We start from the raw sequence: 72,089 nt of genomic DNA on the forward strand, positions 1-72,089 counted from the left end.
TCTATGATATGATTGCATTATTGTGTGAAAATTTCGTGAAGAAATTCTATGCATAAAGTGCTCAATTTGAAGTTAGGGACTAAATTGAATAAGTTACAAAACTTGCATTCTAGAAGTTTCTAGTATGAAATTGCTTTGAAATATTAATTAGGAGGTCTTAAATAGAAATTTGACCAATTTCTAAGTGATGGACAAAAATTGGACATGGATGGAATTTTTGAAAGTTTAGTAAGGAAGGGCATTTTGGCCATTTGGTAATTAAAAGAAATAAAAAGGGAAAATAAAGCCAAAATTTACTCATCTTTTTCATGGAGGCCTAAATTAGCATGGAGGAAACCATGGATAGGGTTTTCAAGTTTTCCAAGCTCAATAGTAAGTCCGTTCTAACCCCGTTTTTCAAGTTCTTTACGTTTTTGGAAACCCGGTAATTTGATTAAGCTTATTCTAGCAACAATTTAAGCTAGGGTTCATATTTGGAAAAATAACCATAGGTGAAATGTGTTTATTTTTCTGTTTTATGATAGAATTTGAGGTTTTAAATTATGTTAGACAACTTGTTCTACTCGGTTTTGAGTGAAAACGAGTAAAAGGGCTTAATCGGTAAAAATACCTAATAGTCATAAGTATATGTTAGAGTGAGAATTTGATGTTTCCATAGAAGGGAAAAGTGATCAGCATGTCATAAAAAATAAGAATAAGGGATGAAGTTTAATTCCCGAGCCTAGGGGCAAAAGTGTAAATATGCAAAAGTTTAGGGGCAAAATTGTAATTTTTCCAAAGTTTGAGTTAAGGACTTTTTTGAATAGTAAATTAATTAAATAAGTAAAATATGATGTTTTAGATCCGAAAAATGAGATTAGAACCTAGAATGAGAGAAAAATCGAAAATTGGGAAAGTTGGTAAAATGATCGTTTTAGTATCGAGGTAAGTTCATATGTATAATAAGCATTAATTTATGCATGTTTCAATGTAAATTTGATATATTTATTATAATTTTCGAGGTGTTGAAAGTATGTAAGTTGGTATGATAATAATCTGACAATAATGTTGTAATTTATATTTGAAAGTTAAATTTAGTGAATTAATTGAATTATGTTAAATTAAATGATTATGGTGCCAAGTTTATGAATTGATTTAAAAATATGTCTATGGTACATGAAGTGCATTGAATTATCATACACAAATGTGATTTCTATGATTATGGATATTATGGGAAATTGTAAGTTCATATGATTTTTAATAAGGCAATGTGTAATTTAATGTTATTGCCTTTATATTAAATGAGATGTAAGTTTATATGTAAGTAATACATCAATATTACTTGTATTATGATATTTTATAATAATATTGGAAATATGTTTGTGGATAATTACTTGATTGGTGAAATTGTTGGAAAAGAGAGAAATCCAGTTGAACCTTGGGAAGATTGGATGATCTGAGATAGTATGTAGCTAGGTCACATGTATGGTGTTGAGTGCACATCATGTGTACAAGAGAGCTACAAGACATTATGATGTAGCTAGGTCGCATGGGTGATACTATGTGTACACCATGTAGACAAGAGAACTACGGGATATATGTAGCTAGGTCGCATGCGTGGCTTCAGGTGAAGGACACCATGTAGACAAGAGAGCTACGAGATAAATTGGCTAAGTCACATGGGTGGTACTGAGTGTTCACCATGTGTACAAGAGAGCCGAACTCTATGATGGGTGGAGCTATGTGCTGAAACCACCAAGTATCGAGGATTGATCCGAATTGTTCAACGGGAGACTCTCTATGTATTGCTTTGTGAGTTTTGTGATGAATAAGTGCATGAACTTGGTTATGTGGATGATGTGTTCATTAAGTGACCAGGATGTGGTAAGGTTATAAAAAAGTAAGTTATACATGAGGATGATTTTATGGTGACCTAGTGATCATGGGTCTATACTTGTGATGTATGAAATGTGGTGAAAATGATTTGTGATATGTATGTTAAAATGAGGTTAATACAAAGAAAGTGTGAAAGAGTGAATTAGCAATAAAACTGTTTTGGGCAGTAGCAGTGACGTGATTTTGAAAAATCACCAAAAATAGTAGAAATTGAATCAGAGATTGAATAAGATATTAAATTAAATCTTAATGAGCCTATTTTCATATAAAAGAAATATAGCAAGAAAAGGAGTTCTATATTTTGATATATTTATGTTTTTGTGAGATTAGTTTAGAATGATTATATGATCCCCTGTTCTGACTTTGGAAAATCACAAAAATTTGGATAAAAATAATTAGAGGCTTAAAATTATATTTTTTAAATCCCTAATGATTCTATTTTCAATATAAATCAACAAGAACATTATCCGATTTCTGTATTGTGAGATAATTAATTTTTAGTGAAGAGAGGTCAGAACTGTCAAATGTGAAACAAGGGAAATTTTAATGAATAAACTGTACTAATTGGCTAACCCAAAAATTATGAAAATTTTATGGTGCAAAAATATGTGAGTCTTGTTTCAGGAGAAATTTACGGATCTTAATTTGGATCTCTGTAGCTTGAATTATAAATAAGTAAGTGACTATGACTTGTGTGGACAGTTTGATGTGACCATTTATTAGTAAATTGTGAAATCGTACTTACAAGAATGCTATATACATTAAGGATATGGAACGGAGAGGAGGAGGAGGAAAATAAATATATGTGGAATACATGGAAACTATGGTATATCAAATATTGAGATAATGAAATAAATGATATGTGTTTATAATAAAATAGAAAGAGAATGATATGTATCATGACATGTATAAATATATATAAATATATATATATATATGACTAGTCTCAATGTAATGCTTGTAGGGTATGGAGTTGAATTAAAATGTTTTAGGCAAACATGTTATTTAGCATCTGAATTGTGGTATTTTATAAAGATATGATCTAGTTTTAAATATGAATGCTTGATGATTAAGCTGAAGATATTTGGTAAGATGATAATCTTGGTATAAATGTATAAGTGGTACTATAACAAACAAGATAAAATGAGTATGAGAGACACATGTATGATGATATACAAATGCTATGTTTGTGGTTTAATTGAGAATATTTAATCATTAAATGAATACCATGTTATATGCTTTTGATTTTGTATAAGTGTGTAAGAGATTAAGGATGACCAAAGCTTGGAAAATAGCCTCGGTATATTCCACACAGGTAGGGACACAGGCGTGTGGAGCCTTAAAGCATGAAATTTTCAAGATTTTCGTAAGTTCTCGGTTTAGTCCCAAACCCTTTCTAAAGTATGTTTTGGGCTTCGTAGACTCAAATAAGGGACTATGTGTAAGTGAATGAACGTTTTGAAATATGAATGAAATTTTATGGCCCGTATTTTAGTTTAATGTTTATATGTTTGTCCGGTAACGCCTCGTACCTTATTCCGTCCTAGGGTAAGGGTAAGGGGTGTTACATTTAGTGGTATCAGAGCAGGTTTAGTCGATTCTCGGGCTAACGTAGTAAGTGTGAGAGTTTAGTTATACATGCCACAAATATGTGATAGTGTGATGTCTCCCGACACTAATGAGGACCATTTTGTTTAAAATGAAGTATTCTCCAACCGAGCTACATCCGACCTTTTAATAGTAATATTGAAGTATTTGAATAAAGTGTAGCTATGATGTGCTAAACTCGAGAAGGTGTGAATAAGAATTCGTGATATATGTATATGTGATAATATGTCAGCTGAAAGTTTATATAGTGATATATTTATTCATATTTGTTTGGCCTACATATGCTGTTTCATGCTTGACTAAATTAATTAGTAAATGTGATGACTAAAGTTATTCAAAATTCATAGAATGTATAAGTGAGTGCACTTGTTTGAAATGAGATAATTGGAAATTTTATGTAAGACAGATATGAATAATAAATTGTTTGAAGTGGATAGTATGATTATAATGATATATGTGGATAATGAAAAAAATGTGTCATATAGATATACGTCAGAATCGAGTTAGAGACTGTACGACTCACCCCCCTTACCGATGAGGTTATATAATAGAAATTCATGAGAATCATGTTGACTAAGTTCCTAAGTGTGGAATCAAAGTGTTCAGTGATAAAATAATTATAGATATTACTAGAGACTGAGAATGGTTGACAAGTGAATGACAGAGTTAGAGAAATATCAGAGTTGACTGAGTTATCTTGGGATTCAAATTGATGACAGAGTGTTTCTGAAAGTATCGTCTTGAAAACAACTAGTTATTAATGCTGGAAATTATGAGAAAGATACTAAACTTCACTTCGGTAAGATTTTCGAGGACGAAAATCTCTAAAGAGGGGGAGAGTTGTAATAGCCCAAAATTGGGTCTAGTTGGAACAGAGGTTTTGGGACCACAAAATCGGAGATAAAAATAATTATTTTATGATTATTTTGAGGTTTATGATATGATTGCATGATTGTGTGAAAATTTCGTGAAGAAATTCTATGCATAAAGTGCTCAATTTAAAGTTAGGGACTAAATTGAATAAGTTGCAAAACTTGCATTCTAGAAGTTTCTAGTATGAAATTCCTTTGAAATATTGATTAGGAGGTCTTAAATAGCAATTTGACCAATTTCTAAGTGATGGACAAAAATTGGACATGGATGGAATTTTTGAAAGTTTAGTAAGGAAGGGCATTTTGGTCATTTGGTAATTAAAAGAAATAAAAAGGGAAAATAAAGCCAAAATTTACTCATCTTTTTCATGGAGGCCGAAATTAGCATGGAGGAAACCATGGATAGGGTTTTCAAGCTTTCCAAGCTCAATAGTAAGTCCGTTCTAACCCCGTTTTTCAAGTTCTTTACGTTTTTGGAATCCCAGTAATTTGATTAAGCTTATGCTAGCAATAATTTAAGCTAGGGTTCATATTTGGAAAAATACGCATAGGTGAAATGTGTTTATTTTGCTATTTTATGATAGAATTTGAGGTTTTAAATTATGTTAGACAACTTGTTCTACTCGGTTTTGAGTGAAAACGAGTAAAAGGGCTTAATCGGTAAAAATACCTAATAGTCATAAGTATATGTTAGAGTGAGAATTTGATGTTTCCATAGAAGGGAAAAGTGATCAGCATGTCATAAAAAATAAGAATAAGGGATGAAGTTTAATTCCCGAGCCTAGGGGCAAAAGTGTAAATATGCAAAAGTTTAGGGGAAAAATTGTAATTTTTAAAAAGTTTGAGTTAAGGACTTTTTTGAATAGTAAATTAATTAAATAAGTAAAATATGATGTTTTAGATCCCGAAAAATGAGATTAGAACCTAGAATGAGAGAAAAATCGAAAATTGGGAAAGTTGGTAAAATGATCGTTTTAGTATCGAGGTAAGTTCATATGTATAATAAGCATTAATTTATGCATGTTTCAATGTAAATTTGATATATTTATTATAATTTTCGAGGTGTTGAAAGTATGTAAGTTGGTATGATAATAATGACAACAATGTTGTAATTTATATTTGAAAGTTAAATTTAGTGAATTAATTGAATTATGTTAAATTAAATGATTATGGTGCCAAGTTTATGAATTGATTTAAAAATATGTCTATGGTACATGAAGTGCATTGAATTATCATACACAAATGTGATTTCTATGATTATGGATATTATGGGAAATTGTAAGTTCATATGATTTTTAATAAGGCAATGTGTAATTTAATGTTATTGCCTTGATATTAAATGAGATGGAAGTTTATATGTAAGTAATACATCAATATTACTTGTATTATGATATTTTATAATAATATTGGAAATATGTTTGTGGATAATTACTTGATTGGTGAAATTGTTGGAAAAGAGAGAAATCCAGTTGAACCTTCTGGAAAGATTGGATGATCTGAGATAGTATGTAGCTAGGTCACATGTATGGTGTTGAGTGCACATCATGTGTACAAGAGAGCTACAAGACATTATGATGTAGCTAGGTCGCATGGGTGATACTATGTGTACACCATGTAGACAAGAGAACTATGGGATATATGTAGCTAGGTCGCATGCGTGGCTTCAGGTGAAGGACACCATGTAGACAAGAGAGCTACGAGATAAATTGGCTAGGTCATATGGGTGGTACTGAGTGTTCACCATGTGTACAAGAGAGCCGAACTCTATGATGGGTGGAGCTATGTGCTGAAACCACCAAGTATCGAGGATTTATCCGAAGTGTTCAACGGGAGACTCTCTATGTATTGCTTTGTGAGTTTTGTGATGAATAAGTGCATGAACTTGGTTATGTGAATGATGTGTTCATTAAGTGACCAGGATGTGTTAAGGTTATAAACAAGTAAGTTATACATGAGGATGATTTTATGGTGACCTTGTGATCATGGGTCTATACTTGTGATTTATGAAATGTGGTGAAAATGATTTGTGATATGTATGTTAAAATGAGGTTAATACAAAGAAAGTGTGAAAGAGTGAATTAGCAATAAAACTGTTTTGGGCAGTAGCAGTGACGTGATTTTGAAAAATCACCACAAATAGTAGAAATTGAATCAGAGATTGAATGAGATATTAAATTAAATCTTAATGAGCCTATTTTCATATAAAAGAAATAGAGCAAGAAAAGGAGTTCTATATTTTGATATATTTATGTTTTTGTGAGATTAGTTTAGAATGATTATATGATCCCCTGTTCTGAATTTGGAAAATCACAAAAATTTGGATAAAAATAATTAGAGGCTTAAAATTATATTTTTTAAATCCCTAATGATTCTATTTTCAATATAAATCAACAAGAATATTATCCGATTTCTGTATTGTGAGATAATTAATTTTTAGTGAAGAGAGGTCAGAACTGTCAAATGTGAAACAGGGGAAATTTTAATGAATAAACTGTACTAATTGGCTAACCCAAAAATTATGAAAATTTTATGGTGCAAAAATATGTGAGTCTTGTTTCAGAGGAAATTTATGGATCTTAAATTGGATCTCTGTAGCTTGAATTATAAATAAGTAAGTGACTATGACTTGTGTGGACAGTTTGATGTGACCATTTATTAGTAAATTGTGAAATCGTACTTACAAGAATGCTATATACATTAAGGATGTGGAACGGAGAGGAGGAGGAGGAAAATAAATATATGTGGAATACATGGAAACTATGGTATATCAAATATTGAGATAATGAAATAAATTATATGTGTTTATAATAAAATAGAAAGAGAATGATATGTATCATGACATGTATAAATATATATATATATATATGACTAGTCTCAATGTAATGCTTGTAGGGTATGGAGTTGAATTAAAATGTTTTAGGCAAACACGTTATTTGCGCATCTGAATTGTGGTATTTTATAAAGATATGATCTAGTTTTAAATATGAATGCTTGATGATTAAGTGAAGATATTTGGTAAGATGATAATCTTGGTATAAATGTATAAGTGGTACTATAATAAACAAGGTAAAATGAGTATGAGAGACACATGTATGATGATATACAAATGCTATGTTTGTGGTTTAATTGAGAATATTTAATCATTAAATGAATACCATGTTATATGCTTTTGATTTTGTATAAGTGTGTAAGAGATTAAGGTTTACCAAAGCTTGGAAAATAGCCTAGGTATATTCCACACAGGCAGAGACATGACCATGTGTCTCAGCCGTGTATGGAACATAACTTTGGGACACGGGCATGTGGAGCCTTAAAGCATGAAATTTTCAAGATTTTCGTAAGTTCTCAGTTTAGTCCCGAACCCTTTCTAAAGTATGTTTTGGGCTTCGTAGACTCAAATAAGGGACTATGTGTAAGTGAATGAACGTTTTGAAATATGAATGAAATTTTATGGCCTATATTTTAGTTTAATGTTTGTATGTTTGTCCGGTAATGCCTCGTACCTTATCCCGGCCTCGGGTACGGGTAAGGGGTGTTACACATGCATATTCATATTCACAATCAAAACAATTTATATAATATCAATTTAATTAGACATCATAACAATATAGTTGCATTATTAAAATACAACTTATCTCGAATTATAAAATGTAGGCAACTAGTCGATTTAATCTACTTGCCTAGCCTTCCCCCAGTCTAAGTTCAGATTTTGTATTTCTTCATCTAAATAATAAAAATTCATCCATTTAATAACTAGATAAATTTATACAATTAAAAATTCACATTTTTGGCAAAATGACCATTTTGCCCTTAGACTTTCATAAAATGAACATTTTACCCCTAGGCTTGAAAATTGATTTTTATCGAATTTCTTTATGCCGTAAGCCTAGGCGAACCCTTTTTACTCTTATATCAACCCAAAATTTCCCTTTTTTTTCACCACATTACTATCTATTTCACAATCTTTACAAAATGGTCCTATTAAAGTTTTCATGAGAAGTTCTTTCACAAAAGTTGTTTATTTCACAACTGTAACTCATATTCTTCCATAAAATTTCAGTTAACAACATATATACTTTCATGGAAAAACCCTAGACTCTCAACCATTTTGCAAAATAGTCTCCTCATTAGTTAGCTCATGCTACAAGGGTTCCAAAAGTACTAAAATCATCAAAAATAACTATCTAATTCACTTACTTGAGAGAGGAATAAGTTGATGAAAGTTTCAAGCTTCCAAAACCCTTAATTTGTTGGTATTTTTGGTGGAGAAGAAGGTGATAAAAAAATGATAGCTTTTCTCTTTATTTTATTTATTTATCAATTAAGTCACCAACACCCACCTAACCTTGACAATTTGGTCAATTCTTGTCCCTATGGCTAGCCAAGCTTCTTTTAAGGGTCTAATTGTAGTTTAAAGACCTCCAATTATGACTCTCTAGCTATTTAACACCTTTGGCTAGCAAATCACAACTTTTTTCCCTTTATGCGATTTAGTATTTTTTCGCAATTTGGCTCACAAACGCTAAAATTAATTCACCAAAATTTTCATACACTCATATAATCATACTATGACACCAAAATAGTAATAAAAATAATTTCTCTGACTTTGAATTTGTGGTCCCAAAACCACTGTTCCGACTAAGCCCAAAATCGGGCTGTTACAATTCTCCCCTCCTTAGGGATTTTCGTCCCCGAAAATCTTACAGTGAATAAACTCGGGTATTGGTCTTTCATGGTCTCCTCGGGTTCCCATGTGGCTTCTTTGACTCCATGTCTATGCCACAATACTTTCACAAGTGCTATACTCTTATTCCTCAATTGTTTAATCTCTCGAGCCAAAATCTTAACTGACTCTTCGTCATAAGTCATGTCCGGCTGAATCTCAACCTCAGTTAGCACGATCACATGCGAAGGATCCGATCAATATCGACGTAACATTGACACATGAAACACGTCGTCAATCTTTTCCAACTCTGAGGGCAAAGCCAATCGGTAGGCAATAGGCCCTACTCTCTCAGTAATCTGATAAGGTCTTATGACACGAGGACTCAGCTTGCCCTTTTTTCCGAATCTGAGGACCTTCTTTATGGGGATACTTTCAAACACACCTTATCACCCACTTGAAACTTGATCTCTTTTCGTTTCAAATCCACGTAGGATTTCTGTCTATCCAAAGTGACTCTCAAGCAATAACGAATCATCTTAACCTTATCTTCGGTCTCTTTGACCAAATCAACCCCGTGAATCTGATTCTCTTTAAGTTCCGTCCAATACAAGGGTGTTCAACACTTTCACCCATACAGAGCCTCATAAGGCACCATTTTCAAACTCGACTGGTAGCTATTGTTGTAGGCGAATTCAACTAGTGGTAAGTACTTTTCCCAACTGCCATGAAACTTGAGAACACAACACCGCAACATGTCTTCTAAGATCTGAATCACTCTTTCTGACTGATCGTCAGTTTATGGGTGAAATACCGTGCTAAAATTCAGTCTTGTTCCCAGTGCCTCTAGTAAATTCTTCTAAGACAATGAGGTAAATCTCAGATTTCTATCCAAAATAATTGACAAGGGTACTCCATGAAGTCTCATGATCTCGAAAACATACAATTCAACCAATTTCTCAGGGGAATAGTCAATACACACCGGTATAAAATGTGCCGACTTGGTAAGCCTGTCAACAACAACCCAAATGGAATTTTTTTTCCTTGATGTCAAAGGCAACCCCGACACGAAATCCATGGTTACATGGTCCCATTTCCACTCGGGAACTATCATAGGTTGAAGTAAACCCAAAGGTACTTGGTGCTCGGCCTTCACTTTTTGACAAATTAGACATTTAGAAACAAATTCCGAAATGTCACTTTTCATTCCCGACCACCAATACATTTTCTTCAAGTTGTTATACATATTCACACTACCCGGATGGATAGACAAGTTACCACTATGTGCTTCTTGTAGAATCCTCTGAATAAGTTCATCGTCCTTGGGTATACAAACACTATATTTGAATATTATACACCTATCGGCACCAATCTGAAAGTCTGATTCGCAATCTATCTTGATCTAAGTCATCCTGGCTTGCAATTCCTTATCACCCTTCTGAGCTTCACAGATCTCTTGAAGGAACATTGGACTAGCTCTCAGTTCTACTAGAACCGAACCATTATTGGCCACAGACAACTGAGTGTTCATGGCCCTCAAGGTGAATAATGACTTTCTACTTAGCGCGTCGGTGACTACATTCGCCTTTCGTGGGTGGTAGTCGATTATCAACTACTAGTCTTTATAAACTCCAACCATCTCCATTGTCATAAGTTCAAATCTTTCTGAGTCATCAAATACTTGAGGCTTTTATGGTCGGTGAACATTAGGCATTTCTCGCTATACAAATGGTGCCTCTAAATTTTTAATGCAAACACGATGGTTGCCAACTCTAAATCATACGTCGGGTAGTTTTTCTCATGTGGCTTCAGCTGTCTCGAAGCGTAAGCTATGACCTTACCTTCTTACATGAGTACGCACCCCAATCCATTCAAGAAGGCATCACTATACACTACAAACTCTTTTCCTGGTTTAGATTGCACTAAAACTGGGGCTTCAGTCAATAAAGCATTTAATGTCTCAAAACTCTATTGGCACTTATCATTCCACTCGAACTTAACCTCTTTTTGTAGTAGTCTAGTCATCAGAGTAGCTATCATCGAGAACCCTTTAACAAACCGTCTGTAGTACCCAGCTAAGCCCAGAAAGCTTCTAATATTTGACACATTCCTCGGTGGTTTCTGCTCTACAATAGCCGAGATCTTACTTGGGTCAACTCTAATTCCATCACCCGACATGATGTGTCCTAAGAACCCGACCTCCCGAAGCCAAAACTTATTTTTACAAAACTTGGCATACAGCTGTTTATCCCTCAATGTCTGCAAAATAGTTCTTAAATGTTCCGTGTGTTCACTCGTATCTTGAGAATAAATCAATATATAATCGATAAAGACCACCACGAACTTATCCAAATATGGCCAAAAAATGAGGTTCATCAAGTCCATAAACACCGCAGGGACATTTGTTAAGCCAAAGGGCATAACAACGAACTCATAGTGCCCATACCTCATCCTAAACGTGGTTTTCGATACATTTTGCTCCTTTATTCTCAGCTGGTAATAACTGGACCTTAAGTTTATCTTGGAAAACACGGTGGCTCCTTTCAATTGCTTAAACAGATCGTCTATCCTTGGCAAGGGATACTTGTTTTTTTACAGTCACCTTGTTAAGCTGTCTGTAGTCTATACATAACCTCATCGACCCGTCTTTCTTTTTCACAAAAAGTACTAGAGCACCCCACGGAGAATAGCATAGTCTTGCAAAACCTGTATCCGCTAACTCTTGTAGCTGAACTTTCAGCTCCTTTAACTCCATCGGAACCATCCTATACGGAGCAGTCAAGATGGGTGCCGTACCAAGGACAAACTCAATTCTGAATTCAACTTCCCTCACTAGAGACAATCTGGGTAACCTCCGGAAACACATCTGTGAACTCACATACCACTGGTATTGACTCAATCTTCAATTCAGATGCTTTAGTATTCAATACAAAAGCGAGGTAAGCTTTATACCCTTTTCTCAAATATCTTATTGCCGACATGGACGATATCACTACAGGCGAATTGTCCAATTCACCTGATTCAACCCTAAGAACATCCTCGCTTCCACATTTCAACTCAATCACTTTTCATCCACAATCCACTACAACACCATGAGAAGTTAACCAATCCATCCTAAGGATTACATCAAATTCATTAAATGGCAATAACATCAAGTTAGCCGGAAAACAATGACCTCTAATTGTCAAAGGACAATTTTTACACACTTGGTTAACTAATACATGTTTGCCTAAAGGGTTGGACACTTTTACCACAAATTTAGTAGACCCGACTAGCATGTTCATATAGGGTATCAATTTTATACAAATATAACAATGGGTAAGCCCCCAATCAAATAAACCAACTACAGATATATCATGGATAGAAAATGTACTCATAATCACATCGGGAGACTCTGCCTCTTCACGGGCACGTATAACATAAGTCCTTGTAGGAGCTCTGCCCTCAGACCTTACAACAGCATCTCTAGGTACAGCTCTACTGCTAGCCCCACCTCCCGGGTTCTTATGTGGTCTACCCTTTGAAGAAGCGTTACTTGATCTCACACTTTGATGCTTATCTTCCTCGACCATCTCAGGATAGCTACAAATAAAATCGTCCAATGACCCACATTTAAAGCAGCCTCTTTTATTACCTCAGCACTTACCGAAATGACGTATACCGTACTGTTAACATTCTGGTCTATTTGGTTGGGCACTAGCAACACTTGCGATAGAAGTGGTTGACCTTTAGACACTGCATGTTGTTTGCTCTTTTTCCTGCTCGAAAATCCTACTAACGTATTTGATAGAGCAGGAAACTCTCTCAATCTCTTCGATGAGGTCTATGTGATTTCCCTATCTTTCTTTTCATTGAGTCACGAGATTCGATGTCAACTATTCTTTTCTCTTTGGCCAATTCTTTGGCCTTGCAAGCTCTCTTAACAAGTACTACAAACTCCCTCAACTTTAAAATGCCAACTAATAGACAGATGTCTTCGTTCAATCCATCTTCAAACCTTTTACACATCGTGGCTTTTGTGGATACGCACTCTTGCGCTACTTGCTAAGTCTCACAAACTCGCGTTCATACTCTGCCATTGTCATACGGCCTTGCTTTAGTTCGAGGAATTTTTTCCTCTTTTGGTCAAAAAACCTTTGACTAATGTACTTTTTATGGAACTCCTCTAAGAAAAATTCACAAGTTACTCTCTCTCGGTACCACTAACACTAGAGTATTCCACCATCGATAGGCCGAGTCTCGTAGGAGTGACACTACACACTTCATGCATTCCTCTGGCGTGCATGATAGCTCATCGAATACCCTAATGCTATTTTCCAACCAAAACTTTGTTCTCTCCGAGTCATCATCAATGTTCAGTCGGGATTATTTGGCCCTATGCTTACGGATTCTGTCTACTAGAGGTTTCTCTCTTCTAGCCATTTCTGCTCTTAGAGGAGCTATAGGGATGGGTCGAGGAATTGGGGGAGGTGGAGTATTCAGATTTGCACGAATAAACCAAGCATCCATCATGTGGAGGTAGGCTTCTCTAGCCCCTCCACCCTTACTCAATGTCACGGGCCCACTATCTACTAGCACGGTCCCTTAAGTGGGTGTCGGTGCATTACTTTTTACATCATCCACCGTAGCCACGTCAAGGTCCATTTACTATATATAAAAACACAATTTATTTCATCAAGAGTCGTCACACTATCAATATAAAACTATGGCATGTATAGCTAGACTCGCACTCACACTAGGTTAGTCCTAGAATCGATTAAACCATAGCTCTGAAACAACTAAATGTAACACCCCTTACCCGAGTCTGAGGTCGGGACTGGGCACGAGGCATTACCTGACTTAAACACATGCATACAAATATTTCGGGTCATAAAAACTCGATCAAATTTAAAACTTTTCAATCTTAATCTAGAAATTCTTAATATGGGTCTACGAAGCCCAAAACACACTTTGAAAATGATTCGGGATTAATCAGAACACAGTTGAAAATTTTGAAATATGTCACTTGAAATAGGGGCACACGCCCGTGTGGCCATTTGACAAAGCTGCGTTGAAGGCCCGTGTGGTTCACACGGCCTAAGCAAAATAGGGACACACCCGTGTCCCTCACCCGTGTGGATTTATTATCTAATTTGAGCCTACAGAGGTGTTCACATGGTCGGGCACACGCTCGTGTCTATAGCTCGTGTCCATCAAACACCATGACACGCCCGTGTCTCAGCCCTTGTGTAAAAACCTTGACATTTTGTTTCTGACGTCAGCAACCAATTAGGGGCACACGGCCAAGGCACACGCCCGTGGCCAAAGGCCGTGTTCTCCACACGGCTGAGACACACAGCCGTGTCTCTACCCGTGTGTTTACTACCATGCATACTGACTTGCAAATCCAAGGTGCAAGGGGACACACGGTCGAACAACACGCCCATGGGGCTGACCGTGTGTCGCACACAGCCTAGGCACACGCCATTATGTCTAGCCTTGTGGACAAAATAAGGCTATTTACCAAGCCTAATTTCCACCCTTACTTGCACCAAGCTGTTGTACATCAAGACAAACAAATTTCATACACAACCACAGAGCTAAATCAGCCCCCAACTGAACATTCCACACATTAAGACCACTCTACTTAGTCACAAACAAACTCAACAACATGCAAAACTGTTCAACTTACTCATTCTCAAAAGAAAATCATCATTTGCATTCATCAATAGCTAATATTAGCCACCACCCATGGCATTATACAAAATGACTCAAAAGCTAAAACGAGCCATTCATTTGGCCAAAAACAATGTGACCATTATAAAAAGACTTGTTCCTACACATGCCATAATAGAAATGATAAAACTAGGTATACCAAATGCTTCAAGGATAGTGTGACTGGCTTCTCCAACGTAAAGTGATGACCCGCGAGCTACTTTGGCGGCACTACAAGAAAATGGAAAGGAAAAGGAGTAAGCACAAAGCTTAGTAAGTCGTATGTAAATAATGAAATAACTACAAATTACCATAAGGGATCATGCTCCCAAAAGAACTCAATTTGCACACGAAGGTGAGGATTCATAAATATTATTAGTTTGTATTCATCTCTCACCAAGCATACAACGATGATTGCATCCACATTTCATACTTCAGGTAAATACACAAGTGGTCATAACCATAACTTACTCACTTTTCTTCCGTACTAAACATACAACGTAAATGAAGCTCGTATTTTGTAATTCTCATTTAGGTACATGTACCACTTACACATGGTTATGAGTTCTCTCATTTTGATATAAAACATAATTCTCCTGTTGAACCATTTGGAATACTGTAGGATATTCAATAGCCCCGAACACAAGATAAGATGCCGACACCATGTCCCAAACATGGTCTTACACTACCTAGCACATTAAAGTCGATGTCATGTCCTACACAGGTCTTACATTGAATTTCATATATCAAGGCCGATGCCGTGTCCCAGATAGGTCTTACACTGACACATAACAAGCTGACGCCATGTCCTAGATAGGTCTTACACTAGCTTGTATATCTCGAGGCCGATGCATGTCCTAGACATATCTTACACTAGCTCTCATAATGTGGTCGACGCATGTCCCAGACATGTCTTACACTAGTACACATATCACCCAATGTCATGGCATGAATATCCAAATCTATTCCTAATGTTCAACCGGGAGTCTCTAGTACATTAATTTCTCAACATGCATACTCATATTCACAATCAAAACAAGTTATACAATATCAATTTAATCACACATCATAACAATATAGTTGTATTATTAACATACAACTTACCTCGCTTTACAAAATGTAGGCAACTAGTCGATTTAATCTACTTGCTTAGCCTTCCCTCGATCTAGGTTCGAATTTAGTATTTCTTCATCTAAAAAAATAAAAATTCACCCATTTAATCACTAGATAAATTTATACAATAAAAAATTTACATTTTTGGAAAAATGACCATTTTGCCCCTACACTTTCACAAAATGACTATTTTACCCCTAGGCTTGAAAATCAATTTTTATCGAATTTCTTTATTCCTTAAGCCTAGCCGAACCCTTTTTACTCGTATAGCAACCCAAAATTTTTTCACCACATTACTATCTATTTCACAATCTTTACAAAATGGTCTTATTAAAGTTTTCATGAAAAGTTCTTACACAAAAGTTGTTTATTTCACAACCATAACTCATATTCTTCCATAAACTTTCTGTTAACAACATATATTCTTTCATGGAAAAACCCTAGACTTTCAACAATTTTGCAAAATAGTCCCCCCATTAGTTAGCTCATGCTACAAGGGTTTCAAAAGTACCAAAATCATCAAAAATAACTATCTAAATAACTTACTTGAGAGATGAATAAGTGGATGAAAGTTTCAAGCTTCTGAAACCCTTAATTTGTTGGTATTTTCAGTGTAGAAGAAGGTGATAAAAAAATATGATAGCTTTTCTCTTTATTTTACGTATTTATCAATTAAAGTCACCAACACCCACCTAACCTTGACAATTTGGTCAAATCTTGTCCCTATGGCCGAACAAGCTTCTTTTAAGGGTCTAATTGCACTTTAAAGACCTCCCATTATGGCTCTCTAGCTATTTAACACCTTTCGCTAGCAAATCACAACTTTTTCCCTTTATGCGATTTAGTCTTTTTTCGCAATTTGGCTCACAAACGTTAAAATTAATTCACCAAAATTTTCAGACACTCATATAATCATACTATGACACCAAAATAACAATAAAAATAATTTCTCCAACTTCAGATTTGTGGTCTTGAACCCACTGTTCCAACTAAGCCCAAAATTGGGTTGTTATGTACTCTAACTCTGTCTCAGAACAACAAGTAATCATCAGTTCTCATCTAAAACTTTAAATCAGAAGACGTCTCCCATTGTACTCTTTTAGCTTGCAATTCACTACCTTATTTCCAAGTCCCACAAACTTGTTGAATAAACATCGATTTGGCTTTTTAACTTAGCTAATATTGAATCACCTCCCGATAAAGTAACTACGCTCAATACCCTAAAGCAAACAAAGATTTTTTGTTCCCTAGATGATAATCAATCGCTAATCCAAAATCCTTCCACAATTAATAACTTTATTAACAAGTATCAAGCCATTCAAAATTCACAAATGTAATAACTTTCTCCATCAGAATAACTTTAATTTACAATATCATTTCTGAATTAGATCTGATCCGATTGTTATAATTCCACACCATGTCTTCTAGAATATAAACTTTTCATTCAGATTACTGTCTGTTCACCTATGAGCATACAAGATTTATTTTTTCGAACCCGAGAATAAACTCAAACACATCTAACTCAATTAAGCCTTCAAGCAAATAACCCAATCAACTAAACTACTAGATCAATTTGAGTTGTCACATAATAACTTTTCAAAGAAAACCTTTCTTCCTATTATCAATATAACTCGGACATATAATTTATTGCAATTTCTTCAGGATACTAATCAAAGATCTTTAAAACTGCATAATTCAAATGTAATAACATCCCAATTTTCATAATGCATTAGAAGAAAAAGAGGAAATCAAATATGGTTTCAATAGAAACCAGTACAGAAACACAACTTCTATTAACCTGATAACTTTACTATTGTACTCCCATGATCAATCCATAAATTATAATCATAATAAGTATAATTATCTCCTTCAAAAGATCATCTCTTGTAGATATCTCATGTCTGATAAATTGAACAATAACTTATTAAGGAAGCTAAGATAGGAAAATCTCAAAATGTGGAGCCATACAAAATTTCTGAAAATCACAACCCATATATAATGATAAAGATCTTGATGATGTCTCTGAAAATTTTCCAAAAGAGAAAACATCACTTATAAGCATTGAAATCAATGGTAACAGAAGCAATATAATCTTCATGTATATTCAACAAAATAATAACTAATAGAAACAAAATACCAGCATCATATGGATTTTACCATCAACTTTTCTTTCAACTATTTAGAATAGAAAACCAAAGAAAGATAGAGCAATGCCGCTCATAACTCAAACAAACCAATAATTCTTTCATCTATCAATATGTTTAGCTGGCATTCTCATGCGATAAGTATTTCATCTGAAAAATGCAGCTACATATACTTCTGAGAATATATGAACACACAGAATACCCAGAAAAGATCGTCATAAATTACTCGACTATACTGCTGTACTCAGATATCTTTACAATTTAAACATCATTCCACTATTTAATTCTGTCATTACTAATTTCTCATTATCCCATCACTATCAGAAATCAATTCAGTAGAACTTTTAGTTAATACATTCTTTATCTATCATACCTGAATATTTTGTTTCATCGAATTCAACGTCTTTTTTAACAGTGACTTTGCATAATCCTAATGGCCTTCAAATCAATTCGATATCTTTTCTAGTACTATCTTTACTGCTAACTCAATCTCTTATTTGATCACAGTATTAATCTTTCAATCACGGAACTCTGTAATTCCACACTTGTGAGCTTATTGAATATAAATCTTACGTATTTCATTATAACATTATACTGATAAGGGGATGAGAGTAGTAAAGCCTCATTTAACTCTTACATAAATATGCATATCACACATACTATTATGAATGACCAATTCATTACTAATTCCACATTCTTAAAACACCTAGCAATCATTTACATATGATCACTTTTGCACGTAACTCATAGCTCATATGCAAAATCAAATTATTAATTCCAAATCAAAATATTCAAATAACAATCATAGACCAAACATCACAACTCATATACTCATATAATTATAACATTTATCAATAGCAGAATATCATGCACTCTAATTCATACCTTTATGAGTTTCAACTCATCACTAACACATTTTCACTCAAACATTTGAGTATAACATTCTGCACTATCAGAGTTAGCTCAGTTGGAAAGCACATTTGTCTAATTAAAACAATTCTTGTCAAAATCGAGAAATATCACACAATCACAGGCTAAATATCGCATGTATAGCTAGACTCACATACACTACGTTTGTCCTAGAATCGACTAAATCGTAGCTCTGATACCAATAAATGTAACACCGCTACCCTGTAACCGTCTCGCCGGAATAGGTTAAGAGGCATAATTCAATTCAAAACATTCAATTATAAATCATCTTCTCATTTCAATCAAATTCATTCATGTAAACTTGTAACATGCTTAAATCGAGCATAATAAACTTTAAACATGTATACAGGACTAAATTGATAACATACGAGGATTTAAGGAAATTTTGGAAAATTTTTCGAACAAGGGTCACACGCCCATGTGCCTAGGCAATGTGCCTCACACGGCCACCAGACACACCCGTGTTCAGGCCGTATGGCAACAGGGCATACATACTGACTTGCGTCACACGGCCGACCATACGCCCGTGTACCAACCCGTGTGCCACCCACGGCCAGAAGACACGCCCGTGTGTCTAGGGCGTGTAACTCACTGACTTAGTTAATTAAGTTACAGTAGAAACACGATCGAATCACACGCCTGTGTGCTCAACTGTGTGGGGCGAAATTAGGCTTGTTTTAAGCCACTATTCCTCACCCACATTCAATCACCTTAAAGCATACATATAACACCTTACTTACATCCAATTTGGCAGCCAAAACAACTGTTTCAAAACACATTATGTTGCATCTATCATAGCCAAGGCATGTGGACACCAAATTAGCATTCAAATATCAAAACTAACCAAACATATACATATCACTTACCAATTGTCTATTGTGCTATTTGAATAATAATCAATCATACCAAGATATGACATTTTACAAAGCAATATACACACCAAACTAACATGAACATAGCTTAAACAAATCACACCTTACATCATTATTAAGCCAACTCTCATGGCTAATTACATCAAACACTTAGGCATCAATTATCAACTTTACTTATACACTTCATAAACCAACTAGCCTATAGATGCCATATAAATAATTTCACAAAGCTTTTAATTACCAAAATGATAGCTGGATAGTGTGATACGATCACCGATGACTTCTAACCTGAGCGAGCCACTGAAACACTATAAACATAAAAAAAAGAAAAGCAAAGTAAGCTATAAAGCTTAGTAAGCTCGTATGGCTAATAAACTCATAATATCAATTAACCACAATTTAAACAGTTACTCAAAGTATAATTTAGCTCATATAATTTTATCATTCTATCACATACTCATTCGCATCATCAACCATGAATTTCACTAATCTATTAAATTCCATGCTCATATGATTTGTGTACATGTTCTCATTTCATTTACCATTTCATATGCATTAGACATATATTACATTCAATTCAATAGCTATCACCTTTATATAGCCAAATAAACTATAGGAAACGTCATAAATTTCCACCTATTCATCAAATGTATTTCACACATGATATTTACTTGTTGATTTCTGTATGAATACCAGAACTGATTCACATCATCGCTTATATTTCTTTGTACATCATCTTTACTCATTGACTCTTCTATGCATCGATGAAAACACATCATCTAAATTCAATATTAATAAATATAATGAGTTCATAAACCTTTCACATTTCATTCATAAACTTAAATATGAATTTCACAAGTTTCTTTGATTCAATGCTTATATAACCCATGTACATACCTGTATCTTCCTGTATATAACTCTTACTTTATCATAACTTTGGCATATCTGTTATCCATTTGTAATATTTTTGGATACTCGAAAACTCGCACACTTAATGCCAAAAAAATAGCCGAAGCTATATCAATCTTGTACACTAAGTGCCAATATGTATATATAGCCAGAGCTATCTCAATCACGCACACTAAGTGCCAATATATGTATATAACTGAAGTTATCTGGTCTCGCACACTTAATGCCAATATATTTAGCCTAAGCTATCTCAGTCTCACACACTAGTTGCAATATATAACCAAATCGTCGTCAAACATGTCTATAATCTCGTATTCACATTTTAGACAATATTAAAGCATTTAAAACATCATTATATCAATACTTATTACATACGAACTTACCTCGATCGTCAGAATGACGAAATGGATTGACTAGTTTGAATCTTTGCTTTTCCTTCGATCTAGACCCGCACGGGGCTTAGCTTGCTCTAAATAATAAAATTCAATCCATTTATTATACATTCTAGACAATTAGGCCCAAAATACACAATTTTACAAAATTACACTTTTGCCCCTATTATTTAACATTTTTGCAATTTAGTCCTTATCACATAAAATCACAAATTTATGCAATTTCATCCTACCCATGCTTAGCCAAATTTTTCTTACTGTCTTAGCAGCCCATATTTTCTATATAATCACACTCTTAACCACATAATTTCAATATTTCACAATTTAATCCCTATTTTGCATTTTTACTCAAAATCACTTAATAAAACTTGTTAATCTAACTTCAAACTTTAATAGTCTATCATATAACATCTAAAAAACCAGGCATTAAACAATGGCATCATTCAAAATCTATAACATTTTCAAAAACAGAGATACGGGCTAGCTAGATTAAGCTGCAACGAGTTCAAAAACGTAGAAATCATTAAAACCGAATCAAAATCGCTTACTATTTTCTAGATGAGATTGACAAAACTTTCAAGCTTTAAAAATGGCTTCCTAAGCCCTAACATTTGGTGGAGATGATAATGGATGATGACAGAAATTTTGTTTTATTTATTTTAACCTTTAATAACCAATTTACCAAATTAACCTTAAAGCCAAATCATAATTTCAATATTGCCACACCATGACATTCCACTATCAACATTTATGGCTATTTATGATGCAAGTGCTCACAATTTCTTTCTATAGCCATTTGGTGCATTTAACTATAGAACTCAAGTTTTGCGGTTTAGTCCTTTTAACCGAATTAACGGCTCAAACGGTAAAATTTCTTTACGAAATTTTCACACGAACATTCAATAATACTGTAAACCTTAATAAAATAATCAAATAAACATTTTGACTTCAGATTGTGGTCTTGAAACCATTGTTCTGGTTAACCCTAAAAACGAGTTGTTACAATAACTGTGAGTTTTAATGCAATTTATATTATCTTGTATTTATATCGTTGGATTTGGTAAATTATTGGTAAGAGTTACTTATTATGCTCATATAGACTTACTAAGCTATATAGCTTACCCCCTTCCTTTCCCATGTTTTATAGTGCCGTCATACTAGCTCGAGTTGGAGATCGCCGGAGATCCTATCACACTATCCAGCTATCATTTTGGGTATTGATGAATTCAAGTATTTTGAGTTATGGCATGTATATAGACTCGGTCATTTTGTTATATGCGGCATATGATTTTAGCCAATGTAATGGCTTGTAATCGTCAAAGGCTTGTTTTGTTATTTGGCCATGTAAGTTGGCTTATATTAGTAACATGGTTGTAAGCCTAAGTATATTCATATATGTGTCAATGTCTATGGTGATATGGTCATGGTATGCTTGGTGAATGTGAAATATTTGGAAATGTGATTTATGGCATGGTTGTGTAATGTCTGGAATTGTGACATATTGATGAGATGAAGAATTTGAGTATAATTGGGTAACTAGATAGTAATTGAATGAAGCCTAATGAATGTGAGATTTGTATGTTTGATTTAAGCTTAATAAATGTAGTGAATATGTTAGATAAAGATATGAAGTTGATATGTTTTAACTATGAATGTGGATGTTTTGGTTGCCTAAGTATGTATTGTTTTGTGCCTTTGAATTGGGGTAAGTGTATGTCTGAATAAGGGTGGCAGATGGCTTGGTAAATAGCCTTAGTATTGTCCACACGGGTAGACACACGGGCGTGTGTCTAGGCCGTGTGTGACACACAGTCAGCCCCATAGGCGTGTAATCCGACTGTGTGTCCCCTGCACCTAAATTGTTACAAAACAGAATGCTCAATATCGAGCACATGGGCATGAGACACGGCTGCGTGTCTCAGCCATGTAAAGGACACGGCCTTAGGACACGAGCATGTGTCTTGGCTGTGTGATTTCAATTTGCTATTGGGTGACAAACAAATAGTTACACAGGGTTGGGACACGGGCGTGTGTGACCATACAGGCATGTCCCAAGCCACACGGGTTTGTGACCCTTATTTTAGCAAAATAATTTTCTAAGTGTCATAAAATTTTCTAAAGTTCTCATTAGTCTCGAACCGCTTACAAAGCATGTTTTGGGCCTCGTTGGCTCATTTTAGGGACGATGTGATTGATTGTTAAAAAGTTTAATTTAGTGCCAGATTTACAACTCGAAATGTATGTTTTCTTATGTTTACGTCCAGTAATACCTCGTACCCTGTTTCGGTGTCAAATACGGGTAAAGGGTGTTACAACCGATACCAATAGCTCCATACAGAATGGATCTGATAGAGTTGAAAGAGTTGAAGTCTCAGTTGCAAGATTTAACAAATAGAGATTTTGCATGACCTAGTTTTTCGCCCTGACGTGCACCAGTTCTGTTCGTAAAGAAGAAAGATGGATTGATGAGATTATGTATTGACAATCATCAGCTCAACAAGGTTACGGTTAAGAATAAGTATCCGTTGTTGAGAATTGATGATTTGTTTGATCAGTTGAAAGAAGCAATAGTATTTTTAAAGATTAATCTGCGGTCTGGTTATTATCAATTACGAGTTAAAGATTTGGATGTGCCGAAGACTGCGTTCAGAACAAGGTACTGGCATTATAAATTTCTTGTTATGCCTTTCGGATTAACTAATGCTCCTGCAATTTTTATGGATTTAATGAATTGGATCTTTAGACTGTATTTGGATAGATTTGTTGTTATATTTATCAATGACATTCTGATCTATTCCCGAGATGAGTCTGAGCATGCTGAACATTTGAGAATTGTGTTACAGACATTGAGAGATAAGAAATTGTTTGATAAATTTAGCAAATGCGAGTTTTGGCTCCAAGAAGTTGGATTTTTGGGACATATTATTTTAGCGAAAGGTATCTGAGTTGATTCGAGTAAGATTTCAACAATTGTTGACTGGAAACCACCAAGAAACGTATCCGAAGTTAGAAGTTTTCTAGGATTGGCTGGCTACTATCGGCATTTTGTAAAAGAATGGATGATTGTAACACCGATAACTCATTTACTACAGAAATATGTGAAATTCGAATGGTCTAAGAAATGTCAATAGAGTTTTGAACAGTTGAAAGTATTGTTAACTGAATCACCAGTTCTAGTTCAACTTGAGTCGGGTAAAGAGTTTGTGATTTTTAGTGACACGTCATTAAACGGTTTGGGATGTGTTTTAATGCAAGAGGGTAAAGTGATAGCTTATGCTTCCAGACAGTTAAAGTCGCATAAAAAGAATTATCCGACGCACAACTTAGAATTGGCCACTATTGTTTTCGTATTGAAAATTTGACGACATCATGTATACGGTGAGAAGAGCTATATCTTTACCGACCACAAGAGTTTGAAGTATATAATGACTCAGAAAGATTTAAATTTACAACAACGAAGATAGCTCGAGTTGTTGAAAGATTATGAGTTAGTGATTGATTAACATCCGGGGAAAGCGAATGTAGTCGCGGATGTTCTGAGTAGAAAATCTTTATTTGCTTTGCGAGCGATGAACACACAGTTAACTTGGTCTGATGATGGTTCAATTTTAGCTAAGTTAAAAACTAAACCGTTATTTCTTCAGCAAAATTGTGAAGTTCAGAAGTGTGATAACGAATTGTAAGCTAAAAGAGTACAATGCGAGTCGACTATTAATTCAGAATATCAGATCAAATCCAATGATTCGAAATAAAATTTGTGTACCAAAGAATTCTGAGCTTATTCAAAAAATTCTACATGAAACACACAGTGGTTGTTTATCTGTTCATCTAGGGAGTACTGAAATGTACAATGATTTGAAACAGTTGTATTGGTGGTCGAGCATGAAATGAGACATTTTAGAGTTTGTGTCGAGATGCTTGGTTTGTCAACAAGTCAAAGCTGAACATCAAGTGTCTTCGGGATTATTACAGCCTGTGATGATACCAAAGTGGAAATGGGATAGAGTTACGATGGGCGTATGTCCCTTGTATTTTGAAAAATTTTCTAAGTTTTCTGAAAATTTCCTGAGATGTCGGTTTAGTCCCAAACCACTTCTAAAGCATGTTTTCGGCCTCGTAGGCTCATATTAGGGACTTGATGAATGTTTGTGAATGACTTGTAATTGAAATTGATAATTGTATGATAAATGTATGTTCGATGGTGATATAAGTCCGGTAATGCTCCGCAACTTTATTCCGGCGACAGATACGGGTTAGGGGTGTTACACTATCTATATAATAACAACCCTTACTCCTTTGTTGTGGGCCTACTCCAGGGCATGTCTACTTGCCATAACTTAGTCCTCAATGATTTTTGCAAGTAAAATAAAATGTAGAAGAAAATATTGGCTTCTTAATTACCTAAAATTTAACTAATCTTAAGTTACATTATATGGATAGATTATAATGCGAGAAGACAACTTACATTAGTAAGTAATCTAAATTTCCCATAGTCTGCAGATTTAGGTTGAGCAAATGACTCAATAGTGGACTATTATGTCGTTTATAAGTCCAATTTGGGAGATAGTTTGTTTTGGCTATTGAAGTTGGATTAACTCCCAGAAATAGAGACATATATGTAATTATTTGAGCTGACAATACATTATACAGGACCCAAGTTGAATTTGTTGTAGATCTGTTTATAGATTAATTCACTTGTGACATTCATGGTGTGACTTACCTAAATATTGAGTAAGTGAATGACCATGTGCATGTAACTCATGTGCTTTGAGATATTGAAAACTTGTGCTCCCATGATAGTGGACCAAAAGTTGGTATGTTAGTTTTTAACATGAACACTTGTCTGGAATAATAAACGATTGAACAATGATAAATAGTGTATGAGTTATTGTTTGTAAAAAAATGCATTTTCTTGAGAGGACAAGAGATGATTGGGAAATTAATTTAATTTTTTAATTATTATTTATTTGTATGAAATTTAATAATTGAGTCAAAGTGAAAATTAATAATTAGTCATTGTATTTATAATTAGGCAATTAAATTAAATTTAGGCATAGATTCTATTATGATAAAGTCGTCAAAATTTTAATAGAATTATATTTGGGTTTTGTAAATAATTCAATTGGATTGATTAATTAAATAAATAAAATAAAATAATTATTAATGGATAGAAAAATTAAGTATTGGGTTGGATACTTATTTGAGTTTATTTTTATGAGTATCAAAATTTGACAATACTGAATGACATATTTTTGTGTATTAATTACATATTTATTTTGAGTATGATCCTACTAATTTGAACTATTTATGGTTTTTTATCTTGTAGGGACTAAATTGAAGGCAAAAGGAAATTTAGGGGCAACAAATGTGATTTAAAGATAAAATGGGCAGAATGCAAAATAGGAAAGAAGTGGAGCCGAAAATATAAGGTGTGGAAGACTTGGGGGCAAAAGTGCAAAGAAGAGATTTTATAAATACAAGACTCTATTTAAATTTTAATTATATTAGGATAATTGTTAAGATTATTATTTAGATTTAATTTTACCTTTTATCTTTATTTATCTTTAGAATTTAATTAGAAATAGGTAGGTTTTTTAAGTACTATAAATAGGAGATGGAGTGACACAAATTTCACTCTTCTTTTCTGAAAACACTTCCTCTCCCAAAAAGCTTAACCTTTGTTCCTTCCATATTATTTAATAAAATTCCATTTTTATTAAGTTCATTTCTTTTTCCCTAAAAAGCATGAGCCACTAAATTTATCTAGCCAAAGGTTGTCGAGATCCCCCAAAAAGGCTTCATGAGCCTTAGAATCCGCGCGTAACCTTCTCAACGAGTATTCATCGTTTCTCCGCATTACGGGACTGACGCTTCTGTCCATATCCCTCCAAAGGTGATCTTTTCAACTTGTGCAAAGAACGGCCGCTTTATATGTTTTGGGAAGGTTGCACAATCGGTTCATTAGCCTACTGCGTCAGTGGTTGTCGAGCCTAAGAGACAAAATGGCATGGCATTCGCTATTGATAAGTGATGATCTAGTGTAAAATGGTCCCATAAAAGCGACGGTTAGCTAGAGTCAGATTCCTTTAAATTGTAAGTCTAAAATCTAAGTGGAGCTGGTGGTTGTAGGCATCCTCTTCCACTATAACTGGCTTATTTTGTTTGAGAAGGATCACTTAAAAGCTTAAGATTGAACCTAAGGCGGATCAAGACAACCGAAGGCTGGAATCTCTCCATAAAAAAACTCTCTTTCCTCAACTCTGTTTATCTTTACAATTTTAATTTTAATTTTCGCAATTTCAATTCAATCAAACTTTTAATCCTGTTTTTTTTCCCTGGTACCCAGGTTTTCTTAGGCACGACTCTGTCTGGGATCTCGAGGAACAAGAACTTGTGCAAATCCAGTCCCTGAGAATTTGACCCTACTTCCCTTATATTATTCTTTTCATTATTTTATAGGGATATGATATTTTTGGTGCTCTTAACGACGTATCAAAATTAAAAAGTAAATTAATTAGACTCAATATAAAACTGCCCAGCTAGCCCACAAGAGGACTAATTGTTGCGGTACAAGTATTCCCCAATACTTGTTGTTGGCTTTAAGGTGCCATAGTTCGAGTAGGACTCACTTTTTATTGAGTAATTATTATGTTGGGTAAACTACACAGATAACCACTCAACTATCAAAAACTTTCATTTTAAGTACTCAAAAAAAAAAGTTACAATTTAAGCACCCGCGTTACATAGTTCTGTCATTTTGGTTACTCCTATTAAAATCACAAACGACAAGTTGACGTGACAGTTAAAAATCGGTATAATAATAAATTTAGCCCTCAACTTTTATATATTATACCGATTAAGTCATAATTTAAAAAAATTATCCCTCAAAATTTACAAATGGTCTCAATTTTTTGTAGGGGTTAAGAACTTCCAATCCATTGTCCCATTACTAAGTAACAAATTTAGCCCACCACGAGGTATTTAATTAGAACTAAAATGATAAATTTTATAAATACTGAGGGCTAAATTTGTTAATTTTTTATATTTAGAATCTGTGACAGCCTTAAAACGACCCTAGTCGGAATGTGGTTTCGGGACCACAAAACCGAGGCATAAAAATAATTTAATATTTATTTTATTTCCTATAATGTGTGTTAACTCATGTGTGACATTTTTGATGTTTTGATTTAGAGCTATAAATGTGAATTTCACTAGAAAGGACCTAGTAGTAAACTTTGAAAGTATGATGGGGAAATGTGTGATGACTAATTAAAGCATGCATGCAAAACAATGGACTTGCATGTCAAATTTTCCCCCCCCAATAGCTAGTGGCCGGCCATGACAAGGAATTATGGGCAAAATCATGTCATGAAACATGTTTGGTAAGTGGGTTATGTTGGAATGAATAACATAAGGAGTATGGAATAAAAAAAAAATGTGTGTGTGAAGGCTTCTCTCCCTCCCCATTGCCGTGTAGGTAGGAAAGAAAACAAAAAAATTTTGTTCATCCATTTCACTCTCTTTTTGGCCGAAAATACTAAGGATAAGGAAGGAGTTTTGCTTCATGCTTGGTTTGGAAGAGGATTAGAAGGGGTTTGGCTATACTTGGATCAAGATTAAGGTATGTTTGATGTTGTGCCATGAGATCCATGCATGTTTTTGGTTGCTAACTTGATGTTCTTATTAGCCCATGGTTCAAAGCTTTGTTATATCATGGGGATGGTATTTGGCCAAGGTGGATTTTGAGTTAGTGCCATTTTATGTTAAATATGAAGTTTGATGATGATACATGTGATGGTGGATTGAGGACTCTTAGATTTTCTTTAAGCATTTTTGAATGAGATACTAAGTTCTTTGTGTAATCATGACCAAAATTATGGTGTCGTGATGTATTCGGCCATGGTACATCCATAAGTGTGATTTATGCTCACTGCATGGAAAGTAAGATTTGTGTTTCGAAATCATGTTCATGTTTAGTTACAATCAACTTGAGATTCGGCTCTAGCATATATATATGTATATATGTTTGAGCATGATGTATTGGTATGACATATATATACTATCTCAAGGTATATACTTACTTATGATGATGTTTGGTTATGAAGGAAATGATAGATGTGTATTGAGTTACAATATGGAATGCATTAGTTAGTAAAATGTATGCTGTTTTGTGTGGTAATAAGTGTATAATTGGCCTCAACATGGACATGCATATTCGCCACATGAGGGGAAATTGGTGTGCATGCATTCGGTTAGAGGCAAGCATATTGATGCCTATTCTTGGCTTAGAAAATTGCTAAGAGGAATATTAACTAATGTGTTGAGTTCGATTCATGATTCGTACATATGCGACTTTGATGCCTAATGAGTATATATATTGGCTAAGTACCTTGAATTCCTCTTCGATGCTCAAATGATTAAATCAATTTATTTGTCAAATTAAGCTCAAGAGCAAAGGGAGCTAAATCCGATAAAGGGAAGGAAAAAGTAGTCGAGTAGCATTTCGAAATCGCTCGACAACATCCAAGGTAAGTACTTGAGTAATAGAGCTTAAATTCGAATTGATTAGATCAAGTTTAAAGCAAATTAAAATCATGCTCTTTGTGTGTGGCTATTGAGCGAAATTTCAAGTGTGAATAGTGCCTTGTGTTTGAGTTTTGCTAATGAAAATGAAATACTGAATGTGTCATAATTTATTGATAATTGTGCTCGGTTATTGAATGATGTCCGGCTAAGTCCGAAGGCTTTGTGCTAAGTGACTATATCTGGACTAGGATCCGAAGGCATTCGTGCGAGTTAATAAATCCGAGCTAAGCCGAAGGCATTTGTGCAAGTTACTAAACCGGGTTAAGTCCGAAGGCATTTCGGCGAGTCACTATAACCGGGTTCGTCCCAAGGCATTTGAGCGAGTCGTTATATCCGGTTAAATTCTGAAGGTATGTGATTCGAGAATGAGCGATCTTGCTATAAAATTTTCAGTTAATACGCTTGAAAAATTCCAGCAATGAGGTATGTTCAGTATGTGCTTGAATTAGTTGATTCCTTGAATAATATTCGCTCGATCGAGTAATGGGTTTCCGGTATTTGGCTAAGATGATCCCTTATGTATGAACATAGGGGTTGGAATGTGAAATGAGTATGATATTGAGAATTTGTGCATATGAAATTATCCGTTAGCTTTATGAATGCTATGCTTTTGTTGTGCTGGAATCTCTTGCTCAAACTAAGCATAAATTGCTTACTCCGTCTTCTCTGTTTCTCTGTTTTATAGATTTTGCTCGTTAGCTATCGGATTCGGGATCATCGAAGTCGAAGTCATCCACACTATCAAAGCCCCCATTTTGGTACAATTTTGGTTGAACTTTGAAATGGCATGTATAGGACCACCCTTTTGTTGAAGGTCATGTACCTTTCGGTTTTGTGTAAACTTGGATGGCCATGCGAAAATGGCTTATATACGTTTTTAGCCTAGTACCATAATCGTTTGTTTGTTGATCATTATGAGGTATGGAATTGTTTTGAAACAATTAGCCATTGGGATGGTTAATCATGATCACACTTTGTGCTATGTATGCAAAAGGGGCCAATTGAATCATGGAAATCATGAAATAGGTAAAGCCTACCTTAAAGGTAGATGCTGACAGCAGTAGTGATGTGTATGTGAAAAATCACTAAAAATAATAGGAATATTATTAAATAGTGAATAAATTATGTAAACGAACTTTGATGAATCTACTTTCATGTGGAAGAAACGAAACAGTCATATGAGTTATATGTTAAGAGATATTAAAGTTCTCGTGAAACAGGGCCAGAACGGTTTCTGGATCCCCTGTTCCGACTTTGGAAATTCATTGTAAATTAACCAGAGATAATTAGGAGTCATTCCATATATTTATAGATTCCTCTCTGAGTCTAGTTTCTATAGAAACAAACGGCATCAGTATTAAAGCCCTGTACAAGGAGATATTCAATTTGTAACGCACGAAGGTCAGTGTAGTCAAACCCTGGGATAGGGGAGACTTTAACTAATAAACTGTACTAATTGGCTCGACCAAAAATTCTATAAAAAAATCTGTAGATGGAAATATGAGTCTAGTTTCAGGGAAAAATTACGAAACAAATTTTCGAGCTTTGAAACTCAAGATATGATTTTTAAGGCGACAGTGACGCGGTGACCAGCTAGTCTGGAAATTTCTAAATGGACTGTGAAAATAGTTAAGTCTGTGTGCACCTTGTGTCCAATTTCGGTAACGGACTCGGGTACGGGGTGTTACAATTTTATTGGTATCAGAGCTACAGTTTAGTCAATTCTAGGACTATCGTAATGCGTTTGGGTCTAGCTATACATGCCATTTTATGTGATTATTTGATAATATGGTGATTTCTGACGTTTGAATTTGTGTTTATTTATAGTAATGGATCCCGATCCCAACCGAAGCGATAGTGATGATGTGGAGAGTGTGGCGCTGCTCAAGACAAGGGACAGCGCCGCGGACTCTCAACCTATTACTAGCAATCCGAATGATGAGGCTAGGCAAGCCTTTTATAGCGTGATGAATGATTGGTTCAACCAATACATTCGAACTAATACTATTGTTCCACAACCTCCATTCCCAACAAACACACCCCGCACCTACAATGCCTCGTAACCGACCAAATAAGGTCGAATAAGCCCCAGTTGATGAATCCGAAAACACGGGCTCTGAATTCAAAGCTACGGATAACGACGATGCTGAGCAAGCTGAATTTTGGTTGGACAACACTATCTGGGTACTCGATGAGCTATCTTGTACACCCGATGAATGCCTAAAGTGTGCTATCTCCTTGCTACGTGATTCTGCCTACTATTGGTGGAGCACTCTGACTTCTGTTGTGCCCCGAGAGCAAGTAACTTGGGAATTTTTCCAAACTGAGTTTCGAAAAAAGTATATCAGTTAGAGATTTGTTGATCAAAAACGAAAGGAATTTCTTGAGCTTAAGCAAGGTTCTATGTCAGTTACTGATTACGAGCGAAAATTTGTTAGACTTAGTAGATACGCTCGGGAATGTGTTTCGTCCGAGGCTGTCATGTGTAAATGCTTCGAGGATGGGCTGAATGAAGACATAAAAATGTTCGTTGGCATTCTTGAAATACGAGAGTTCGTAGTACTTGTCGAGCGAGCTTGTAAAGCCGAAGAGCTTAGAAAAGAAAAACAAAAAGTTGATGTGGGAATTGGAGAGTTTCGTAAAAGATCCTCGGGAAAGTCTCTTCAACATGCATCGAAGAAATTTAGAGATGATGTGGGCAAGTCTAGAGGCACTCCGGGCCTTTTTAGACGAGATCGTGATCGACCCCCTGTGGGTACACGAGGCACTTCGGTCGCCAGTGTTGGGAATGAACGTCGAGACAGAACGGAGTGTCAGCATTGTGGCAAATGGCATTCTGGAAGCTGTAGGTTCCGTGACCGCTCCTGTTACAAGTGCGGATCGGTCGACCACTTTATTAAAGATTGCCCGAGGTTGCCTGAACAAAATACAAATCAGAGTGGGAAACCGGGTGCTACCACTGCTCGAGGTAGACCATCTGGAAATACGGGCAATGCTAGTGGTGGTCAGAGAGGATCTAGAGATGCTACGACCAGATCCGAGGCTCGCGCTCCTGCTAGGGCTTATGCCATACGCGCACGTGAGGATGCTTCCTCGCCAGATGTTATTACCGGTACTTTCACTCTCTTTGATACTAATGTGATTGCTTTAATTGACCCTGGTTCTACTCACTCTTATATATGCGAAACCTTAGCATCCAAGAAGACTTTACCTATTGAGTCTCATCGAGTTCGTAATTCGGTGTCAAATCCCTTGGGTCGTTACGTCTTTGGTCGACAAAGTGTGTAAGAAATGTCCCTAGTAATTCGAGATTCTGCTTTTCGCGGACTTGATGCTTTTGCCGTTCGATGAATTTGATGTTATTCTTGGGTTGGATTGGTTGACCGTGCATGATGCGGTTGTGAATTGCAAAAGCAAGACTATTGATTTAAGGTGCGCAAATAACGAGATGATCCGAGTTGAATCTACGGACTTAAAGGGTTGCCGTTGTAATATCATCAATGTTGGCCCGAAATATGTAAGAAAGGTGCGAAGCATACCTTGCGTATGTACTTGATGATAAGGAGTTAAGTAAAACCGAATCTGCGGTGGTTTGTGATTACCGGATGTTTTTCCGAAGAATTACCGGGTTTGCCACTGTTCGGAGATAGAGTTTGGTATTGAGCTTGTACAGGACCACACCGATTTCGATAGCTCCGTATCGTATGGCACCAACGAAATTAAAGGAGTTGAAAGCTCGGTTGCAAGAGTTGGTGGATAGAGGTTTTGCTCGCCGAGTTTTTCACCTTAGGGTGCACCGGTGTTGTTTGTGAAAAGAAGGATGGAACTATGAGGTTGTGCATCGACTATCGCCACTTAATAAAGTGACAATAAAGAACAAATATCCGCTATCACGATCGATGATTTGTTCGATCAACTGAAGGAGCCTCGGTGTTCTTAAAATAGATTTGAGATCGGGCTATTATCGCCATGAATCCAAGATTCGGATATATCCAAAACTGCCTTCAGAACGAGATGTGGTCACTACGAGTTCTTAGTGATGCCGTTTGGGCTCACTAATGCCCCTGCGGTATTTATGGATTTGATGAATCGGATCTTCACACCGTATTCGGATCGGTTCGTAGTTGTGTTCATTGACGACATCTTGGTCTATTCAAGAGATGAGACCGAACATGCGGAGCACCTGAGAGTAGTGTTGCAAGTTTTACGGGACAAGCAGTTATACGCTAAGTTCAAAAAGTGCGAGTTACGGTTAGAGAGGTTAGCTTCTTGGGTCATGTGGTATCTGCATTGGGTATTCGAGTCGACCCGAGTAAAATTTCAGCTATACTTAACCGGAAGCCTCGAGGAATATTACCGAGGTTCGAGCTTTTTGGGGCTTGCCGGTTACTACCGACGGTTTGTAAAAGGATTCTCAATGATAGCCACACCCATGACGTAAACCGCTTGTAAAGATGTCAAGTTTGAATGGACGGAAAAGTGTCGAAAAGTTTCGATCAATTGAAAACTCATTTGACGGAAGCTCCAGGTTTAGTGCGGCCGAATCGGCAAAGAGTTTGTCATCTATAGTGACGCCTCCCTACTTGGGTTAGGTTGCGTATTGATGCAAGAAGGTCGAGTTGTGGCCTACGCGTCGAGACAATTAAAGCCACATGAGAAAAATTATCCGACCCATGATCTCGAATCGGTCGCCAACGATTCGCTTTAAAGATATGGCGACATTACTTATTTGGTGAGAAGTGCCATGTGTACTCGGATCCCAAAAGTCTCAAATATTTGATGACTCAAAGAGACTTAAATCTACGACAAAGACGTTGGCTCGAGTTGTTAAAAGATTATGAGCTCGTCATTGATTATCACCCGGGAAAGGCTAATGTGGTTGCGGACGCCTTAAGCCGAAAATCGCTGTTTGCTTTACGAGCAATGAATGTACACCTGTCTATTCTACCCGACAATGTGTTAGTAGCCGAATTAAAGGCCAAACCATTGTTAACTCATCAAATTCGTGAGGCTGAGAAAGTTGACGATGAGTTGCTTGCAAAACGGGCTGAGTGTGGTCCGAACAAGGAATCGGAGTTTCAAATTGATGATGACGATTGTTTGAGGTTCAGAAGTCGTCTGTGTGTTCCAAAGAATTCGGAACTCATTTTGATAATTCTGAACGAAGCCCATTGTAGCCGAATGGCAATTCACCCGGGGAGTACGAAGATGTACAACGATTTGAAATGTCGGTTTTGGTGGCATGGTATGAAACGAGACATCTCCGACTTTGTTTCGAGATGTTTAATATGTCAACAAGTGAAAGCAGAACATCAAGTGCCTTCAGATTACTTCACCGATCACGATACCCGAATGGAAATGGGATCGAGTCACAATGGACTTTGTGTCCGATCGCCATTGTCGCAAGTAAGAAGGATGCGATTTGGGTTGTTGTTGATAGACCGACTAAGTCGGCTCACTTTATCCTGTCGCACGGATTTCATTGGATAAACTAGCTGAATTGTACGTTTCTCGGTTGTGAGATTACACGGGTACCGATTTACTTGTGTCGGATAGAGATCCGAGGTTCACCTCGCGATTTTGGAAGAAATTGCAAGAAGCTTTGGGTACCAAGTTGCATTTCAAGACCGCCTTTCACCCTCAAACCGATGGTCAATCCGGCGGATAATTCAGATACTTGAGGATATGTTGAGATGTTGCATTCTCGAGTTCGGTGGTTCATGGGAGCGGTATTTACCTTTGATTGAATTCGCACAACAATAGTTTTCAATCAAGTATTAAGATGGCGCCTTACGAGGCTTTGTATGGGCGTAAATGCCGTACACCATTGTTTTGGACCGAGCTCGGTGAAAACAAAATTTTTGAGTGGATTTGATTAAAGATGTTGAGCGAAGGTAAAGGTAATTCGTGAAAGTCCGAAGGCGCCACAGATCGTCGTAAATCGACGCGGATTTGAAACGAAAGGACATTGAGTATCGTGGGAGATAAAGTGTTTCTTAAAGTTTCGCCTTGGAAAAGATACTCAGATTCTACCGTAAGGGCAAGTTGAGCCCGAGATTCATTGAGCCGTCGAAATCTCGAACGAGTTGGCCCGATTCATGTATCATTTGATTTTGCCCCCTGAACTCGAAAAGATTCACAACGTCTTCCACGTTGCTATAGATCTGATCCGTCGCACGTAATTAGTCCATCAGAGGTTGAAATTCAAGCCGATATGAGTTATGAAGAAGAACCAATTCGTATCCTAGCTCGTGAAGTAAAAGAGTTGCGAAACAAAAGGGTTCCGCTAGTGAAAGTGTTATGGCTCAAACACGGAATAGAAGAAGCTACTTGGGAACCCGAGAACTCTATGAAAGAGCGATACCCAAATCTATTTACCGGTAAGATTTTCGGGGACGAAAATTTCTTAAGTGGGGGAGAGTTGTGACAGCCTTAAAACGACCCTAGTCGGAATGTGGTTTCGGGACCACAAAACCGAGGCAAAAAATAATTTAATATTTATTTTATTTCCTATAATGTGTGTTAACTCATGTGTGACATTTTTGATGTTTTTATTTAGAGCTATAAATGTGAATTTCACTAGAAAGGACCTAGTAGTAAACTTTGAAAGTATGATGGGGAAATGTGTGATGACTAATTAAAGCATGCATGCAAAACAATGGACTTGCATGTCAAATTTCCCCCAATAGCTAGTGGCCGCCATGACAAGGAATTATGGGCAAAATCATGTCATGAAACATGTTTGGTAAGTGGGTTATGTTGGAATGAATAAAATAAGGAGTATGGAATAAAATAAAAAAAATGTGTGTGTGAAGGCTTCTCTCCCTCCCCATTGCCGTGTAGGTAGGAAAGAAAACAAAAAAATTTTGTTCATCCATTTCACTCTCTTTTTGGCCGAAAATACTAAGGATAAGGAAGGAGTTTTGCTTCATGCTTGGTTTGAAAGAGGATTAGGAAGGGGTTTGGCTATACTTGGATCAAGATTAAGGTATGTTTGATGTTGTGCCATGAGATTCATGCATGTTTTTGGTTGCTAACTTGATGTTCTTATTAGCCCATGGTTCAAATCTTTGTTATATCATGGGGATGGTATTTGGCCAAGGTGGATTTTGAGTTAGTGCCATTGCATGTTAAATATGAAGCTTGATGATGATACATGTGATGGTGGATTGAGGACTCTTAGATTTTCTTTAAGCATTTTTGAATGAGATACTAAGTTCTTTGTGTAATCATGACCAAAATTATGGTGTCGTGATGTATTCGCCATGGTACATCCATAAGTGTGATTTATGCTCATTGCATGGAAAGTAAGATTTGTGTTTCAAATCATGTTCATGTTTAGTTACAATCAACTTGAGATTCGGCTCTAGCATATATATATGTATATATGTTTGAGCATGATGTATTGGTATGACATATATATACTATCTCAAGGTGTATACTTACTTATGATGATGTTTGGTTATGAAGGAAATGATAGATGTGTATTGAGTTACAATATGGAATGCATTAGTTAGTAAAATGTATGCTGTTTTGTGTGGTAATAAGTGTATAATTGGCCTCAACATGGACATGCATATTCGCCACATGAGGGAAATTGGTGTGCATGCATTCGGTTAGAGGCAAGCATATTGATGCCTATTCTTGGCTTAGAAAATTCGGCTAAGAGGAATATTAACTAATGTGTTGAGTTCGATTCATGATTCGTACATATGCGACTTTGATGCCTAATGAGTATATATATTGGCTAAGTACCTTGAATTCCTCTTTCGATGCTCAAATGATTAAATCAATTTATTTGTCAAATTAAGCTCAAGAGCAAAGGGGAGCTAAATCCGATAAAGGGAAGGAAAAAGTAGTCGAGTAGTCGTTTAAATCGCTCGACAACATCCAAGGTAAGTACTTGAGTAATAGAGCTTAAATTCTGAATTGATTAGATCATGTTTAAAGCAAATTAAAATCATGCTCTTTGTGTGTGGCTATTGAGCCGAAATTTCAAGTGTGAATAGTGCCTTGTGTTTGAGTTTTGCTAATGAAAATGAAATACGAATGTGTCATAATTTATTGATAATTGTGCTCGGTTATTGAATGATGTCCGGCTAAGTCCCAAGGCTTTGTGCTAAGTGACTATATCCGGACTAGGATCCAAGGCATTCGTGCAAGTTAATAAATCCGGGCTAAGCCCAAAGGCATTTGTGCAAGTTACTAAACCGGGTTAAGTCCCAAGGCATTCGGGCGAGTCACTATAACCGGGTTCGTCCCAAGGCATTTGAGCGAGTCGTTATATCCGGTTAAATTCCGAAGGTACGTGATTCGAGAATGAGCGATCTTGCTATAAAATTTTCAGTTAATACGCTTGAAAAATTCCAGCAATGAGGTATGTTCGTATGTGCTTGAATTAGTTGATTCCCTTCGAATAATATTCGCTCAGTCGAGTAATGGGTTTCCGGTATTTGGCTAAGATGATCCCTTATGTATGAACATAGGGGTTGGAATGTGAAATGAGTATGATATTGAGAATTTGTGCATATGAAATTATCCGTTAGCTTTATGAATGCTATGCTTTTGTTGTGCTGGAATCTCTTGCTCAAACTAAGCATAAATTGCTTACTCCGTCTTCTCTGTTTCTCTGTTTTATAGATTTTGCTCGTTAGCTATCGGATTCGGGATCATCAAGTCGAAGTCATCCACACTATCAAAGCCCCATTTTGGTACAATTTTGGTTGAACTTTGAAATGGCATGTATAGGACCACCCTTTTGTTGAAGGTCATGTACCTTTCGGTTTTGTGTAAACTTGGATGGCCATGCGAAAATGGCTTATATACATTTTTAGCCTAGTACCATAATCGTTTGTTTGTTGATCATTATGAGGTATGGAATTGTTTTGAAACGATTAGCAATTGGGATGGTTAATCATGATCACACTTTGTGCTATGTATGCAAAAGGGGCCAATTGAATCATGGAAATCATGAAATAGGTAAAGCCTACCTTAAAGGCAGATGCTGACAGCAGCAGTGATGTGGATGTGAAAAATCACTAAAAATAGTAGGAATGGTATTAAATAGTGAATAAATTATGTAAACGAACTTTGATGAATCTACTTTCATGTGGAAGAAACGAAACGGTCATATGAGTTGTATGTTAAGAGATATTAAAGTTCTCGTGAAACAGGTCCAGAACGGTTTCTGGATCCCCTTTTCCGACTTTGGAAATTCATTGTAAATTAACCAGAGATAATTAGGAGTCATTCCATATATTTATAGATTCCTCTCTGAGTCTAGTTTCTATAGAAACAAACGGCATCAGTATTAAAGCCCTGTACAAGGAGATATTCAATTCGTAACGCACGAAGGTCAGTGTAGTCAAACCCTGGGATAGGGGAGACTTTAACTAATAAACTGTACTAATTGGCTCGACCAAAAATTCTATAAAAAAATCTGTAGATGGAAATATGAGTCTAGTTTCAGGGAAAAATTACGAAACAAATTTTCGAGCTTTGAAACTCAAGATATGATTTTTAAGGCGACAGTGACGCAGTGACCAGCTAGTCTGGAAATTTCTAAATGGACTGTGAAAATAGTTAAGTCTGTGTGCACCTTGTGTCCGATTCCGGTAACGGACTCGGGTACGGGGTGTTACAGAATCAAATTGATAAAATGTGTAAACATTAGAGGGCTAATTTTGTTACTAGACCAATAAAAAAATGCCACATCAATCAGAGTGACTAAAAAATTTAATTTCAAAAAGTTTAGTGACTAAATTAAAAAAATTAATAGTTAGGTGACCAAAATAGAATGGAAAGCATAGTTGAGTGATCGTTTTATAATTTACCCATAAAAATAACGTTTAGCATTTTTCATGTCATAATTTACTAGAAAAATTAACAAAGGGACTAATTTACATATTTTAAAATGTATAAAGATTAATTTACCTAAGTTTAATTATAAAAGAAAGAGATAGAAATTGAAGTAGTTACATTTACAATTCAATCTCTACAACTCTAAAACTTCATTTCCTCCGGTCCAAGTTAAGCATCTAAATTTCTTATAAACAGAAGATTAACATCTTCTTCGATATTTCAAAATCTAATAACACCCCCCCCCCGCCAAAAAAAAAAAATACTTCAGATATATTAATAAAAAACCAATCTAATTAATAACTTAGTCAAGATTCTTACAAGCACATATCAATAATGAGAATTCACCTCTTTCTTGATGTTCTCCAAATTTGGCCTTTTTTTCTTCTAACCAAAGCCTGCTATCTAATCCGCTCCTTGTCCTAAACATGAAAACAGCACACTTTGATGTTCGGTTAAAGAGCCAATCATGCAAATCCCACATCATATCTATCAATAATCCATCCAAAAAGATCACTTGATTCCCTCTGAAATTCCACCTCAATCTCTTTACTTGAAACACCTTCTTTTTATCAATGGTGACACAAAATTCAGGGTTTCTCCAAACCTTTCGTTTTTCTTCATATTCTTCATTGCATTTGATTAAAATTTCATGAACCAATCCTTCCTCACAAAATTGAGCCTTGGTTGAATAAACGCTAGTGGTGCCTATGAAAACTTCAGTCCTTGAAACCAATGAAAAATTGGATGTTGCCTTTTCTTCATTGTTGGTATGAATTATATCCCCAAGAGATAAACAAAGTTGGGAGTCAACTAAAACAAAAAGTGAAAACCTGGTGCTTGGTTCGGGTCCATTCATATACTGAGCATTGGAAACATCCCAAAAGACTTCAATCTGTGAATTGCAAGCTTTGAAGGTTTTGCTGCCTTTGTTCTTTGAAAGATGGTAGGAATTGTGATCGAATTTCGATGGGGTTTCGCCAACCGCGATCGTTAGGCCTCGGCCTAGGAGATTGTTGCACCAGGTGAGGGCGATGAGGAGGTTTCTTTGAGAGGAGATTTTAGCTTTGTATATACATTTTACAGTGTTTGGAGTTGAAGGGGTATGGTTGGGGGTGAGACAAGGTTGATTTGATGGCCTTGAACAATAAGAATCCGACACTTTGATAGCATGTTCATTGTAACAAGATGCTATGCTCCTCATTGTAAAAGAAAATCCCAGAAAGAAATTGGAAATTTTAGGCCTTTCCCCCCCTCTTCTATTGGAATAAATGCTGGTGAGACAGAGGCTTAAAGAAAGGCGCCTTTTAACTCTTCCTTCCCTCAGCCACAAGAAAATTGACTCATTGTTTAGTTACTCTTCCTTGTCAATGGCTTTTAAAAGAAACACTTTGCAATAAGCAAGTAAACGGGACTTTAAAATTATTCTAATTAAACCTTTGAGCCTTTGGGTGTTTACTGCCAGTTTAGATCTGTCATGAAATATATATTACATGGCATTGACAATTTAGATTTAAAATGTTATAAAATATATAGCACTAAAACTTTAGTTTTCTTAAATTTTAATCATACAATTTATTTAAATAAATTAATTTTAAGTTTTTCATACAATATATACTCACATGTTTTTAAATATATTCAAATTTGAAATAACATTTAACAATCAAGCTGATGAGTAAGTTGACAAAATAACCTTATTAATATGATAATAATATTTTGAGAGCTATTTTAAATTTATATCCATTTGTAAATATTTAATACAATTAATCTTAGAAATATTAATTACTCTTAAAAGGATTGTTTATTTGAAAACTTTTTAACGGAATTTTCTTCTTAAAAGAATTGGAAGATGGAAGGTGGAAGAAATTGCTATTCTCTGTGTTATCCCATGTGGACAGTTTTCTTTTTTCAATTAATTGCTAGTGGAAAATGGAATTAAAATGTAAAAAAAAAAAAGAAAACAAAAAAACTGAAATCCATGTCCCTAGGTGAAGCCAGGAGTGTACATTAAATACGATTCTTCTTTAACCTTATAAATTTTGCATTCAATGAAAATTAAAGGCCAAACGTCATTTACTTTTTGTTCTTTAGCTTCATGTGCCTCTTGATTAGAATAATTAAGAATCTAATTAAATTAACATCAATTAAACTTTTGACCTTGATCATCCCACCATAAAAATATATAACTTTAAATTCTTAATAAAAAAACTGAATATAATATAGGATAAAAATGATGAGAATAATAATAACCAAGTTGAAGTTGAAGCCGTAAGGTAAAACAAAAGGAATTTGATGAACACATGGGATTGGGGGTTTACTGGGAATGCAATTGGGCCTCAATTGATGATAGTGATATTCTTTTGGTCCTACAAAATTAAAATCCGTCTTCAGATTCACCTACTAACAGCTATATAGTAAAGGCAACGATGGGTGAAGTTATCCCATTTACACCCCCACCCATCAGTTACAGAATATATCTCTACAACTCTTATTAATTTGTTGTTAAATTGCAATATAGCTCCCCATTTAATGATTACATATGCTAACCGTTTTTATCACGGTACTGAATTCTGTTTCGGTACTGTTTGTACCGGTCAGAACAATTCGTTTTGGTAGTAAACTGAAATAAACTTCAACTTTCGTTCCGGTGCAAATTCCGGTCTATACCGATGTTTATTGGTTGACTTTGTCTATACCGGCAGGTACCAAAAAAATTATTTTAAAATATATCTTAAATCTTAAATTTTTATAATTTATTTTAGATTTTTGAATTATGGATTATTGCATGCATAGTATGAGATGATCTTATTGTTTAATTTATTGTATAATTTTTTCATGTTTATGTTGATTTTGTTTGATGATGAATTGTATTTGTGGAGCTTATTAAAGAATATTTTATGTAATTTATGTGTATTTTATATTTGAAATTTATTTAATATCATTTTTGATATTTAAAAATATTTTTGTATACATATATCAAATATTTTTAAAAATAATGATAAATTCAAAACAATATACAAAAATAAACCGATATCAATATTTATCAATTCTAATAATGTAATATTCATAGATACAATACTTACTACTAAACAAAAAATCAATCGTCAATCGGGAATCCTTTTCACCACTAAGAATAGATTGTATTAAGATGATCTTCGAGTTTGATTGATATCTTTAGTTTATTAAATATTTTACTAATGATGGTAATTGTTGAAATTAACCTCCTCAAAAAAATATAATTTTATTAATCTTAACCTATCCTAATGATATTTATTATGAAAATTTTAGTTTATTATCAAATAATTCGTAATTTAATCTCTTTAAATTTCTAAATAATATTAATTTATTTTAAATAAAATGAATACATTTATTTTAAAATTAATATATGATTAAATATAAAATAAGTTTTAAACATTTAATGTATTTATTTAAAAAATTTAATGCATTTAAATTAGAGTATAAATAAAAAAACTTAATTCAATAATACTTACAATAAATTTAAATTTTGTTTCACTCATATGCTTTAACTTTTTAACTATACGATAAAATTATTTTTCCACCTTTATTCAAAATCGCATTATCAGAGAGTAATTTTTTAAAAAATTACATTCCTAAAATATGAAAATCTCTCTCTCATCGAATAAAAAGGTGGTTTGGTTTTTACATGTTCAGGTTTGTGTTGCTCCTATCATCGATTAGGGTCTGTCCCTTTCCCAAATTGAAAAATTGTAATTCTAGTTTCTCTATAAATGATAATTTATAAATTAATATAAAGAAAATTATATTTTATCCTTCTCAAAAAATGAAAAATATTTTATTTAGCCCTCCAAAAATAATAAAATAATAAATTAGCACATAATAAATTTATATTTGATATCGCAAAAATTTATAATTTAATTTTGGATTCCTAAAATTTTTTTTAGATTCGTCCCTACAAATAATGTTGTCTCTAAAGTTCAAATTTTATTCTCTCCTTGGGAATGCAATGTACCTTATCCTACATCCAATACTTTTTCGTAAAAATCCCCTTATTATTATTGTTATATAACCTAATTAAAGTATTTGTATATGTTGACGATATTTTCCGGAGTTGTCTCAATGCTGAAGAAGGAGAATACTTTTAATATAAGCGAACGAGAATGATTATCAAAATCCCGATGGTTGCAATAAGGAGGGAAAAGCATCCGAATCCGGATCATTTCAGATAGTAAGTAGCCTGGGAATACAGAATATAAGATGGAGTAAAAGGAATGACTTGGATAGGGACTTTTCTTAGACTCTTCAGACTTCAGTAGAGGGAAAAGAATGTGCACAGTTGTCATGAAGATAAACATTGGATTAGAACATTCTAATTAGAGAAAGGTTCAGACAGATATGGTGTAATGAAATTTTCCAATATCTAAGAGATTGTATTTTGCATACCAATTCTTATCGTGTTATGTTATTATAACTTACTTCATTTAGAGCTCAAATTGCAAAGCAAAACATTTTCCACCCCACATTGTCTTCCCCCGTAATTACCCATGAATTGTGCTCAACATGTTGGAGACAATATTTAGTTTCAAGCTTCTTCAACCTAGGAAGCTGTCGTCCCAACTTTTTTTCATTATATATATATATATATATATATATATAAATGAGATATATCAATATAAACACATATTTAATTATATAAATCCATGGAGGCCTGTATTGCAATAAGTTTAATTTTACTTCCCGGCAGTAAGTTCCAGGCTTTACTTATAAAGTAGTTAAATTATAGTTTTAGTCCCTAAACAATCCTTGAATTTTGTTTATATATTTTAATTTGACATCTTGCTATAACTAATATTATAGCTTAGCCCAAATTAGTATACCATAAAAAAAATCCGTTAGTTGGATATGAGATTTTTTTTTAATTATTCAAATAATTTGGTTGAGCTAGATTTTCTTTCCTTTTCTTTTCTTTTAAAATACCAACAGTGAAAAAATATTTTGATAATTATAATTTTACCTTTTAAAGAGAATTTTGATTTCAAATTTTAAAATTTCCACATCAGCCAACTAATGAAAATTTTAACGACATTAATGATTTGAGCTAAAGCATAAAATTAATAATATGTCATATATATTAGTTTTTTTCTAATCATGTGTAATAGTTAAAATGTATTATATTTCATATGTAAAATATGTATTGATTATTTCAATAATTAAGAAATAATTTAATAGTTCGAAATATAAATTTTACATTAAAATTTTGTCTATTTAAAATCAAATTTTAAATATTTTAATGTAATAAAGCAATAATGATCATGACATTTACCTAAAACGAAGAATATATTTTTAAGCAGAGTATTAATACCCTAAACTTTTAATCCAATTATTTGAAATTAACGTAAACATTATAAAAATATTTCATAAGTAAATTAAACTGGAACACATAATTTATTTAAAAATAAAAATATAAAAGATTCAAATTTTATAAAAGTATATTAAATCATTTTGTTATTTAGTAATTATATTCTAAATACAAATTATAATTTTATTTTCTTTATCTTTTTACTTTTAGGTTCAGTAGCTATTGCAATTTTTTATTTTTATTTTTGCAATCATATTTTAACGTCGAAATAATTATGCAACCATAATTAGTGAAATAAAATATAGTTAAAGTTAGGAACAACATTTTGACATTATAAATTTATAGATAAATATTTTGTAGTTCTTTCCAAAGTTAAAAAACACAACCATAATTACTAAAATGCATGAAAAGAGGTTCGCTTCATAACAATAAACTAAAATAGTGATGTGTAGCACAAATAACATCACTATAACAAAAAGAACTCATCACTAACTATTGTTTCCTAAAATGAATTAAAGCATTAATTTAAATAATAAGTTAATTATTTGAAATACTAACAGGAGGTTTTCAAGTCAACAAGAAAAGTTAGGAAGCTGGCACATTCTTTATTGATATTTAAAATAAATAGAAAAATGAAGGTTTTTAATCCACTAGTAAATTAAAAACTCCACGTCAGAGAGTATTAAATAATAACCTATAGATATGAATTAATACTTCATACTATAAGCAAAGTTACAAAAATTTCATATATTTTATTTATTTACTTTTAATTTTTTTAATATCTTAAGAATTAAAACTAAATTATAAATACATAAAATTAATGTTTAACCTCAAATATATATATATATATATATGTGATAGGTATTTATTCAGTTTTATTTATTTAAATCCGAGAGGTCTGTTTTGCAGCAAGTTTTAGTTTACTTCCTGGCTTTAAGTTGCAGATTATACTGGAAAAAACAAAGAATGTTATAGATAAATTGGGGGCTCATTTATCTTTAAAGTTTAAGTTGACAGACACTAACCCAAAACTTAATATTTAAGATTTTACAAAACAGGTTAAACAGACAGATAGGGGTGTCTGTTTTGATCAATGGTCCAGAGCATAATAAGAGTCTAAATTTTTGGACCACTTAATATTCCAGTACCAAACTACCTAGAATTTAGTACACAAAACTTACATCCGCCAAGTACAACCTCTTAAAAGTTAAGAATTTAAACTAAAATTACTTAAATTTAAAATACTCCAACTCAAAATAATTTAAATCTGGAACCATCCAAATAAATAATATGAAATAGCTTGAATTATATGTAAACTTAAAATAGTTTGTACCCAAATGACCGACCTAAAAACTTTGATGCTCAAAATGATTTGAATTTGCAATTTCTAAAATTCGAATTAAATTGACCTAATTCATTGCAAATCATTTACTATAAAGAGCTGATAAAAAGCTAACTGACAAATTACTCCTTTCTTCCTATGGAACTCGTTCCATCTCTCAAGAAACATGGAATTCTTCCAATAGAAATTTCCATTCACATGTTCATGGCCGGATCCAGCCTGCTCTGAGCAAATGCTCCGGTTCCTAGACGAGTCTAAGCATGACAAATTTTGTAACCTGTACATGTGTGTGTATAAATTTGTAAACTGATGAAAAGGAATTTCAGCCAGCTCATCATTCTTTATGATTTTGGAGTCTTGGGATTTATACTTCCAGCAACTTGACCTGAAATGGTTAATATATAAGTTGGTAGTTAAATAATGATTTGGTGTTTAAAAGAAATTGACTATAAGCATATATGATTGTAAGCATCGTTTCTATATTACTTGGCATGGTTGGTATGTATCATTTCTAACTTAAATTAGTATCAAGTAGTTATTGTTACCATAAAAAACTTCAATATGTTTCAATCCATTTTGACTAATAGTAGCCTATACCAATGCATACCACCCTCTATTTACATCTTTTAGTTATTTTTAACATTTTCCTCAAGTAATTTTTAACAATTATATTTTAAAATTTATCAAAACCTTATTAAAAATTTTAAATTTAATATTTTACATTTTACATGATTCTTAAGTGAAATATTGCATCTTAGTTCAGATTACTTATTTTGAGTCTCAATTACATTCATTTATCTTTTAATGTTTTCCTTTATTTTATACTTTTTAGATAATTTAATTTAATTTAGATGCTTTTGAACTTGATATAGGTTCATGGAAACTTAAGCCTCAGGTTTTGAGACCATCGGCGGATTAGATGAAGAATTGAGACAAGGTATAGCAAAAAACAAGAATCTTGAAGCTTTGGCATAGCATTTTGGCACCCTTGCACGCGAGTAGTGATGCCCTAGCATGAGAAGTGGTCAAGCTTTGTTGGCACCCCCGCGCTGCCCAACACTCCAATGCCAAAAGCCACGCACCCCTGTGCCAATATTGGCGCTCTAGTGTCGATTCCCTCCATTTTGGCTCACAATTCTATGTTTTAATTGTGTCTCAAGGACATTTTGATCATTTACGATTATTATGATCTAAAGCAAGTTTCACTAACCTAATTTGAGTTGAACAGATATTATAAATATCCTATTTTGACAGGAAGTTAGGACTTTTGGTTGTTTAGAGACTGAATAGTTATTTTGTTTACTTTGTGTTCTTTCAATTTTATTACTTGCTAAACCCCCTGTTTTAGTCAAATGTTTTATCGAAGTTTGATTTAATGAATTTGTGAGATTTATTTATGCTTTAATTCGTATTTGTTCTTTGGTATTCATGCATCGCTTTCTTTAATTATAATTGCTTAGGTTTATTGAATGTCTAACCAGTATTCAATAGCTTAGAATGGTTGTTGTGTCAATTAAAATAATTAATCTGTAATTGTTTAATCTATTCTATACTAGTGACAAACTACATAACTCATTTATGTTGTGCAGATATGCGATTTAGCTTAAATGAACCCCACTGTGGTGAGATTGTTGGCTAGAATTATGTCTCATTCTTAATGCTGTTGATAAGTTAAATCTCTGGCATTAAGTCACAAGGTTATTTATCGGTTAGGGAAGTAATTTCAAACGAGCTACTTCTTAGTTACCAAACAAATAAGGAGAGATTGGTTGCCCGACACTAAGTCGACAACTAGAACTAATTTATTAAAGACTTAGAAGTTATATTTGTATCAATAATTGAATTCATAAATCAAACTGAGATTTGCCTTTAGCTAAAGATTTTTCTCAACCTTTTAATTATTGCTTTCCTCAATCTAAATATTGCTTTCCTCAATCTAAATTTTCAATTTAAATTTGGTTTTAGTTTAATTATAGCTTTTGGTTTCATAAAATACCCCTTCTAATTTAATTTTATTGTTTTTCTTAAAGAAATAAAATTATTATTAATCTCTGTGGACATTACCCCACTTGCTACTTCTATTAATTAATCTTTTTTCAAGTACGGTTTTTTTTTTAGGTCTCAACAACCTATCATGCATGTATATATAATACTAGTCTTAATTGCACATGTAATATTATAAAATTATAATATAATAAATTATTTTGTTAAAATAGCATCTATACTTTTCATAAAAATCAACCAAGTTACTTCATGAAAACGTGCATAATTAGTCTTTCATACGTTAAAAACTTACAATTAAACCTTTCAACTAACGATTTTCATCGTTGACTGTGCTTAAATGACTGTTAACAATTACATCACAATAGCTAAGTCAGAGGCCTCCACCTTTGCATCATAAAAGTCAACAAGAAAAATTGTTAGTCAAAGGACTTAAATATTCTTAATTGGAGGGATTCATTGTTTTTTTTCTTTGAAAAATTGTAAGGGCAATTTTAGCCATTAATCATAAAAATAAAAAATTTAAATTCAAACTATAAATAAATATAACAAAAAGTTAAATCTTAATATCATTAAAAGTTAATTATATATTCTTTTCGTATTTAATTTTTATACGTGTTTGCATGTGAATTATTTAAAATGTGAATATTATGATGTTTTATAATAAAATTTATTTATTACTCTTATGTATTTTCGATTAGGTAGTAATTAATTTTGAATATAAATATATATTCAATAGGCATTATTAAATTCAATATAAAATTATTTTATTTAATTAATAAGTTATATAAAATTTTAAAATTATAATTAAAAAAGTTTTTAATATATTCTATTATCAATTATTTATTTTATAAGTTAAATGTTCAAATTGGGATCCAACTTTTAGGGTTTGCTCACTTAGGTACGATACCTTTAAAAATGTTCATATAAAAGCTTAACGATAACTCTTGAAAAGAGTTATATTTCATACCTTTAGGCATAGCCAATTGCTTGTACTTAGGTACATTTAGTTGCATTTTAGGACATTTCATTAGTATTTTTATCATTGCATTAGGAGCTTGGACTGTGTTTAAATATTAGGTACTTTTAATTGCTTGTAGTAGGGTTGTGTTTGGTGGTTTGGTAGGTGCAAGTTGAGGAACAAGAAATAAATGAGTGTAGCGTTTGCCGAGGCAAAAGGTTAGACATTTTGTCAGCACCAATACTGTGGCAATTTCAGAAAGACCGAGTCAACACTCAACACATACCAATTTTAGCCCAACTGTACTTGTACCACAAAAATCTGCCTAAAAAAGAGGAGAAGATAATCTTGGGTTGTTGAAAAAAGAACAGAGGAGAAGATAATCTCAGGTTGTTGAAAAAAGATTTTAAAAAAAGGAGAAGGTAAACATGGGTTGTTGGTTTTACCTTCGGGAAAAAGATATAAAAAGTCAAAGGAGGAAACCCTAAATGAAGAACAAGAGTGTGGAGAGCCTTAGGCAAAAATAGAGGGTAGTGATTGATCAAAGACGAAAAGTGTAACACCCCAAACCCGTGACCGTCACCGGATTTGACCACGAGGTGTTACCGGGCTTACTTTACTTATTCCTCTCTTGGAAATTTTTTTTTTTTGTTTTCCTTTCTCTGTTCCAGGCAGGCTAGTTAACTGCGTCACCGCCACCTTAAAAATCATATCTCGAGTTCCAGAACTCGAAAACCAAATCCGTAAATTTTCCCCGAATTTAGACTAATATATCCATCCATGGATTTATTTCTAGAATTTTTGGTCTGGCCAATTGGTACAGTTTATTAGTTAAAGTCACCCCTGTTTCAGGGTTCGACTATACTGACCTTTGCGCATTACAACCTGGATATCATCTCGTACAGAGCTCTAATGCTCATGCCGTTTGTTTCTAATGAAACTAGACTCAAAGGGGAATCTATGAATGTAAGGCATGACTTCTAATTGTTTCTGGATAATTTATGGTAAATTTTCAAAGTCGAAACAGAGGATCCAGAAACTGTTCTGGCCCTGTCTCACGAAATCTTGAATATCTCTCAAAATACAGCTCATATGGTCGTTTCGTTTCATCCATATGAAAATAGACCCATCAAGATTCGAGTACATAATTTTCTTAGCAATTAATTCCACTTCTACTATTTTTGGTGATTTTTCGATCTCATATCATTGCTGCTGTCCGCAACAGTTACGGCAGTAGACTATGCCAATTTCATGAATCTTTCCTTGGCTTTACTAATCATTCATCATACATGGCACAACTATGGCCACCTTATCAAAATTAAGGTTTCTAAGACCCGTGGCTATAGGTTCTAGCATCCCACTCAAACGACCACATAGGCCATTTTCACATGGCTTAAAGTTTACAACCCAAAATTCAACAAAACAAAATAGCCTATACATGCCAAACGTTCTCCTAGTTCAACTACGAAGACAATACCAAAAGATTTCCAGCGGTGTGATGACTTCAACGACGGTTCCGAAACGCATAAACGAGACGAATCCAAGGGACCTAAAATGGGTGACAAGAAAACACCGAGTGAGTTTATAACTCAAGAAGTCATAAGCATTCCACGACCATCCATTACTAAAATTATCATAAAATGAAATAATGAAACAAGGCCAAGTGTTCCAACCATACCGAACTATACCATAGTTCCTTAGACCTTCGGATCAATCTCATACCAAGTCATACATTTATATTTCATATACCATTTAATAGGATATTTGAAGCAATTTCCATACATCATTTTATTTCCGCAACAATCATGCAATTGAAATCATCACATAGATTTAAAACTTACCAACTCAACCCCGAGCATGAACATAGCATCTATTAGCCATGAACTCAATGTGCTTACTCTTTCCGCTGTCCAAACTCAACTCGATAAAATCACACCTCCATATAAATATTCAATCGATAGAACATACATATTAAATTCGCACACGTAGTGCTTAATAAACGATCTCGCACACTTAGTGCCATGCGATTTAAGCTCGCACACATAGTGCCATATAATTTAAGTTTGCACACTTAGTGCCATATAATTTAAGTTCGCACACTTAGTGCCATATAATTTAAGTTCGCACACTTAGTGCCATACCTTCCAAGCCCGCACACTTAGTGCCAATCTTGTCACCGTGCCCATTTATTGCCCGCACACTTAGTGCCGAGACCAAACGCTCTACGCAAGTTACTACTTTTATACATTCAGCAATGTCATCATTCCATACACACACATTTTATATACACACCATCTCATTAAACACAATTTGCATGGATATTATGACCATTTAAATCAATACCGAATACATGCTTAATGACTTACCTCGGATGTTGTCGAACGTCTTCAACGGCTATTCAATTACTTTTTCTTTCCCCTTGTCCAACTTTGACCCTTTAAGCTCTTGAGCTAAATCAAACAAATTTACTTCTCAATCAAACACACACATACGGCAACCATATACATTTCAGAAACCAATTCATTCAGATCATTTGTCCATACACTAGCTTTTAACACATTCGCCACTAGGGCAACCTATTTAACTTTTAAGATTCATTTCTAATTTTAGTTAAACAATGCCGAATGCCATTAACTACTAATGCCACACACACATATGCATAAAATTAACCCATACATGACCTATAGCTCATTCGGTCATTCATCTTTCAAGCCTATCAAAGCTTCATATCACACTTCCTTGGCGAATACACATATAAGCACAATTTAGCATTTTATTTATTTCATGATACATTCGCCTTGGCATAATTTCATTAAAAGTCCCTATTAGCCACTTCACCCTTCAATTATATCATCTACTTAACATTTCATACTTATCATGCTAGCGAATATTGTTTAATCAAGTTCAACATCCTCATATACGGCATTAGCATCCAAACAACCTATTTGAACATTTAACTAATTCAAGCTTCACCCATCCACACTTATTCATTTAACATAAAGAAAATAAATCAACCCCTTCACTATCAACCATGGCGAATGCTTCATGGGTTTAAGGTAGATTCAAGAAAGGAACTCATAATTATTAAGATGTAAGCAACTACCCTTGTTCATCTAGATTTAGTATGAAACAACAACTATCACCCTTATCAATCACCATAGCCGAAAACCTTACTCATTCCAATATCAAAATTTCCACATGGGCTACAAAAATAGCTTGATATCTCACCCAAGATCAACTAAAATTTCAAGAACTAGTCTAGACTACTTACCTCATTATCACCCTAGGATGGCGAATACTCCCCCTTCATCCACTTTTCATTTCGGTCAAGAAGAAACAAAGGAATGAAGCTTTGTTTCTATCACCCCTTTTTTTTCTTTTCTATTTCTTTTATTATTTCCTTTCTTTTACATAAAATAATGACCACTTCATGGAAATTTACCACATATTGTAATATATGCTCCATCATGGCCGCCACTATGCATAAGAAAAGGAGTATTTGACATGCAAAACCATTATTTTCACTACATGCTTTAATAGGTCCTTATAGATTAACCTATCACATTTCTACAATGTTTCATATAAGTCCATTTTAATAAATTCACATAGAAATGATCAAATTAATGCATGAAACTTTCATATATGCATTTACTAACATCATAAACATAGAATATAACAATTAATTATTTATAAGACTCGGTTTCATGGTCCCGAAACCACTTTTCGACTAGGGTCAATTTAGGGCTGTCACAAAAAGAGGAAGACGAAGATAATCCCTCTCAGCCACCACATGACACTATGTGTGTGACAGCCCAAAATAGACCCTAGCCGGAATGTGGTTTCGGGACCACAAAACCGAGGCATAACAATAATTTAAAATTTATTTCGATGCCTATAATATGTGAGTATTCATGTATGACATTTTTTGATGATTGATTTAGTGTTATAAAGGTGAATTTCACTAGAAAGGACTTGTGTGAGAAAATTTAGAATTTAGATAGGCAAATGTGGAAGTGGCCTATTGATGCACACCAGAAATGTTGTCCTTGCATGTCAAATTCCCCAAATTTTGACTATAGTGGCGGCCATGGTGATGAATATGGGCAAAAGAAAACATGTTTCAAACATGTTTTGCTAGTGGTGCATGTTAGAAATAATAAAATAAGAGTATGAAAAAAAAAAGAAAAAAAGTGTTCATCTTTCACCATTGCTCTTGGCCGAATGTCCTAAGGAAAGAAAAGAAAATTTTGCTCATCCATTTTCACTTCTTGGCCGAAAATACTAAGGAAAAGGGGAGGATTTTTGCTTCATGCTTGGTTTGGAAGAGATCTAGAAGGAGATTTGGCTAAGTTTGCATCAAGATTAAGGTATGTATGAGGTTGTGTTAGGGTTTCATGCATGTCTTGGTTGCTAACTTGATGTGCATGTTAGCCATGGCTCAAATCTTTGTTATGCCATGGAAATGGTATTTGGCCAAAGTTGTTATGGTGTTAATGCCATTGCATGCTAAATATCAAGCTTGATAATGATTCATGTGATGGTAGATTGAGGGTTCTTAGATTTTCTTTTAGCATTTTTGAATGAGATACTAAGTCCTTTGTTTAACCATGACCAAATTGAAACGGTATGGTGTTGTGGTATTCGCCATGTTGTATCCATAAATATGATTCATGCATGTTGCATGGTGAGTAAGATTTAAGCTTTGGATATGTGTGTATATTTGGATATAAGCCACTTGAGAATTCGCCATTTCACCTACATGAATATATGTTTGCACATGATGAATTGGTATGACATGTATACTATTTTGAGGTGTCTATTTGCTTGTGATGTTGTTTGGTTATGAAATAAATGAGAGATGTGTATAGAATTACAATATGTAATGCGTTAATTAGGAAATTGTATGCTGTTTTTTGTGTAGTATAAGGGTAAAATTTGCCTCCACATAGACATGCATATTCGCCAAAGGAAGTAGATTGGTGTGCATGTATTCGGTTAGAGGCAACCATATTGAAGCCTTATTTTGGCTTAGATTGTTGACCAAATGGGTAATAAGTGAGGATGGTTGCGAATATACAAATATACATATGCATGTGTAATTGAACTATAAATGTATAGCAAGATGATTAAACTAGTTTATTTATCTATTAAGCCCGAGAAGTTAAAGAAGGAGAAACAAGCAAGGGCAAAGCCAAGGACATCGAGTAGCCGGGTCGAAACCGTTATACTCAACACAAGGTAAGTCCTTAAGCACTTTTGTGAGAACTCCTTGGATAGATATTTTTGGAGTGATTCTCCTATTTATTATTATGATTATATGTACAAATTGAATTTAGTAAGTTGCTTTACCATGATGAATTGACATAAGGCACAATGTGTGCAAAGACCATATGGCACTATGTGTGCGATTCACTATGGCACTATGTGTGCGATTTACTATGGCACTATGTGTGCGATTTACTATGGCACTATGTGTGCGATACACTATGGCACTATGTGTGCGATTTACTATGGCACTATGTGTGCGATTTGCTATAGCACTATGTGTGCGATTTGCTATAGTCACATTCGGTTGTGGAAGTAAATTGTGCATGAACGAGGTAAGTGATTGAGTTACTAACTAAATATCGAATTGGGATTGTACGGTGTACGCATAAAATTATCTAGTGCATTGTTGTTCCAACTTGAGGAAACGGATTCAAATCGATTGGGCTGACTTGTAGTTTGATTTGGTTGAAGGATTGGGCATGAGATCGAACCAAAATCTTAGAAATTGCAGTATAGTTTGATATGGCTGGAAACATCTACTTTGTATTATTTGATTATTCACTTATGATTGTTATTGTTGATGGTAGAGTAGTGCTTACGACTTCTTGAGTTATGTACTCATTTGGTGTGCTTATTTGTTGTTTATTTAGGTTCTTGATCCATTTTGCGTGCTCGGGACTGTCATCGAAGTCATCACACCGTCTAGCGACTTTTTGGTATCTTCTTCTTAGATGGTCTAAGAAAACATTTCGCATGTATAGACTATTATGTTTTGTTTGAACTCGGTATGTAAATATTGCCTAGCCATGCGAAAATGGCTTATGAATGTTTTGAGCATAATGTTATAATTATTTGGTATGTATATGCTCATTAAGAGGCATGGAAGTGTTTGGCAATGACCAGCCATTAGAATGGGTCATCATGCTTATATTTTGGACCATATATGAAAAAGGGTGGTTGAATCATAGAGACTATGTGTTAGAGAAAGTCTATCCTAGAGTATGATGCTGGCAGCAACAGTGACGTGGATGTGAAAAATCACTAAAAATAGTAGGAATAGAATTAAATAGTGAATAAATTATGTAAATGAACCTTGATGAGTCTATTTTCATATGGAGGAAACGACACGGTTATATGAGTTGTATGTTGAGAGATATTTGGGTTTTAGTGGAACGGGGCCAGAACGGTTTCTGGATTCCCTGCTCGGACTTTGAAAATTCATTATAAATTAACCAGAAATAATTAGGAGTCATACCATATATGTATGAATTCCTCTTTGAGTCTAGTTTCTATAGAAACAAACGGTACCAGTATTGAAGTCCTGCACAGGGAGTTATTTGAGTTGTAACGCGTGAAGGTCAGTGTAGTCGGCCCCTGTAACACGGGTGACTTTAACTAATAAACTGTACCAATTGGCCCAACCAAAACTCTAGAAAAAATCTGAAGACGGAAATGTGAGTCTAGTTCCAGAAAAAATTACGAAACTGATTTTCGAGTTCTAAAACTCAAGTTATGAATTTTGAAGCGACTAGTACACAGATTGGCAGCTTGTCTGGAACTTTTCAATAAGTGGTTTGAAGTCCGTTAACACCTCGTGTTCGACTCCGTGACGGTCTCGGTTCGGGGTGTTACAATTTTATTGGTATCAGAGCCATGGTTTAGTCGGTTCTAGGACTACCATGGCACGTATGAGTCTAGCTATACATGCCTTAATGTTAATGTTTAAACGTGTGATGACTTGACGGTAAAATGTTTTTTTGTTTTGATTAGTAAATGGATCCCAAGTAGAAAGAACCTTGGCGGATGATGTCGAAAGTGTAGCGGCTGCTCCTGCACAAGGGACGCCGCTGTTGAACCTCATCATCTGCGAATAATCAAGGTGAGGGGCTAAACAAGCCTTCTTTACCATGATGAATGAGTGGGTCGCATAATATGCCCGAACCAATCCGGCTGTCCAACAAATCCCGAATTTGAATAATCCACCCCAAGAGCCCGTAATGCCATCGCCATCGACCCGTGAGGCTGAGTAAGCCACCGTAGATTTGATTAGGAAGCGGGGCTGAAGAGTTCAGGCCGTAATTATCGATGATGCCGAAAGGGCCGAAGTTCGCTTGACAACACCATTCGGTGTTTGATGAACTATCATGCACACCGATGAATGTCTAAAGTGTGCTATATCCTTGTTACGGACTCACCTACTATTGGTGGAGGACCTTGATTTCCATAGTTCCAAACGAACGAGTTACTTGGGATTTCTTTCGACGGAGTTTGAAAGAAATATATTAGTCAACGGTTCATTGATCAAAAGCGTAAGGAATTCTCGGAACTCAAGCAAGGCCGCATGACAAGATCTCGAATCTGAACATGAGTTCGTAAGACTCGATCGGTATGCCCGGAGTGTGTGGCTGATGAAGTTGCTATGTGCAAGAGGTTTGAAGAAGGGTTGAATGAAGATCTAAGATTACTAGTGGGTATTTTGGAGATAAAAGAATTTGTAACACTAGTTGAACGAGCACGCAAGGCGGAGGAACTTGGAAAGGAGAAGAAGAAGGCTGAATTTGAAGCTAGAGACTATCGCAAAAGATCGACGGGTAAAGCTCCGTTTTTAACTGTAAAGAAGTTCGTGGAGGACACCAATAGATCGAGGACGCATGCGGGGATTTCCATTAGACCACGACCATTGACGGACTCCGAGCTACTTCGGTAGCTAGTGTGGGTAATAACCGCCAAGAGAAATCAATGCCCCCAATGTGGGAGAAGACACATAGGAGAATGTTGGGGTAAGACTACCAATAAGGCTTGTTACGGATGCGGTTCAAGGACCACCTCATTAGAGATTGCACGGGCTCGATGAGAAGAATAGGATGCAAGGTGCGAGACCTAGTGGAATGACAACTAGAGGTAGACCACCAAGAATTTCAGGAGGTAGGGGTGGTAGTCGAGAGGGCTCTTGACACGACTGTTCGATCCGAGACTCAGCGCCTCGCTAGAGCATATGCCATCCGCAAGACGAGAGGAGGCATCCTCCCCGACGTTATCACGGTACTTTCACTCTTTTCGATACTAATGTGATTGCTTTGATTGACCCTGGTTCTACTCATTCTTATATATGCGAAACCTTAGCATCCAGTAAGACTTTGCCTATTGAGTCTACTGAGTTTGTAATTCGGGTGTCAAACCCCTTGGGTCATTACGTGCTTGTCAACAAAGTGTGTAAGAAAAGTCCCCTAGTGTTTCGAGGTTTTTGTTTTTCGGCGGACTTGATGCTTTTGCCGTTCGACGAATTTGACGTTATTCTTGGGTTGGATTGGTTGACCATGCACGATGCGGTTATAAATTGCAAAGGCAAGACTATCGATCTGAGGTGCGCTAATAACGAGATTGTTCGGGTTGAGTCTACGGACTTAAAGGGTTGCCACCGTAATATCGCCGATGTTGGCCCGTAAATATGTAAGAAAAGGGTGCGGCGTACCTTGCGTATGTGCTCGATGACAAGGAGTCGGAAGGAAACCCGAATTTGTGCCGATGGTTTGTGAATTCCGGATGTTTTCCCGAAGAATTGCCGGTTTACCACTGCTCGGAAATAGAATTTGGCATCGAATTGGTACCTGGTACCACTCCAATTTCGATAGCTCCGTATCGTATGGCACCAACGGAATTAAAGGAGTTGAAAGCTCAGTTGCAAGAATTGGTGGATAGAGGTTTTGCTCGCCCGAGTTTTTCGCCTTGGGGTGCGCCGGTGTTGTTCGTGAAGAAGAAGGATGGAACCATGCGATTGTAGCATCGACTATCGTCAGCTTAACAAAGCGACGATAAAGAACAAATATCCGTTGCCACGTATTGATGACTTGTTCGATCAATTGAAGGGAGCCTCGGTGTTCTCGAAAATAGATTTGAGATCGGGCTACTATCAATTGCGAATCCGAGATTCAGACGTGCCCAAGACCGCCTTCGGACGAGATATGGTCACTATGAGTTCCTAGTGATGCCGTTTGGGCTCACTAATGCCCTCGCGGTATTTATGGATTTAATGAATCGAATCTTTAGACCATATTTGGATCGATTCAGTAGTTGTATTCATTGATGACATCTTGGTCTATTCAAGAAATGAGACCGAACATTTGAACACTGCGGTTAGTGCTGCAAATTTTACGGGACAAGCAATTATATGCTAAGTTCAGCAAGTGTGAGTTCGTTAAGAGAGGTTAGCTTCTTGGGTCATGTGGTATTCAGACGGGTATTCGAGTCGACCGAATAAAATTTCAGTCATACTAAATTGGAAGCCTCCAGAAATATTATCGAGGTTCAAGCTTTTTGGGGCTTAGGTTATTACCGACGATTTGTAAAGGCTTCTCAACGATAGCCACGCCGATGACGGCTACTCCAAAAGGATGTTAAGTTCGAATGGACGGAGAAATGCCAAAAAGTTTCGATCAACTGAAAACTTATTTGATGAAGCCCCAATTCTAGTGCAACCCGAGTCCAAGCAAGGAGTTTGTTATCTATAGCGACGCCTCTACTTGGGTTAGGTTGCGTATTAATGCAAGAAGGTCGAGTTGTGGCCTGCGCGTCGAGGCAATTAAAGCCACATGAGAAAAATTATCCGACTCATGATCTCGAATTGGCGCCATCGTATTCGCTTTAAAGATTTGGCGACATTACTTATTTGGTGAAAGGTGCCATGTATACTCGGATCACAAAAGTCTCAAGTATTTGATGACCCAAAGAGACTTAAATCTGCGACAAAGACGTTGGCTCGAGTGTTAAAGGATTATGAGTGATCATTGACTATCACCCGGAAAGGCGAATGTGGTTGCGGATGCCTTGAGTCGTAAATCGTTATTCACTTTACGAGCAATGAATGTGCACTTGTCTATCCGATCCGACGGTGTGTTAGTGGCTGAATTGAAAGCCAAACCATTATTGACACACCAAATTCGAGAAGCTCAGAAAGTCGATGACGAGTTGGTTGCAAAACGGGCTGCGTGTGTTCCGAGCAAGGACTCGGAGTTCCAAATCGACGATGACGATTGTTTGAGGTTCAAAAGTCGTCTGTGTCCCAAAGAATTGAACTCATTTCGATAATTCAATGAAGCCCATTGTAGTCGAATGGCAATCCACCCGGGGAGTACGAAGATGTACAATGATTTGAAACGTCGATTTTGGTGGCATGGTATGAAGCGAGACATCTCCGACTTTGTTTCGAGATGTTTAATATGTCAACAAGTGAAAGCGGAACATCAAGTGCCTTCGTGGATTACTTCACCAATCACGATACCCGAGTGGAAATGGGATCGAGTCACAATGGACTTTGTATCCGGACCGCCATTGTCGCAAGTAAGAAGGATGCGGTTTGGGTCGTGGTAGATCGATTGACTAAGTCGGCCCACTTTGTCCCCGTGACGCACGGATTTTTCAATGGACAAATTAGCGGAATTGTACGTTGCTCGATTGTGAGATTACACGGGTGCCTATTTCTATCGTGTCGATAGAGATCCGAGATTTACCTCGCGATTTTGGAAAAAGTTGCAAGAAGCTTTGGGTACCAAGTTGCATTTCAAGACCGCCTTTCACCCCCAAACCGATGGTCAATCCGAGCGGATAATTCGGATACTTGAGGATATGTTAAGATGTTGCGTCCTCGAGTTTAGTGGTTCATGGGAACGGTATTTGCCGTTGATTGAATTCGCCACAACAACGACTTTCAATCAAGTATTAAGATGGCACCCTACGAGGCCTTGTACGGTCGTAAATGCCGACGCCATTGTTTTGGACCGAGCTCGGTGAAAGCAAGATTTTCGGTGGATTTGATTAGGGATGCTGAGCAGAAAGTGAAGGTAATCCGTGAAAGTCGAAGATAGCCTCCGATCGTCGAAGTCGACGCGGATCCGAGGCGTAAGGATATCGAGTATCGTGGGTGATAAAGTGTTTCTCAAGGTATCGCCTTGGAAAAAGATGCTCGAGTTCTACCGTAAGGGCAAGTTGAGCCCGAGGTTCATTGGACCATATGAGATATCGAGCGAGTCGGTCCAGTGGCATATCGCTTGATTTTGCCCCGAACTCAAAAGGTTCACGATGTCTTTCACGTTTCGATGCTTCGACGCTATAGATCCGATCCATCGCACGTGATTAGTCCATCAGAAATTGAAATTCAAGCTAATATGAGTTATGAGGAAGAACCGATTCGTATCCTATCGCGAGAAGTGAAAGAGTTGCGAAACAAGCGGGTTTCGCTAGTGAAAGTGTTATGGCTCAAGCACGGGATAGAAGAAGCTACTTGGGAGACCGAGAACTCTATGAAAGAACGATATCCAAACCTATTTACCGGTAAGATTTTCGGGGACGAAAATTCCTTAAGAGGGGGGTTGTGACAGCCCAAAATAGACCCTAGCCGGAATGTGGTTTCGGGACCACAAAACCGAGGCATAACAATAATTTAAAATTTATTTCGATGCCTATAATATGTGAGTATTCATGTATGACATTTTTTGATGATTGATTTAGTGTTATAAAGGTGAATTTCACTAGAAAGGACTTGTGTGAGAAAATTTAGAATTTAGATAGGCAAATGTGGAAGTGGCCTATTGATGCACACCAGAAATGTTGTCCTTGCATGTCAAATTCCCCAAATTTTGACTATAGTGGCGGCCATGGTGATGAATATGGGCAAAAGAAAACATGTTTCAAACATGTTTTGCTAGTGGTGCATGTTAGAAATAATAAAATAAGAGTATGAAAAAAAAAAGAAAAAAAGTGTTCATCTTTCACCATTGCTCTTGGCCGAATGTCCTAAGGAAAGAAAAGAAAATTTTGCTCATCCATTTTCACTTCTTGGCGAAAATACTAAGGAAAAAGGGGAGGATTTTTGCTTCATGCTTGGTTTGGAAGAGATCTAGAAGGAGATTTGGCTAAGTTTGCATCAAGATTAAGGTATGTATGAGGTTGTGTTAGGGGTTTCATGCATGTCTTGGTTGCTAACTTGATGTGCATGTTAGCCATGGCTCAAATCTTTGTTATGCCATGGAAATGGTATTTGGCCAAAGTTGTTATGGTGTTAATGCCATTGCATGCTAAATATCAAGCTTGATAATGATTCATGTGATGGTAGATTGAGGGTTCTTAGATTTTCTTTTAGCATTTTTGAATGAGATACTAAGTCCTTTGTTTAACCATGACCAAATTGAAACGGTATGGTGTTGTGGTATTCGCCATGTTGTATCCATAAATATGATTCATGCATGTTGCATGGTGAGTAAGATTTAAGCTTTGGATATGTGTGTATATTTGGATATAAGCCACTTGAGAATTCGCCATTTCACCTACATGAATATATGTTTGCACATGATGAATTGGTATGACATGTATACTATTTTGAGGTGTCTATTTGCTTGTGATGTTGTTTGGTTATGAAATAAATGAGAGATGTGTATAGAATTACAATATGTAATGCGTTAATTAGGAAATTGTATGCTGTTTTTTTGTGTAGTATAAGGGTAAAATTTGCCTCCACATAGACATGCATATTCGCCAAAGGAAGTAGATTGGTGTGCATGTATTCGGTTAGAGGCAACCATATTGAAGCCTTATTTTGGCTTAGATTGTTGACCAAATGGGTAATAAGTGAGGATGGTTGCGAATATACAAATATACATATGCATGTGTAATTGAACTATAAATGTATAGCAAGATGATTAAACTAGTTTATTTATCTATTAAGCCCGAGAAGTTAAAGAAGGAGAAACAAGCAAGGGCAAAGCCAAGGACATCGAGTAGCCGGGTCGAAACCGTTATACTCAACACAAGGTAAGTCCTTAAGCACTTTTGTGAGAACTCCTTGATAGATATTTTTTGAGTGATTCTCCTATTTATTATTATGATTATATGTACAAATTGAATTTAGTAAGTTGCTTTACCATGATGAATTGACATAAGGCACAATGTGTGCAAAGACCATATGGCACTATGTGTGCGATTCACTATGGCACTATGTGTGCGATTTACTATGGCACTATGTGTGCGATTTACTATGGCACTATGTGTGCGATACACTATGGCACTATGTGTGCGATTTACTATGGCACTATGTGTGCGATTTGCTATAGCACTATGTGTGCGATTTGCTATAGTCACATTCGGTTGTGGAAGTAAATTGTGCATGAACGAGGTAAGTGATTGAGTTACTAACTAAATATCGAATTGGGATTGTACGGTGTACGCATAAAATTATCTAGTGCATTGTTGTTCCAACTTGAGGAAACGGATTCAAATCGATTGGGCTGACTTGTAGTTTGATTTGGTTGAAGGATTGGGCATGAGATCGAACCAAAAATCTTAGAAATTGCAGTATAGTTTGATATGGCTGGAAACATCTACTTTGTATTATTTGATTATTCACTTATGATTGTTATTGTTGATGGTAGAGTAGTGCTTACGACTTCATCGAGTTATGTACTCATTTGGTGTGCTTATTTGTTGTTTATTTAGGTTCTTGATCCATTTTATGTGTTTCGGACTGTCATCGAAGTCATCACACCGCCTAGCGACTTTTTGGTATCTTCTTCTTAGATGGTCTAAGAAAACATTTCGCATGTATAGACTATTATGTTTTGTTTGAACTCGGTATGTAAAATATTGCCTAGCCATGCGAAAATGGCTTATGAATGTTTTGAGCATAATGTTATAATTATTTGGTATGTATATGCTCATTAAGAGGCATGGAAGTGTTTGGCAATGACCAGCCATTAGAATGGGTCATCATGCTTATATTTTGGACCATATATGAAAAAGGGGTGGTTGAATCATAGAGACTATGTGTTAGAGAAAGTCTATCCTAGAGTATGATGCTGGCAGCAACAGTGACGTGGATGTGAAAAATCACTAAAAATAGTAGGAATAGAATTAAATAGTGAATAAATTATGTAAATGAACCTTGATGAGTCTATTTTCATATGGAGGAAACGACACGGTTATATGAGTTGTATGTTGAGAGATATTTGGGTTTTAGTGGAACGGGGCCAGAACGGTTTCTGGATTCCCTGCTCGGACTTTGAAAATTCATTATAAATTAACCAGAAATAATTAGGAGTCATACCATATATGTATGAATTCCTCTTTGAGTCTAGTTTCTATAGAAACAAACGGTACCAGTATTGAAGTCCTGCACAGGGAGTTATTTGAGTTGTAACGCGTGAAGGTCAGTGTAGTCGGCCCCTGTAACACGGGTGACTTTAACTAATAAACTGTACCAATTGGCCCAACCAAAAACTCTAGAAAAAAATCTGAAGACGGAAATGTGAGTCTAGTTCCAGAAAAAAATTACGAAACTGATTTTCGAGTTCTAAAACTCAAGTTATGAATTTTGAAGCGACTAGTACACAGATTGGCAGCTTGTCTGGAACTTTTCAATAAGTGGTTTGAAGTCCGTTAACACCTCGTGTTCGACTCCGGCGACGGTCTCGGTTCGGGGTGTTACAATGTGGCTGGAGCGTGAACTGGACATGCGAAAGTTGTCTTCTCCAAGTTCTTTTGTATTTTTTACTTTGTTCCTCTATGAATTGATTTGATAACAATGATGTTGGATGATATTTTGGTTCTAAATTTTATTCACTAACCCATGAGCTAAATCTCATAGGGTTGGGATTATATGATGAAACTTTTATTTTCTTTAATGGTTGAAGCATAGATCCAAATCAATTTATTGTTTCATTCAATTGTTTTATTTTTAATTGAATGCGTGCAATCCCTAGACATAGATGACTGTTCAGCATGCCCATAAACTACATCTAATTCTGAAAAGGTTGGATTAGTTGGATCGAAATTGAATGATATGAGAAAGTACTAGATCGATACCTGTAGTAGACTTTAGACATAGAGCAATGCTCATACAGAAGGAAAACAGTGCAGGGTACCACATTAATGCTTATAGACATGGGCAAGGTAACTTGAGGTTTTTGCTCTCAAAAGAAGCAGACCATTTTAAAACTCTTTTGAGTAGTAAACTGAGTATGATTTTGCCAAGGCATTATTTACAGTAAGGGTAGATTCTTAGTAATCTCGACCTTCTAAATCAACATCATTATTTATTCTTTGCCATCGTATCTTTAACTTATCATTAGTTATTTACTTAGTCATTTACATAATATTCCCATAGTAATTCTCATAATTTCCATTATATTTCTACTATTGTTTTGCCATAACATTTCTAAGTATTCATTGATTCCACATATTGCATACATCGTTATTCCTTTTAATGGCTACTGCATACTTACCACAGCATTAATCGCATTTTATTATAATAACTTGACCACTTTTGTGCCTCAATCTGATCCTCATGGGAATGATACTCACTCATCACTTTATTACTTGATTCGACATGTATACTTGCACAAATCACAAATCATTTGACACGTGACACTTAACATTTACAAAACTATTCAAATGAAAGTCAAGTCTTTTAAAGTGTTCCAATAATGACCAAACATTTTTGAAAGTGCTCAAATAAGCACTTCTAAAATGTTGTTTATCAAGTCTCAAATTATATTTATATTGTTTTCTGTTATTTTCAAGTATATTTGATTCAACTATCCTGTATTTTATTCTAAATACGTTATAATTCACCTAGTTTTTACTCAAATTAGACTGAAATGCATGAAAAGTCATTATTTGAACATTTTTATAAAGGTTAGGCCCTTATATGAGCATTCTGAAAGGTTTGAGCCTTATGTGAGCAACCCCTAAAATGTTGGGCCCTAATTTGAGCATTTAGCTATATATTATTTTATTCATAATATTTTTTTACTTATTTAGCATAAATTGTTTATTACTATGTTATGAAATGTTTATCTCTATGCTGTTAATTGATTGCAAAATGTTATCAAATACGAGATGATCGAAATTCAAGATCAAGGTATGCAAGCAAAAACAACAAGTCTATCTAAGGTAAATTCACACGCAAAAGAGAGCAATACTTATCCCACAAAAAAATGTACTAATTATCCAATAAATTGTCAATCAATATTCAAGAACTAGTGAACAAGTATGCACAATAGATAGTTCAATTTTCAAGACACGAGATTTGAACTACTTCATTCATTTTCCCCCTAGGAATGACACCAAAAACTTTGATGAAGGTCAAACATGTTCCATGTTTTAAATTAACACTAACCACAATTGAAAGTGCATGCTATCATCAAAATAGTAATACAACAAAAAACCTAATTATAAAATATTTAAAGGATTGAATTGTTGGAACGTAGATAAACCCCGTGGTGTAGTGAAAAATATAATTTCGACAATCACAACCCATGAATCCATGATGAATGAATCTGGGGTTAAAAATGGTTGAAAGATATACCTAAAACAATCTAAGTAGAGCAACTCTAAAAAGGGTATGAAGCCTTTATCAAAATGGCAAACCATAGCTTCCATAATTGTCTCAGCCTCTACGTGATCCACCCGAAAGAAGAATGATCAAAGAAAACTCTCAAAAATTTTCTAGAGAGAAAAACAATAAAACTATTTGCTGCCAGTCAAAGATTAATTTTGGGTAACTCCAACAAGGGGGCAAGACCTTCCTTTTATTCAAAAATCCCTATTTAGTAGAATCTATCATAGAGGAATTTTAGCAATTTCCATAAAAATAGATACTCTTTCTATAAAGGATATTAATTTTCATAATTCCTAAAACATTTCTTTGACAAAAAATTAAATAATTATTTAATAATTTTGGTAAAATAATCTTAGTTAAAATTTATATGAAACACAATTCATATTTATTTTAACTAGACCTCTATCGTCATGTCGAATGTTTAAATTTTTCAAATTCAATTAATCATAAGAACATTACTATAATTAATTTAATTTTTATGACAATTAAATATAATCTCAATTTTATTTTTCTTTTGATCGCTTCAACCATAGGGTGTGATCCTATAAAATCCTACAACATTGATAGTAACATTAAAACAACTCCAATGTTTCAAACAGTGTGTAATGACCCGATTTCCAATGGTTTTGGAAAATATAGTTTCGAGACCTCATTTTCATAAATCGAATATGTAAATATTAAATAGGGATATTTAAGAAGTTATTATATTGATATATTAAAATTTGGTTAAGTAATTTAGCTGAAAATATGATTAATTAAGGCACGGGGACTAAATTGTAAAAGTTTAATTCATATAAATTTTAATTAGGAAAAGGCTTGGGAACTTAGATAGAAACTATCCAAGGGACTAAAATGGCTAATAGACCAATCCAAAATAAAAGTTAGTGAATGATGATGATGGATGTTAATAATTTAACTTAAGTATGATTAATATAATTAAACTTGATTAATTAAGCTAATTAAGATTAATTAGCAAATTACTCTTAGTATAAAAGCTAAAAATTAGTATAGAAGTTGTCATCTTCTCTATTCCAAGACCAGCCACCATAGCCAAGAAAACTAACAAGCTTTTGAAACCCTTATACATTTGGCCATCAAATTACAAGAAAGTCATTAGCCATTTTTATTTGATTTTTATAGATTTTTTTTATCATGGGAGTTTGATTAAGCTAACTCATGTAGCAATTTTTTCAATTGGTGAAATGTTGATAAGTTTCCATTATTTAGAATTGGATGAATTAGGTGTGACATTGATAGAAATTAAGCTTAGATTATGAAAAGAAATAAATTGTAAAGCTTAACAAGCTTGATTGTTAACTTTATTACATTAGGGACCAAACTGAATAAAATGAAAAATTGTTATGAAATTGTGGTAGGAATAGAAAGTATAAGGTCCCTAATGAATTAATGTGAAATTGGATCTTAATCCGAAGCTTTAGACCGAAAGTTATGGTTGTTCTAGATGTAGGGACTAAATTGAATAAATTTAAAAATATGAAAGATTTGATATTTGGTTCTGAATTTGATGAAAATTAATAGTATTATTGTTTTGTGACCGTACGTAGCTAACGTCAATGCTAAGCCTTAAAGAGGGAAATGGGAAAGAAAAAGTTGTCGACGAGTGACACGAGACTACAGTTTGTACTTTTATGATTCGAGATAGAAATATTTGCTTACATATGCATGTTTATTGAATGATTGATTACTGAAGTGAGTATATGGTGATTGTATGAATTGTTTTGATTGAGTTTGATATGGGATATCAATATAAATGACTAAAATGAATAAAAAGGAGAAAAGACATTATTTATTTTAATTGTGATATGTGGAATGAAAAATTGGATAGAAATATGTTGTATGATATGAAATATATGTGTATAGATGATAATTTGATCCATGATATGAATATGATTGAAAATGGTATATGTACTGAATTGTAAATGAAATTGAACATCGGTACCCTATTAACTAGTTGGGCCAAGTTGAATATAGTTAGCATGCCATAAGATTGGATTGTGTACGGGATTATGTACTTATGCGCCAGGATGCACTTCATATTCCAGGATGTGCTTCGTGTACCGGAATGTGTTTCGTGCACCAGGATGCACTTCGTGCGCCAATATGCACTATATGTGCTAATTTCCCCTACTTCTGTTTATCCAATGATGCACTTGGTGCTAGTTGGTGTGTTGGTTGGGCGATTCATGTATTCGTTCAAGTCTGAGTCATGTTAATATTGGTTATAAATAGTAAACTTATTAAAATATAGTGAAATGAAATGGTATAATGATATGGAATCACTTGTATGTATATGTGAATCAAAATATAGAAAGTATGTGAATGGTTATAGAGATTAGTTGAAAACAAGCCCTAGTGGCCGAAGTGATTGTAAATGAGTCAATAGACTCCAAAAATGAGTTTAAATGGTAAGACAAAAAGGTAAATGATATGAGTTACCATGGAATAGGAATGACATATAAATATATATATGATTGTATGGTTAATATTGATAGCTAATAAGGTATAAGAAATGAAAATTGTCAAATGGTATGCATAGATCACTTATCTTGCAAATATTGAAGAATGGTTTAGTTATTTGACATATTTATGTACTCACTTGTATCTAGATGTGAAATTTTTTGGTTTGATAGGTTATAACTTGAATGGATTATGTAATTGTGATGTATATGATCATTTGTAAATGTTTACATTATCTTGAATCATGAAAGTACCACTGAGCTTTATCACTCACCATTGAAGTCAACATTTAGACCACTGTTTTCAACTCAAATAAGTTTATATAACTCATTTCATTTTGGTCATGTGGCATGTACCAAGGATTACCTTGTTAAATGTCGGAAATAGTCAAGTTTGTATAAATTAGGGGTGAATACATGAAAATGGTTTATGGTTATGCATGGAAAATGTGTTGTTGGTTTACAAATTGTGTATTAAACTATCTTAGGTGTGAGAATGGTAATTTTGGGGCCTTATGGCCAACTTTGACAGTTCTATGCTAGCTTGGGAATTCATGAAATTGGAAGTTAGGGGTCTATTGAGGATGTCATGACTTCAGGCCTTGAATGTCACGACATTAGCCTTTCACGTCGCGACGTCCCCTATTTGATTTGCGATGTTAGCTCTATTTTATTTGAAAAAATTTACAATTTGGTTATCATGTTGAGAAGCTTGTATATTGTATTTGATGTCACAACTTCAAGCCTTAGTAGTTGTGGCACCAGCCTAGGATGTAATACCCCATCCGACTTAGTCTTGTTGATAATTTTTTTGGGCTGAATTTTAAGTTAAGTTTTAAGTCAAGGCAAGACTGATTTATGATTTATCTTCCAATGAGATATTTGTATTGTTTGTGCATCATGAGTGGCAGACTATTTGATTTATATGTAGATCTATTATGATTCACTTTTTGGGCGAAGTTTAAGTTGTAGTCTTTATGTTTTGGAGTGGTTGTTGTGAGGAACCCCCCAATAAGAGTTTCTTTTGGTGTGTTTTGCATGTTAAGCCTTTCTATTTGTGTACGTCAGTAATGATTTGTGGGATTGTGGATCTAATTGTTTTTTGTGTGTGCACATGTACCTACTATTCATTTTTAGTTAAGTCTTTGTTAAGATCCAATTAGGAATTAATGTGAGTTTAATGATTATTTTTAAGATACTATTTGTCTAAAATGATTAGGCCACATTAAGTAGCATGCTAACTGATATGACTTCCTTGGGGGGTATGAACTTAGTATCCAGATTTGATAAGCCATTGGTAGGGCATGTTAATTGCAAACCAGAATGGCAAATGTGTGTGACAACTGGTAAGGCATGCTAGTTGCTAACTAGGTGGGATATATGATGGGCCACTAGTAGGACATGATAGTTGTTAACTAGTTTGGTGGCCATTAGTAGGGTATGTAAGTTACTAACAAATTGGTGTGAGTGTTAGGTTTGGTAGGGCATGTTAGTTGCTTACCAACCTAACATTATGGGTGCTGCCTACGACAAGACATGTTAGTTGTTAACCATAACAAAAAGCCCTGAACTCATAGGAACACATAGGTGTTCAAAATGATATGATACATAAGATATGTTTTGATATGTGGGATCTGAGGTTCAACCCAATGAAGGTTATGAAAATACTAAGGTAATGTGATTACGTAAATAATATGCTTTAAGATATGAAAAGAGTAGCAAATATTACTCTGTATGTGTTATGTACTATGTATCGAAAAGAGCAAGCTTATATGACTCTGCATGTGTTGATGATATGAATGAATTATGATAGAAAGAAAAGTTGAATGCTATGTAACAAACTTTATCCTTGTTTGCTATGTTGAAAATTTAATGTATTTGTTAACTGTTGGGAACTGACATATAATATCCATTCGAGTGACAGTGAATTCTGAAGGAATTTTTGAACTAATCTAAGGATATGTCTATGAATCAATGTAAGTGTTAGAAAAGATTAGGTTAAGTGAGGAATGTCAGCTCTATTAAGGTGTAACACCCTCAACCAGTATCTGTCGTCGGAACAGGGTTTCAGAGCATTATCGGAACATTCAAAACACTTTACAATTTATTTACATAAATAACTAATCAATTACCGAGATCATTTAAAACATCCCTAAATTAGACTCTTAAGGCCCAATACGAGCATTAGAATCAAGTTGGGACTTAATTGAAAACTCATAAAATTTTTCGCGACATTTTAAAAATTTTCCAAGTTTGTAGGGTCACACGCCCGTGTGGTCTAGGGACACGCCCGTGTGGTCAGGCCGTGTACTACACACGCCCCTATCCCTAACCCGTGTTACTCTTTGACTTTAAAGGCATGAAGAAATTGAAGTCACACGCCCTTGTGCTAGGCCATGTGGTGAATTTTATTTTCAAATTTTAGGTGTAGTTTTCACACGGCCATGTAACACGCCCGTGTTCAAGGCTGTGTCAACCACACGACTGAAACACACGCCCATGTCTCAATCCGTATGCCCAATTCTGAGCATTCTGTCTCTCATTTTCAAAATGTAGGGGACACACGGTCGGACCCCATGCTCATGGGGCAAGCCGTGTGTCACACACTGCCAAGACACATGCCCGTGTGGAAAAAATAAAGTCATTTCCTAGCTTCATTTCTCAACCAAAATTTACCATATTCTTGCACCAAAACTCACAAGTATATATCCACCAATTCAACATCATTTTCACATAAAATTTTCCATCAATCATGTGGCATTATCTCATGCATCAAAGGATGTAAACTTACTCTTAACATAAACTTATACGCTAACATAATTCCAACAAAGTAACACACAATAAAAACTTATGTGATTACCGAAATATTACTTATGCCACCACTAGCCACTCCAATGGCTAGATTACAAAACAATACCAAAATGACCTTATACATGCCATTATACCAAAATAAGATTTCTATTTATACCAAAATGAGATAGTGGATAGTGTGATGACTGCTCTGATCGACTTCCAACCTTCACGAGCTTTTAGCACTATAAAATAGGGAAAATTAAATGAAGTAAGCATTTTATGCTTAGTAAGTTCGTATAACGGAAAGTAAACTTACAGGTCATATTTATTAATACAAGTATACATAAATTTACATTCCATCGATTTTGGGTAAGTTACCTAAACACATACACTTAATCAACAAGTTAGTCACATAATCTCCTATGAATACTGTGACACCCCTAACTTGACCCTGGTCGGAAAGTGGTTTCGGGACCACAAAATTGAGTCACAAAAGTATATAAATTTTCTTTTCTATGTTTATTATATGTAAAGTTTCATGTGTGAAAGTATCGTGTTTTAATTTTGTCATTTGAATGTGGAATTATTAAAAAGGACTTATGTGAGAAACTTGAAAATGTGATAGGTTGATTTGTAGTGGCCAAATATTGTATGGTTTAAAGTATGAGAACTTGCATGTCAAATATCCCTCCCTCAAGTTAGTGGACGGCAAGGCTAGTGGATGATTGCTATTTTATGCCTTTTATATTAATAAATTAAATGTTAAATGAATAAATAATATGAAGTATGGACTTATATTAAAAGAAATGGGTGATAAAAACAAAGTTGGTTCATCTTTCTCTTCTCCATTGCCGTACCTAAAGAGAAAAAGGGAGAAATTGAAGTTAAGGCATTTGGTCACCTTTAAGGGGATTAAGGTATGTTAATGCTCTTTCATTGAAAATCTTTGTATATTTGGAGTGGTCATCAAGTATAGATGTAACACCCCGTACCCGAGACCGTTGCCG

The 72,089-nt window shown here is 34.9% G+C and overlaps 1 protein-coding gene across 1 annotated transcript; it reads right to left on the reverse strand.

The window, feature by feature from the left end:
* Window positions 1-39,572: 39,572 nt before the first annotated feature.
* LOC108482580 (uncharacterized) lies at window positions 39,573-40,967 on the reverse strand. Its single transcript, XM_017785711.2, has one exon. The coding sequence runs from the start codon at window positions 40,718-40,720 to the stop codon at window positions 39,821-39,823; it is 900 nt and encodes a 299-aa protein (XP_017641200.1). The 5' UTR covers window positions 40,721-40,967; the 3' UTR covers window positions 39,573-39,820.
* Window positions 40,968-72,089: the final 31,122 nt, after the last annotated feature.

The sequence above is a fragment of the Gossypium arboreum genome, chromosome 1 (assembly GCF_025698485.1).
Source record: "Gossypium arboreum isolate Shixiya-1 chromosome 1, ASM2569848v2, whole genome shotgun sequence".
Lineage (NCBI taxonomy): Eukaryota > Viridiplantae > Streptophyta > Magnoliopsida > Malvales > Malvaceae > Gossypium > Gossypium arboreum.

Coding starts and splice junctions, on each gene's coding strand:
- LOC108482580 (XM_017785711.2), bottom strand. CDS start 40,720: ATGAGGAGCATAGCATCTTGTTACAATGAACATGCTATCAAAGTGTCG.